The 71,294-nt window shown below is 44.8% G+C and overlaps 2 protein-coding genes across 2 annotated transcripts; both read left to right on the top strand.

Moving 5' to 3' along the window:
* The first annotated feature begins 26,564 nt into the window (after positions 1-26,564).
* LOC120915834 (ciliogenesis-associated TTC17-interacting protein-like) lies at positions 26,565-27,741 on the top strand. The gene has a single exon (XM_040326639.1). The coding sequence runs from the start codon at positions 26,565-26,567 to the stop codon at positions 27,675-27,677; it is 1,113 nt and encodes a 370-aa protein (XP_040182573.1). The 3' UTR covers positions 27,678-27,741.
* Positions 27,742-44,328: 16,587 nt separating this feature from the next.
* Positions 44,329-49,749, top strand: LOC120915111 (apolipoprotein A-IV-like). Its single transcript, XM_040325357.1, has 3 exons — positions 44,329-44,434; positions 45,349-45,475; positions 48,222-49,749. Exons 1-3 carry the CDS (start codon positions 44,386-44,388, stop codon positions 49,147-49,149), a joined length of 1,104 nt encoding a protein of 367 aa, XP_040181291.1. The 5' UTR covers positions 44,329-44,385; the 3' UTR covers positions 49,150-49,749.
* The last annotated feature ends 21,545 nt before the right edge of the window (positions 49,750-71,294 follow it).

A 71,294-nucleotide genomic window follows, 5' to 3' on the forward strand; every position in this document is an offset into this window, starting at 1 on the left:
GATTGGTGCATATGTCTTTTCTTCAATATAGACTCTTATGCCGCGTACACACGGTCGTTTTTCGGCATTAAAAAAAAAACTTCATTTTTTAAAATGTCATTTAAAATGATCGTGTGTGGGCTTCACATCGTTTTTCGGCTTCTGAACGACAAAAACCATGCTGCATTTTTTAATGTCGTTTTTCAAAATGTCGTTTTTCGTGATGTTAAAAATTATAGTGTGTGGGCAAAAACGACGTTTTAAACCCGCGCATGCCCAGAAGCAAGTTATGAGATGGGAGCGCTCGTTCAGGTAAAACTACGATTCATAATGGAGTAAGCACATTCATCACGCTGTAACAGACAAAAAAGCGCGAACCGTCTTTTGCTAACAAGGAATCAGCTAAAAGCAGCTCAAAAGCGAATAGAACTTCCCCTTTAGAGTTCCGTCGTACGTGTTGTACGTCACCGCGCTATGTTCATCATTTTTCCAAAATTATGGTGTGTGGGCAACGTCGTTTTTAATGATGAAGTTGGAAAAACTTTGTTTTTTTCATGTAGGATATTTTGTGGATATACAGATCCTCAAATTTCTAGCACCTCATCCCAAATATGCAAGAAAAAGAAGAAGGGAAATGGGTACCTTGAAACTCTGGGACTATGCAACGGTGCTAATAAAGTGTAGCAAAACACAAATTATAGAAAAATAGAAAAAGTTTTTTAATTCATTAATACATACAGATATAAATAAATAAATAAAGAACCAACTGGAGTTTTAGGATAAACAGTATTTCAACAACGTGAAACGACTTGTTGCAGTTGCAGTTCACTCGACATGTTTCGCTCGCATTCGAGCTTCCTCAAGAGTTTAGAACTAACAACACGCACGGTTAAAAAATCAATCTTGTCAAAGATGTAAAACCTCCAAATAGGGGAACGCCAATCTAGAGCCGTATATATTATTTCCCGAATGATGTGACACTCTGTCCCCGAACCATAATCTATAAAAGCTTATGGGGTTAATCAGGGATAGCCAGGTAATTAAACAGATGCATGAAGTCCTGTTTCATTACAAAGGAATTTCATGCACAGACACAGCCTCAATATTCCCTTGATGAAAGTTTTTCCAAAAAAGAGAAATACAGGGACATCCTGCCAGTAGACAAAAATTTTAGGGCCAGATCCTCAAAAGGGATACGCCTTCGTATCCCTGTTTCTATCTTTGGAACTGATCCACAGAATCAGTTTCCAAGAGATAGACAGAAGATCCGGCAGGTGTAATAGTTTTACACTGCCGGATCTTAAGATGCAGTACCGCGACCGCCGCTGGGGGCATTCATCGTCGAAATTACGCGTCGGGTATGCTAATGAGGAGTTACGTCGATCCTCAAAGCTTTTTCGCGTTCGCTACGTCGCCGCTACGTTAGTTTCCCGTCGCTTAGTTACACTTTTGTAAACCAGCCCTACTTTTACACAGCAGGCGTACTGCTGTGTAAAGTATGGGCGTCCTTCCCGCGTCGAATTTTTAAATTTTACGTCGATTGCGTAAGCCATACGGGAATACGGAAATACGCTACGCGCCGCGCCGATCAAAAAATGACGTCACGTCGCGCAAAGCACGTCGGGAAATTTGCGCCACAAGCATGCGCAGTACGTCCGGCGCGGGAGCGCGCCTAATTTAAATGGGACTCGCCCCATTAGATTAGGAACGCCTTGCGCCAGACGGATTTGAGTTACCCCGCCTCAAATTTCGAGGTAAGTGTGTTGTGGATCGATACCTAACTTAGGAAATTTGCGGCAGTGTAACTTAAATCTGTTAAGTCACGTTGCGCTGCGGGGCTGTGGATCTGGCCCTTAGTTCTTTTAGCAGATCCAGGGATGGGAGATATCACTGATAGCAGCCGACTGCTGCTGTCTCTGGTTCAGAGGGTTTCAGGCAAAACCATCCCTGGATCTGCTAAAAGATCTGGCTATCCCTGATTAACCCCATAAGCTTTTATAGATTATGGTTCGGGGACAGAGTGTCACATCATTCGGGAAATAATATATACGGCTCTAGATTGGCGTTCCCTTATTTGGAGGTTTTACATCTTTGACAAGATTGATTTTTTAACCATGCGTGTTGTGTTAGTTCTAAACTCCTGAGGAAGCTCGAATGCGAGCGAAACATGTCGAGTGAACTGCAACTGCAACGAGTCGTTTCACGTTGTTGAAATACTGTTTATCCTAAAACTCCAGTTGGTTCTTTATTTATTTATTTATATCTGTATGTATTAATGAATTAAAAAACTTTTTCTATTTTTCTATAATTTGTGTTTTGCTACACTTAATTAGCACCGTTGCATAGTCCCAGGGTTTCAAGGTACCCATTTCCCTTCTTCTTTTTCGTTTTTTTCATGATGAAAAAATGATTTTTTTTTCATGCAGAAAAACGACCGTGTGTACGCGGCATTAGTTCTGAAACAGTGAAAAGTGGGGTAGCGGCAGGATCCAAAATTATTCTCAGCAGCTCCTACGGGGGGTTGTGCTATATATATATATATATATATATATATATATATATATATATATATATATATATATATATATATATTTTTTTTTTAAAGCGGTTGTATGCATGCACAATTTAAAATAAAAACCTGTTAGGCAAAAGGCATAATAAGCATAATAATACTTAATACTACTAATACTTAACTTAGAACAAGGTGTCGGCAGTAGGGTTGCCACCTGTCCGGTTTTGACCCAGACAGTCCGGGTTTGGACACATGTGCCTGGTTTTCAAGCCGCCTGAAACCCGGGCACATTTTTTCATATTTTTTTCAGCCGTCCGTCCTGTGATCAGAGGCCTCGGCAGCCCGCAACATCCCGAATCGATCGATTCCCATGGCCGCCCAGAGTCCCGCCTCCCTGCCTGGCGCTTGCTGTGTGTCACTGTCACGCTGTGTGTGTCTCCTGGTCTCTCTGTTATATGATCTCCCCAGGCTCGGCTCCACCAGCTTGTCTGAATAATGTGCTACCCACCACAGCACTGCTCTCTGTTAGCCCCCCCTGTCATACGTGTGTGCATCGTGCAGCGCAGCCTAGGGTGACCACATTTCCAAACTACCATTCAGGGACACCATCCCTTCCCAAAAATCAGCTTGTGCTGTAACGAATCACAGCACAGTGATTGGACACAAGAGGCAGGATTTATGTTTCTCCGATCACAAACAGGGGTCTGGGATTGTGCTCCTCCAGGCATTCCCGGCCATGACAAGTACTGTCATTGAGTAAAGCGGTGATGTGGCTGCCTTTTTTGGGGGCATCAGATTGGCCCGTGGGGTGGCTGTGTCAGTTTCATTCCGGGACACTGTATTGTCCTGGAATGAATGTGCCCGGGACAGACCTGCAAAATGCGGGACTGTCCCAGGCAATCCGGGACACGTGGTCACCCTAGCGCAGCCATGTGACCCCCGGGTCACACACTGTCTGTCTTGTTCTCTCTCCCGAGTCCTGCCGATGCTACAGACAGTGAAGGGGGTATCCTAGCAACCAGGCGGGACGCTTATGCAGGAGGGGAGGACTCGAGACTCAAGAGCATAGTGTTAGACTCCGCCCTCTTATAGGTTCGTACACATAGATGCAGCGGCTCCTGAAAGGTAAGTTTTTTTTCCATGCTCTAAGGGGGGGAATCGGAAGGGGTCCTGGCCCTGGGGAGGTCTATGCAATGCATGATGATATAAAGGGGGGCCCTGGGGAGGTCAATGCATGCTGCTAATATAAAGAGGGGCCCTGGGGAGGTCGAATCGATGCATGCTGCTAATATAAAGGGGGTCCCTGGGGAAGGTCGATGCATGCTGATATAAAGGGGGGCCCTGGAGGAGGTCTATGCATGCTGCTAATATAAAGGGGGGCTCATTCACACTATAGTTGCCACTGGTGCTGATATAAGATAACTCTAATAAGATGAACTAATGGGGGATGCTGACTGCTGATTTAATGGTTGCTGACCAACCGATAGATCAACAGTTAGCACCCCCCATTAGAGACCCCCATTATATCAGAGTCACCTTATATCAGCACCCACCGCTTATAGACCCCCATTAGATTAGAGTCCGGTAAAAGGTGTCCAGTATTAATGTGTTTTTTGGGCTTTAACCAATAGAGCTTTATTTGTATGAAAAAATTACACAGATGAATGACACCCAATAATATAATCAGTGCACAAATTGTGTTTTAAAGTTTATTTCATCACAAAATATATGTATAGTTTATACTACAAAAAAATTGCTGTGTGTCGCTAAAGTGTTCGGGTTTGGCTTGATGAAAAGGTGGCAACCCTAGTCAGAAGCTGATCCCGGTCACCGCCAAGGGAGCAGACATTTCCCCGTGTCTTCCTGATTCGCGGCTCTGGCGCTGTGATTGGCCAGATGTCATCACTAAGCACATGCGTGCAGGAGACTTCTTTCCGGGAAGGTCCTGTAGCATCTGTCGGACCTTCAGAGCGCATGCACAGCTGACGTCAGCGGCCGCATTCGAAGTGAATATCTCTTAAACCATACAGGTTTAGGAGATATTCATTTTACCTACAGGTAAGCCTTATGCTATGCTCACATGTAGGTAAAAATACAAAAAAAAAAGGTATATAACGGTTTTAATATGTGGCCTTCAGCTTTAACTTTGTGTTGCTATTCCTAGACCCCACTAGTAACACCCTCTCCTGGACATAAAATAAGTAGAAAAATGACCCTGAATAATATTCTGTAATCTCTTTAGTCTTACATTGCTGTGGGTTCTCTTCTTAATATCACTCTCTTTCTGTTATGTTTCCTCCTTGTGACTCTGAACTGGCCTGTGTTTGAATGAAAACCATGTACTGTATTACCCAAGTGTGTATCACCCAAGGGAAACTAAACTCTGGCTCCATTCACACTTGCATGACTCCAAAGTTGTGCAACTTTGGATGGGTGTGACTTGGATGCGACTTTTGCTTTGACCAATGATAATGGACAACGGTTGCACAGCTGTCATGTATATGTTACATTCAGGTGTGACTTTCATGTGACTTTTGAAGGTTTACATTGCAGTCTATGGCACTCAAGTCGCATAAAAAGTCAGACCAAAGTGGTGCAGGAACCTCTTTAAAGACACTTCGACTTTAAGTCGCACATAATTTAAACGGTTATCATTGAAAAACATAGCCTGCAATTTGTCGTGCAACTATAGTGTCCAAAGTCGCACGACAAGTCGCACAAGTGTGACTAAAGCCTTAAAAAGAAAGTTCTATTCAAGTTCATATTCGTAACTCAAAAAAGTACTTCCTATTGCTCTCAGCCTCCTTCAAATTGCTTTTTTTGCTGCTGTGATCTGACTTCCTGTTAGAGGGTGACTACGTTCGTTCTCCATGGTCTCAATGGCCCGGATTCAGATACATTGGTGTATCTATTGGCGGGCATAACGTATCTCCGATACGTTACGCCACCGTAAATTAGGGAGCAAGTTCCGTATTCAGAAAGAACTTGCACCCTAAGTTACGGCGGCGTAACGTATGTGGTCCGGCGTATACCCGCCTAATTCAAATGTGGATGATGTGGGCGTGTTTTATTTAAATTTCATGTGACCCCGTGTATTTGACGTTTTTTACGAACGGTGCATGCGCCGTTCGTGAAAGAATCCCAGTGTGCATGCTCGAAATTACGCTGCAAATCACCATTGCTTTAGACGTGAACGTAACTTACGTACAGCCCTATTCGCAAACGACTTGCGCAAACGACGTAAAATTAAAAAAATTGGACGCGGGAACAACGTCCATACTTAACATAGGATACCCCTCATATAGCAGGGGTAACTTTACGCCGGAAAAAGCCTAACGTAAACAACGTAAAAAAATGCGCCGGGCGGACGTACGTTTCTGAATCGGCGTATATACCTAATTTGCATATTCCTCGCGTAAATCGACGGAAGCGCCACCTAGCGGCCAGCGTAAATATGCAACTAAGTTACGACGGCGTAAGAGACTTAGGCCAGTCGGATCTTGGCTAAATTACGGCGTATTTTGTTTTCTGAATACAGAAAAAAGATATGCCGGAGCGTATCAATAGATACGCCAGCGTAACTTCTTTCTGAATCTGGCCCAATGTATGTAAAAATATAGCTGCTCTCTCCAAAGATGGACTAATGACTATGGGCCAGATTCTCATAGAATGCGCGTTGGTGTAGTGTAAGCCATTTACACTATGCCGCCACAACTTCCTGGAGCAAGTGCCGTATTCGCAAAGCACTTGCTCCCTAATTTGCGGCGGCGTAGTGTAAATGGCCCGGCGTATGGCCGCGTAATTCAAAGGGGGCGGCTTGTATTCAAATTAAGCGCGCCCCCGCGCCGATCGAACTGCGCATGCGCCGGCCGTAAAAATAGCCCAGTGCGCATGCTCCAGCTCACGACGGAAAACGTCATTGACGCCGACGTGAGCGTCATTGACGTAAAGTCATATTCGCGAACGACTTGGTAAAACGACGTAACCGTCAGAAAAAGACGACGCTTACCCGACGCCATACTTAACATGGCATACGGCGGACTGGCGTAAGGTTACCCCTCATATAGCAGGGGTACCTTACGCTTAAGGAAACTACGTAAACGACGACGAGGCGGCGCAAATTCGTTCGGGAATCGGCATATCAGGCTCATTTGCATAGTCAAATGAGAACTGAACGTAAACGCCACCTAGCGGCCAGCGTCGAATTACATCTAAGATCCGACGGTGTAAGTGACTTACACCTGTCCGATCTACGCCGTATCTATGCGTAAATGATTCTAGGAATCATACGCATAGATACCCGGGGCCAAAAACAGAGATACGACGGTGTATCCTGAGATACACCGTCGTATCTCTTCTGAGAATCTGGCCCCATGGACTTTGGGATGTGTAGTCAACATAGAGAAATACACAATTTTACATGTACTGCAAACAAATGGATATGGGGGGGGGGGGGGGCAGAAGAGGTTTGGGAGCTCTGACAATAAACAATGTAATTAAAAATGGATTAAAAGGCCACTAAGTGATACATGTGTATGGATTGTTTTTTGAAAATAACGCAATTATTTAGTGTAGCTTTAAAACCACCTGAAACTCATTTATATTAAAGTGAGTATAAAGCTTCTTCTTTTTTTTTTTTAAATACCAAACATGTCATACTTACCTGCTACCTGTTTTGCACAGAGTGGCCCTGATCCTACTTTTCTGGGGTCCCTGGGCGGAGCTCCTCCTCTTCATCGAGTGCCCTCACGTAGAGCAGCTTTCCATGGGGACACTCATGTGGGCTTGCTCCCGAGTCCTGCTGCTGCATCAATTGATACAGACAGCAGGACCTGGCCCTGCCCCTTGGCTCCTGTGTCACTGAATTTAATTGATAGCAGCGGGAGCCAATGGCTCCTCTGCTATTAATCTATTTAATGAGGACCTGAGACAGCGGCTTGAGCTATTGGGCTTATCCCCGTTCCAGGTTTGATCGGGTTAAAGTAAGAAAAAGAGGGACTCTGGGGGGGGGGGGGGGGGGCAGTTGCAGCACATAGAATGCATTAAGGTGAAAAAACCTGAGGATTTACAACTCCTTTAAATTAACATCTCTGCAGGTGGGAAATACAAGCAAAGTTATGCGCATTCTTGATCCACAGATGCTGAATTTTGCGCTCTCCAGCAATAGTATTGGATCACCAATTCCTAATGGCACCCCATACAGTGACATCCCGCTGTATTTTCATGTATGCCAAACTGAATGATTTTTAAAAAAGGGTCAGGGGAGGGACTTCTTTCTCCATGTTTACTGAGGGTAAGGCAGCCCATTGAAATGAATGGGCTGCCTTATCTACGACGTGTGCGCAAACTCGAACACAAAGATCTGAACTTATCATTTCATCACGTACATAGATAGGCAGCCTTGTATAGCTTCTTAGCTAAAGAGAGTTAATCAGCTAGTTGTTTATTGAAAACAGAGGAGAGACCTTGCGCTGGTGATCGGGGATGAAAGCGCAGACTTTGATACAGGACAGTCACACACAGTTCTAATAACAGATAGATAAGCTCTAAAGCTAATAACACAGTGATCTTTGGCTGACACCAGAGTGTCACAATCCCCTTCCACGTGTATGAAACTTGTTGGACTCAAACCTGTGGGGATGATTTATTAGGGGATAAACGGAGACCCATTTGACTCCAAGGCTTGAAAAAAAACCCCTGTGTGTGCAGTTATCTAATTGTCAGCAAATATTTGTATATGAGAGAAACAAAGAGATGTTAACATTTAGAGGATTTTTTTCTGGTCGTTTTTGCACACCTTAACTTTTTTTTTTTTTGCTGTATAAAAACAGACATATTTAACCACTTGCTGGTCACTTATACCCCCTTCCAGGGCTGGCTCAATACATTGTGCTGCCTGGGTCCAAGGTTAAAATGCTGACCCCCCCTCTCAAAAAAAGAATCACACCCACCAAAAGGCCCCCATATCCATTATAATCCATGATAATTTAAATTCAAATTAAGTTTATCAGGAAGTAAATTCACATGCAGCAGAACAGTCTATATGCAAAATGATATGACATACTATTATGTTAAATTCCAAGGGGCAGGCTAGGGTAGTATACAGACAGGCTAGGGTAGTATATGACAGTGGTATCAGTGGAAATGCTGGTGGGGGGTGGGAACAGTGGCAATTCTGGGGGGGGGGGTCAGTGGCAGTGATGGTGGGGGGGATGGGATCAGTGGCAGTGCTGGTGGGGGGGATGGGATCAGTAGCAGTGCTGGTGGGAGGTATAAGATCTGTGGCAGCGCTGGGAAGGGATTGGATCCGTGGCAGTGCTGGGAAGGGGGGGTCAGTGATGGGGAGGAATGGGATCAGTGGCAGTGCTGGGAAAGAGGGGGGGGGGTGATGTGTGGCAGTGCTGGGAAAGAGGGGGGGGGGGTGATGTGTGGCAGTACTGGGAAGGGATCGAATCAGTGGCAGTGATGGGAGGGGGGTCAGTGGTAGTGCTGGTGGGGGGAGTCAGTGGAAGTGCTGGGGAGGGGGGCAGTGACAGTGCTGGTGAGGAGGGGGTCAGTGGCAGTACTAGGGAGGGATGGGATTAGTGGCAGTGCTGGGAGGGGGGATCAGTGACAGTGCTGCGGAGGGAAGGGATCAGTGGCAGTGCTGGGAGGGAGGGATGTGATCAGTGGCAGTGCTGGTGGGGGGATAGGATCAGTGGCCGTGCTGTGAGGGGTGGTCAGTGGCAGTGTGGGGAGGATAGGATCAGCTCTGGTGTCTGGCAGCAGTGACATCTATCCCGAGATGAGGAGATGGGGGTTTCCTTCAGCCCCTCCCACTGCAGTCCTCACGAGTCAGCTGACCTCTAGAGTCCGCTCCCTACCATTCCGTGACGTTTTTAACGTTGTCGTTTTTAACGTCGTAAAAAATGGTCGTGTGTGGGCTTTAACGACGTGAAAAAAACGCACATGCTCAGAAGCAAGTTATGAGACGGAGCGATCGTTCTGGTAAAACTAGCATTCGTAATGGAGTAAGCACATTCATCACGCTTTAACAGACTGAAAAGCGCGAATCGTCTTTTACTAACACGAAATCAGCAAAAGCAGCCCCAAGGGTGGCGCCTTCCGAATAGAAATTCCCCTTTATAGTGCCGTCGTACGTGTTGTACGTCACCGCGCTTTGCTAGAGCATTTTTTTTCACGATCGTGTGTGGGCAAGGCCGTTTTAATGATCGGGTTGAAAAAAACGTTGTTTTTTCTAGACCATTAAAAATGTCATTTTTTTTATGTAGCGCTACCCCCGAAGGAGCCGCTGATTTGTTATAGGGATCGGCATATTGAGTTACCTTAATGTGGCGTATGGGTGTAGTTGGAGAACAAAGCAGTGAGCGAAGGTCCAGACAGTGAATAAAGGGTTTTCCAATGCTTTATTTCCTGGCCAACTCGGCCAACATCAACTTCAAATGGGAAGAAAAGGTTAATGAGGAGAAAGGGAGAACCTTGCGATATCAGGCCTGGATATGAACCGAGCAGTCCTGCTCTCAGTAGTATCAACTTGATTCGTCGCCACTCTTTCTGAGTGGGTGAAGTGCCCCCGGACAGACCCCTCTCACAAGCCTGGCAGCCGAAGTGTCACTTAGGATTTGCTGGGAGGAACAGATCTCTCTCACAGACCTGGCTCTAGGGCCTCTGCCACAGGCTAATTACTTTAGGTGAGCTAAATGGATGAATGGAGCGAATCCTCCCAGTAGGCTTTTAGAATAGGTCACCAGATGACAGCAAAGCGTACCTGTCAACATTTCGGTCACCAGATCCCCGATTGGTTCGTTCAAGCCCTGTTGGACAACCTGCCTCCGGGTTCCCGTCAAGCCAACCCCCCAATCGAACGGCACCCAGCCTGGGATCCTTTCAATAGAACCGGGGACCCAGTAAGTCACTGGAGTCCCCTTTTACCTCCGGATGAGGTTTTGTGTAGCCTGCAATTCTGGCCTGGTGTGCCGCGCTGGCGGGGTCCATAGATGCGCGCACCCTGAAGGTGGATGCCGCACCTGGAACCGGGACCCCGCGAAACTTGCCTAGCACATGACACCTGTCACAGATATACCCTCCCCCAGCATGCCCCGCGAGGGAAAAACTTCTCTAATTGGCTGCTGGGGAAAGTTGCTCTGCCAGAACCCCTCTGGTGCCATCTGCTGGCCAGGGATGGTATTGCATCCCTGGAGCACAGACTGACCCAGCGGACGTTTCTGGAGTGACAGAAGTCCCAATTTAGCAAATTGTGATTGGGAGCAAAATAACTCTCTCATTCCCCACTAACTTTAGCGTAGTGCCCATACTGAAAGTAAGGGGGCGCTACATACTCCCCCCACTTGAAATGACACTGTCCCCAGTATCCTAAATCATTCGAGCCCGAATGCTGGCCTGATACCTGCTAACAGACAGAAAAAGGAGGAAAAGAAGGAAGGACAGTATTACAATATCTAAATAGCATAATGCCCCGTACACACGATCACTTTTTGTGATGAAAAAAAAATGACATTTTTAAAAACGTCATTTTAAATGATCGTGTGTGGGCTAAACATAATTTTTTGAATTCTGAAAAAAATCGAACATGCTTAAATTTTTTATGTCATTTTTTAAAATGTAATTTTTTGTGTCGTAAAAAATGATCGTGTGTGGGCAAAAACGACGTTTTAAACCCGCACATGCCCAGAAGCAAGTTATGAGATGGGAGGTAAAACTACCATTCATAATGGAGTAAGCACATTCATCACGCTGTAACAGACAAAAAAGCACAAATCATCTTTTACTAACAAGTAACCAGCTAAAAGCAGCCTCAAGGCAAATAGAACTTCCCCTTTAGAGTGCCGTCGCTTTGTTCATCATTTTTCAAAAACAATGGTGTGTGGGCAACATCATTTTTAATGATGAAGTTGGAAAAATGTCATTTTTTTTCATGATAAAAAATGTCATTTTTTTTCATCACAAAAAGTGATCGTGTGTACGCGGCATTAGTCATACAACATACACAACCCTATCTATCTAGCTGCCCATTCTCCGCAGTGTTGATAGTAGGTGGGTCCAAAAAAAAACCTGTATAGGAAAAATAAAGTAGCATACAAATATACAATATGCATTCTGATATCAAAATAATTTCTTATGTATTTACAACCTCCAGGGTCAGGATTGAGGCCGTGCACTCGAGCCCGAGTGCAAAACTTCCTTCCCTCCCGAGGAGTCCTAAGGTGTAAGTGCTGTTGAGAGAAATACTCTTTTCTATGCAAGAAATTCAAAACAATAATAGCCGGATTCAGAAAGACTTACGCCGACGTATCTTCTGATACGCCGTGTAAGTGCACGGATGCACCGTCGTATCTCTGCGCCTGATTCTTGAAATAAGATACGCCTAAATTTTGGCTCCATCCGACCGACGTAAGTCTCCTACGCCGTCGTATCTTGGACGCATATTTACGCTGGCCGCAAGGGGCGCTTCCATTGATTTACGCGTCGAATATGTAAATGAGCGAGATACGCCGATTCACGAATGTACTTACGCCCGTCGCAGTAATTTACGCCGTTTACGTAAGGCGTACGTCCGGCGTAAAGTTATTCCACACAATAGCAGGTGTAAGTCATGTTAGCGTCGGAACAGCCATCGTATTTTACCTCGTTTACGTAAGTTGTACATGATTGGGGCTGGGCGTAGGTTACGCTCACGTCGTAGGCATTGAGCCGTCGTATCTTAGGGAGTATATGCGATGTGATTCTGAGCATGCACGCGCATGCGCCATTCGTTCGGCCCTTCATTTACATGGGGTCACGCTTCATTTTAATACATCACGCCCACTTCCTTGCTACTTTGAATTAGGCGGGCTTACGCCGGCCAATTTACGCTACGCTGCCGCAACTTACGGAGCAAGTGCTTTGTGAATACTGGTCTTGACTCTCTATGTTACGTCGGCATAGCGCATATGAGATTCGCTACACCAGCCAAAAGATGCGCCGCACTACGAGAATCCAGCTATAAGACTTTACATTTTTCCCTTTCTTCAAAGTCACGGTGCAGAACACTGCCCCTAGCAGTCAGTGTGCTGGTACTGCGGCAGTTCAAAACTCAAAGGTGAAGAAGTAGCAGCAAAGGGAAGTGACAAAAAAACGGAAACATTTTTATTTTTCCTTGTTGGATTTTCCAAAGCTGCAATAAAAATTGGCGAAGGTCCCACTCTAACTGACTGAACCCAAACCCCTCCCAAGAGTTCTGCACACGAATGTCTATGTGGATCTGGAGGAGCAGGGGGGAAAAGGGAGACCGGGAGAATGGTTCAAAACAGAGTGGGGGCATACTTGTCCGTAACTTCCCTTTGGGTGAGTGCCCATGTCAGGCAACACAAAAAAAAACTCACCCGATCATACAAACAGGGCCCGGCAACATGAACATCGGATGCCCACATAGGACGGCATGTCCCGGGTTGGAGGAGCGTTGAGTCAAAGAAATCACACAACATAACTCACCAGCTCCTCAAGGTGGACACGCAGCGTTCGGCCCACAAGATACATCCCGGGCAGGGCGCTTCTTCTTCTTTTTCGACGAGGCCCGGAATCCCCCAAAGCCCTGTTGTTCGGGAAACAGTGGCTCGAAGAGGTGGTTAGGCAGGTCATCACTGCCCATCTGTGATCCGCCCGACCAAAACTTGGGATCGGAGGAATCTTCCACTCCAGCAGGGAGGTAGTTCAAGGCCTTGATGGGGGCAGTGGTCGGAACAGGCCAATGGGACCTCCTCCACTCCTTCCAGTCGATTGGCCGGGGAGACCTTCCTTCGGTATCGACACATCTGATGGAGGCCGCGCCGAATGAGATGGCCTCGCGGGTGGTCTCGGCACGCATGCTGCGCAGGCCACAGAGTCACTCGATTCCCCCATCCCGTCCAACGGGCTTACCTCCAGAGGGTAGGTGAACGAGGTAGCCAGCAACGAATCCTTAGTGGACAGGACGGTGACATCGCCATCACTCAGGGTTTCCGACCCCACGATCCCCTCGGAGGAGGGAACTTCCGGCCATGAGGCCTCCACTTCTGCGGTGACCAACCCCGAGTGTCGGTCCACTCCTGTGGACCCCGAGTGTCGGTCCACAGGAAATAGTGGCACTGTTACTTTGGCGCGAAATCCCACCGTACGTCTCACGCAGGGGAGGGTGGCTCCTCCCACTTGAAAGAACATGTCCGGACACGCTGCAGGCGCGTGCTAGGCCGCACGTACGCCCAAGCTTAGCGATGCTAGTTTAACCCCCTCGTTGCCGGACAGTTCAAAAACACAGCACCGGACACTCTTCGCTTCTTTAATAAATAGTCACTCGCTTTTCTTGTTGCCAACGGTAACAGCCGAATCCCGGACGAGCCCCCACGTGTAGCGATACCCCCGAAGGAGCCGCTGATTTGTTATTGGGATCGGCATATTGAGTTACCTTAATGTGGCGTATGGGTGTAGTTGGAGAACAAAGCAGTGAGCGAAGGTCCAGACAGTGAATAAAGGGTTTTCCAATGCTTTATTTCCTGGCCAACTCGGCCAACATCAACTTCAAATGGGAAGAAAGGGTTGATGAGGATAAAGGGAGAACCTTGCGATATCAGGCCTGGATATGAACCGAGCAGTCCTGCTCTCAGTAGTATCAACTTGTGATTTGTCGCCACTCTTTCTGAGTGGGTGAAGTGCCCCCGGACAGACCCCTATCACAAGCCTGGCAGCCAAGGTGTCACTTTGGATTTGCTGGGAGGAACAGATCTCTCTCACAGACCTGGCTCTAGGGCCTCTGCCACAGGCTAATTACTTTAGGTGAGAAAAATTGTAGCTGGCCAGCTACTGTAGAACCTGTCCTAGGTAGCTAATTTAACCTACATGTATATACAGCTAAACCTGCTAAGAACCTAAATGTAATGCACATGTTTATATGTGAGAGACAAAAGTAAAGTTATTCACTGTGATTTTATGCTTGAATGTCATATAACAGTTGTATGTTGTGTTCACAGAGGCAAAAGAAAAAATATGCCTTTAAGAATCGTTTATTTATATGACAGTGACGGTAAGCTCAAATTACACAGAAGAATTCATACCAGAAAGCAGTTAAAGCGGAGGTTCACCCTAAAAAAACAACTTGGTACCATGCCATCCAGCATACTACCGTCAGCTACAGTATGCCTTTATTTTATTTTTTTGGCGCTGTACTTACAGTTTAATCCTTTAGTTTCGTTTTAGACTCCCGCGGGGAAAGGCGTTCCTATGAAGAGGGGAACATGGTTGTCCGGCTATGGCACGTCACGCATTCCGAAAATAGCCGGAGTAGGACTCGGCTCTTCACGGCGCTATACGGCGCCTGCGCACAGACTGGGAGCTGACTGCGCAGGCGCCGTAAAGATGCGAGTCCGATCTCGGCTATTTTCGGAACGCGTGGCGCGCCATAGCCGGCCGTCAATCATGTTCCCCTCTTCATAGGAACGCCTACTCCCCGCGGGAGTCTGAAACTAAAGTAAAGGATTAAACTGTAAGTACATGGCAAAATAAATAAATAAAGGCATACTGTAGCTGACGCTAGTATGCTGGATGGCATGGTAGACAAAGAATTTTTTTTTTTAGGGTGAACCCCCGCTTTAAGCTTTTGTGACTCATCAGGAGTCCTTGCCCAATCACAGCTAATCTCACATTGAGCAGAGTCTTGACCTATCACAGCCACCTTTGCATCCATTCTGTCTGGGAGGTTCCTAATACTGTACATGTGCTGCAAATTCATTCCACATGAAGACAGAGAGCAGAGCAGACATACAGAGTTCAGTTTCTTGGAAGCAAGGGCTCAAATAGGTACGTTACACAAGTTATATATATGTTCTTATTGTAAATAGTGTGATCAGAACTGTATACTGATCTAGTTGTGTGTTCACTTGTAGTTCCACCAAACAAAGTCATCTAACCGCCCTAAGTCACATCCCTTTGTGCATTCAGTCATTCGAACTAAGTCATCGAGCTAAGTCACATCCATCCATCCACTTTAACAAGCTAACAAACCCTGCAAACCACAGTTATACCTTTCAGAGAAATCCGAGAATGCTTTGATAACTTACACAGAGAGAGTATAAATACTTAAGAAAGAAATATATCCACCATTTTATGATGAATGACAAGATTGAATATTTGAACCGCCATTTTGTGATACTTATTTAACACGTGTTTGTACATGAACTGTCTGCTGAAAAGCAGCAGTGTTATCTAAGAAGAAAAGTGAAGTTAATAAAGAAGTTATTTAAGCATTTGGTGTGCTCTTTAACCACTTAAGCCCCGGACCATATTGCTGCCTAAAGACCCAAGGGGTTTTTACAGTTCGGGACTGCGTCGCTTTAACAGACAATTGCGCGGTCGTGCGACGTGGCTCCCAAACAAAATTGGCGTCCTTTTTTCCCCACAAATAGAGCTTTCTTTTGGTGGTATTTGATCACCTCTGCGGTTTTTATTTTTTGCGCTATAAACAAAAATAGAGCGACAATTTTGAAAAAAATGCAATATTTTTTACTTTTTGCTGTAATAAATATCCCCCAAAAACATATATAAATTTTTTTTTTCCTCAGTTTAGGCCGATACGTATTCTTCTACCTATTTTTGGTAAAAAAAAATCGCAATAATCGTTTATCGGTTGGTTTGCGCAAAATTTATAGCGTTTACAAAATAGGGGATAGTTTTTTTGCATTTTTATTTTTTTTATTTTTTTTACTACTAATGGCGGCGATCAGCGATTTTTTTCGTGACTGCCACATTATGGCGGACACTTCGGACAATTTTGACACATTTTTGGGACCATTGTCATTTTCACAGCAAAAAATGCATTTAAATTGCATTGTTTATTGTGAAAATGACAGTTGCAGTTTGGGAGTTAACCACAGGGGGCGCTGTAGGAGTTAGGGTTTACTTTGTGTGTTTTTACTACTGTAGGGGGGTGTGGCTGTAGGAATGACATCATCGATCGTGTCTTCCCTATAAAGGGAATGACGCGATCGATGCGCCGACATAGTGAAGCACAGGGAAGCTCCGGGGAGCGATCGCGACGGAGCGGCTATAAACAAATAGCCGCCCCGTCGTCCCGGATCGCTCCCCGAGCGGACCCGACCTCCGCATGTACCGGGGGGGGTCCCGATCGGACCCCCCACCCACGTCTAGCAGAGGACGTACAGGTACGTACATGTGCCTGTCCGTGCCATTCTGCTGACGTATATGTACATGAGGAGGTCGGGAAGTGGTTAAACCTTACTGCTTCCATAGAACGGCAATAGAGGAATTGTTGGACTGAAAAGTCAGACATATCACAATTCGTCTAATGCCACAGCGCATGAGGCACTTTATAGTGTTGCGCCTGCCACAGTGGAACTATTATTCCCTTTGAGGGAAAAGCTATAGCGCTCCTCAACTTGATGACTTGCGATGGTGAATAACCAACCTAAAGAATGAGAAGTGTGGTACATCCCACATCAAGGTGTTTACCACCCAAATAAACCAGATAAAATTAGAGTTGTATTTGATTGCTCATTAAAGTATGATGGTGTTGCATTGAACGATCATCTACTAAAAGGACCAGATCTTACAAACACTCTGCCTGGAGTACTCTGTAGAATCAGAAAGTATCACATAGCGGTCATGTGTGACGTTGAAAAAATGTTCCACCAGTTCCATGTAAAGAATGAAGATAGAGACTTCCTGAGGTTCCTATGGTGGGAGGACGGAGATACAGATACAGAGCTAGCAGAATACAGAATGAAAGTACATTTGTTTGGAGCAGCATCGTCTCCAGGTTGCGCCAAATATGGTATGAAGTACTTGGCTGATAAAAATGAAAAGGATTGTCCATCAGCAGCAAACTTTCTTAAGAAAAACTTCTATGTAGATGATGGTCTTATAAGTCCAGAGTCCACAGAATCTGCAATCAAATTAGTAAAGGAAAGCCAAGAATTGTGCGCAAGAGGAAACCTGCGCCTTCACAAATTCATCTCAAACAACAGAGAGGTACTGGAATCCATCAGTGACTCTGAACGTGCATCAACAATGAAGAATGTAGATCTCAATTATGATCATCTTCCAGTTCAGAATGTACTTGGCTTGGGATGGAATGTAGAGAACGGCAAGTTCTTCTTTGAGATATCCTTTGAAGAGAAAGTTGCAACCAGATGTACCATTCTTTCCGCAGTGGCTTCTATATATGATCCACTGGGATTCTTGGCCCCAGTAATCCTCAAAGCAAAAGAATTACTGCACGAATTATGCAGACGGAAGTTGGGATGGGATGAACCCATACCTGAAGATTTGAGGCCAAGGTGGGAGACTTGGATAAGAGACTTGCAAAATTTGAAAGAAGTTCGAGTACCCAGATGTTTTGTACCTCATGACTTCGGAGAGTACAAGAGAATAGAACTTCATCACTTCTCAGACGCCAGTAGTTATGGCTATGGTCAGTGCTCCTACATCAGAGTGATAGGAGAAGGAAAAATACATTGTGCCATGGTTATGGGAAAAACCAGAGTTGCACCTACCAGTATTCAGACAATACCAAGACTTGAACTGACAGCAGCTGTTGTTTCAGCATCAGTAAGCACGTTTCTAAGAGAACAATTAGAGTTAAAAATAGATGAAGAATATTTCTGGACGGACTCATAAGTTGTCCTAGGATACATAAACAACGAAGCTCGAAGATTCCATATCTTTGTTGCCAACAGAGTTCAGAAAATTCGGGAAATTACAAATCCGGAACATTGGCATCACGTTGATACAAAGCAAAACCCGGCAGATCATGCTTCAAGAGGTCTGAATGTAACAGAATTGAAAAATTCAAATTGGTTCACCGGTCCAGAGTACCTTTGGGAAAAGGAGATCATACCCTGTGAAGGTTACACAGAATTGTCTATGGGTGATCCAGAAGTAAAGGTTGTACAAACATTGAGCACTGCTGCCAATTGTCAAGATGACATACTTGAAAGACTAGCCAGATGTTCAAAATGGAATACAGTCATAAACGTAGTAGCTCGAATTCAACGTTTGGCAAAGGGAATCAGAAAGAAGGAATCATTGAATGTAGAGGAAAGAATGAAAGCTGAAGAAACAGTCAGAAGACTCATTCAACAGAGATTCTATAGTGAAGAGTGCAAGAGACTCAGTCAAGAACCTAAGGATTCCCAACAACCACCCACTGCACAAGCTCAATCTTGTTCTACAGGATGGTATACTGAAGGTGGGAGGGAGACTGGAAAATGCATCGTTACCCAGCAGAGTGAAGCATCCAGCAATTCCACCCAAAAATTCCACTTTCACAAGATTGATTATTGATCACTACCACAACAAATCCTTGCATCAAGGAAGAAGCTTTACCCAGAACTGTTTGAGAGAAGGTGGTTACTGGATAGTGAGAGGAAGCAAAGTTATAGCAAAGTATATAAATAAATGCGTAACCTGTAGAAAGGCACGTAGACCTACCGAAGAACAAAGAATGGCAGATTTACCAGTAGATCGTGTGAATCCATCAGCACCATTTATTTATAGTGGAATGGATTGCTTCGGCCCATTCATCACCAAGCAAAACCGCAAGGAATACAAGAGATATGGACTAATATTCACATGTCTGAGCTCCAGAGCAATTCACCTGGAAATGTTAGAAGATATGTCAACTGACGCATTTATCAACGCCTTGAGATGTTTCATTGCCATTAGAGGTACTGTCAGAGAGCTTAGATCTGACCAAGGATCTAATTTTGTCGGAGCAAAAAATGAATTGAAGAAAGCTCTAAAGGAGATCGATAAATGAAAGGTAACTGAGTACTTGTCACAGAATCAATGTGACTTTCATATGAATGCTCCACATGCAAGCCACACAGGAGGAGTTTGGGAAAGACAAATCAGAACTGTAAGAAATGTGTTAAGTTCAATGTTGAAAAAGAACTCCGGAAGAGTGGCTGATGCTTCACTCAGGACTCTATTCTATGAAGTAATGTCTATTGTTAACAGTCGTCCACTTACAGTTGACAACATCAATGATCCAACAAGTTTGGAACCTTTAACTCCTAACCATCTACTTCACCTTAAGTCTGATTGCACACAACTACCGCCTGGCAAATTCACCAAAGAGGATTTATATGCCAAAAACAGATGGCGAAGAGTTCAATATCTATCAGAACAGTTTTGGAATAGATGGAGGAAAGAGTACTTAGCCAATCTTACGCTGAGAAGTAAATGGCAAACACCCAGGAGAAATGTCCAAGTTGGTGACATAGTATTAGTGAAAGAAGAAGATTTACCTAGAAGTCAATGGAAATTGGCCAAAGTTCTAGAAGTTCAAAAGGATGAAGACAAACTAGTAAGAAGAGCGTTGTTACAAATAGGAGACTCAAAACTTGACAAAAAGGGAAAACGTCTCACTACTCCACTCAAGTTGGAACGTCCTATACAGAAGTTAGTTGTTCTACTTGAGAGTGATAAAAGACACTTGGAAGTTGAGAACCTGATGGAAAATTCCCCAAATTCATGTTCAAATCCTACTATAGAGAACAAGAATTATAAGTAATTTTGGTGGGAGTGTAGCTGGCCAGCTAGAACCTGTCCTAGGTAGCTAATATAACCTACATGTATATACAGCTAAACCTGCTAAGAACCTAAATGTAATGCACATGTTTATATGTGAGAGACAAAAGCAAAGTTATTCACTGTGATTTTATGCTTGAATGTCATATAACAGTTGTTTATGGTCGTTACCCTCTGACCGAGAGAGATGTGGATCACATAAACACGCAACAAGACTTACAACATAAATAGACCTGAAGTGTGCCTTGGTGGTCTGGTCAGTATGCCAAGAAAAGGGGGCATACCCAAGGTAAGTAATGGGTAGTTAATTGAAGAAGGATATGCTGAGAAGTGCCCTGAAAAAGGGAAGGGCGGGAGGGTGTCGAATGCGATTGAATGCGCAGACTCACGGACATGAGGTGAGCTGGAAAGAGTCGGCCCAGTGACGTGTAGTACCGCACACTGAACCGACAAAGAGCATGTGTGAGTGGGCTGCTTAAATACCCTCCGGGCTCCTCCCATAAACTCAGGCCACCATACTGGCCTTCTTATATGTTGTGTTCACAGAGGCAAAAGAAAAAATATGCCTTTAAGAATTGTTTATTCATATGACAGTGAAGGTAAGCTCAAATTACACAGTAGAATTCATACCAGAAAGCATAGAGTTGAGCTTTTGTGACTCATCAGCAGGGCCGGACTGGCCTACCGGGAGACCGGGAAAATTCCCGGTAGGCCGCCTGCTGTCAGTCAAAATAATCAGCTGAGCTGCCTGTGGGCCACGGCGGCGGCCGCCATCCCGCCGCACTTTGCAATTATACGCGGCCTGCCCTATGCCTAGCTGCAGTCAGTGTCATGTAATGGTCACATTACATAATGTATGTTGATAAAAAGCAGCGGCGGGCCGGCCGCCGGCGGGTTGCGGCCGCCATGCTAGCCGCTGCACTTTCCTTTCCTTCCCGCGCTGTGTGGACTGGAGCGAAAGTGTCTGAGGGAGGGGAGGAGCCGAGCAGGAGAACGGAGCGTCAGATCTTCCATCGTCCCGTGCGGCGCCAGCAGCCCAGCACCGCCCACTATGTTTCTCCTGTGTGTCATGTGTGAAGGCAGAGCCGCAGAGGAGAAGCGCTGGCCACCTGTGGAGCACAGACAAGGTAAAGAACAAATAGATTTAAAAATCCTGTACTGTATCTTGACTCTCTCACTATATAATGGTGCACCCCCCCCGGGCCCCCCTCCTCTCTCTGTCACCTTCCTACCTTAAACTATCTGTATGTATAATTCAGAGAGGGGGGGGGGAGTGCACCGTGCAATGGTGAGAGGCCGTACTCCCCTCCCCTATCCCAGTGTCCCCACTGTGCTCCCTATCCCAGTGTCCCCCCCGTACTCCCCTCCCTCATCCCAGTGTCCCCACTGTGCTCCCTTTCCCAGTGTCCCCCCCTGTACTCCCCTCCCTCATCCCAGTGTCCCCACTGTGCTCCCTATCTCAGTGTTCCCCCCCGTACTCCCCTCCCTCATCCCAGTGTCCCCCCCCCCCTTACTCCCCTCCCTCATCCCAGTGTCCCCACTGTGCTCCCTATCCCAGTGTCCCCCGCGTACTCCCCTCCCTCATCCCAGTGTCCCCCCCGTACTCCCCTCCCCTATCCCAGTGTCCCCACTGTGCTCCCTATCCCAGTGTCCCCCCCGTACTCCCCTCCCTCATCCTAGTGTTCCCAGTGTCCCCACTGTGCTCCCTATCCCAGTGTCCCCCCCGTACTCCCCTCCCCCATCCCAGTGTCCCCCCCATACTCCCCACCTGTGGAGCACAGACAAGGTAAAGAACAAATATATTTAAAAATCCTGTACTGTATCTCGACTCTCTCACTATATAATGGTGCACCCCCCCCGGACCCCCCTCCTCTCTCTGTCACCTTCCTACCTTAAACTATCTGTATGTATAATTCAGAGAGAGAGGGGGGGGGGAGTGCACCGTGCAATGGTGAGAGGCCGTACTCCCCTCCCCTATCCCAGTGTCCCCACCGTGCTCCCTATCCCAGTGTCCCCCCCGTACTCCCCTCCCCCATCCCAGTGTCCCCCCCGTACTCCCCTCCCTCATCCCAGTGTCCCCACTGTGCTCCCTATCCCAGTGTTCCCCCCCGTACTCCCCTCCCTCATCCCAGTGTCCCCACTGTGCTCCCTATCCCAGTGTTCCCCCCCGTACTCCCCTCCCTCATCCCAGTGTCCCCCCCCCGTACTCCCCTCCCTCATCCCAGTGTCCCCCCCCTTACTCCCCTCCCTCATCCCAGTGTCCCCACTGTGCTCCCTATCCCAGTGTCCCCCGCGTACTCCCCTCCCTCATCCCAGTGTCCCCCCCGTACTCCCCTCCCCTATCCCAGTGTCCCCACTGTGCTCCCTATCCCAGTGTCCCCCCCGTACTCCCCTCCCTCATCCCAGTGTCCCCACTGTGCTCCCTATCCCAGTGTCCCCCCCGTACTCCCCTCCCTCATCCCAGTGTCCCCACTGTGCTCCCTATCCCAGTGTTCCCCCCCGTACTCCCCTCCCTCATCCCAGTGTCCCCACTGTGCTCCCTATCCCAGTGTTCCCCCCCGTACTCCCCTCCCTCATCCCAGTGTCCCCACTGTGCTCCCTATCCCAGTGTTCCCCCCCGTACTCCCCTCCCTCATCCCAGTGTCCCCCCCCCTTACTCCCCTCCCTCATCCCAGTGTCCCCACTGTGCTCCCTATCCCAGTGTCCCCCGCGTACTCCCCTCCCTCATCCCAGTGTCCCCCCCGTACTCCCCTCCCCTATCCCAGTGTCCCCACTGTGCTCCCTATCCCAGTGTCCCCCCCGTACTCCCCTCCCTCATCCCAGTGTCCCCACTGTGCTCCCTATCCCAGTGTCCCCTCCGTACTCCCCTCCCTCATCCCAGTGTCCCCACTGTGCTCCCCTCCCTCATCCCAGTGTCCCCCCCCCCCTTACTCCCCTCCCTCATCCCAGTACTCCCCTCCCCTGAGGCAGACTGAAACCTGGACACAAGATCCCAAACCCGAACTGTCCGGGTGATTCCTGGACAGGTGGCAACCCTAGATATGACTGCAATTTTTTTTTTTTTGTTATGGTTATCTGAAAGATGGGTTTCAAATGTTTTGACAGGGGCGCAGTTTCAGTGCTTGCCATAGGCGCCATTTTCACTAGAAACGCCTCTGCTCTCGCCGTTGCACCCTCTGTCTCTCTCTCATCATTGCACCCCTCTCTCTCACCATTCCAGCCCGGCCCCTCTCTGGCTCTCTCATGGATTTCACTCTTTTTTTTGGGCTGGTATATTAATGCTGTGGGGCTGGTATGAAATTATTTCCAGGGCTGGTTTTCATTCCCAGTCCGGCCCTGCTCATCAGGAGTCCTTGCCCAATCACAGCTAATCTCACATTGAGCAGAGTCTTGACCTATCACAGCCACCTTTGCATCCATTCTGTCTGGGAGGTTCCTAATACTGTACATGTGCTGCAAATTCATTCCACATGAAGACAGAGAGCAGAGTTCAGTTTTATGGAAGCAAGGGCTCAAATAGGTACGTTACACAAGTTATATATATGTTCTCATTGTAAATAGTGTGATCAGAACTGTATACTGATCTAGTTGTGTGTTCACTTGTAGTTCCACTAAACAAAGTCATCTAACCGCCCTAACTGTAGTTCAACCGAACTAAGTCACATCCCTTCGTGCATTCAGTCATTCGAACTAAGTCATCGAACTAAGTCACATCCATCCATCCACTTTAACAAGCTAACAAACCCTGCAACCAAGTTGCAAACCACAGTTATACCTTTCAGAGAAATCTGAGAATGCTTTGATAACTTACAGAGAGAGAGAGAGAGAGAGTATAAATACTGAAGAAAGAAATATATCCACCATTTTATGTTGAATGACAAGATTGAATATTTGAACCGCCATTTTGTGATACTTATTCAACACGTGTTTGTACATGAACTGTCTGCTGCAAAGCAGCAGTGTTATCTAAGGCCTCGTACAGACGGACGGACTGTCCGCTGAAAACGGTCTGCCGGACCGCTTTTAGTGGACATGTCCGCCCGGAGATTTCTGTCTGATAGTTGTACACACCATCAGACAGAAATCCGCGCGTACACGATACGCGGTGACGTGGCCGCGCCGTCGCTGTGACGATGACGCGGCGACGTGCGCGGCCCTGGAAGTTCAATGCTTCCACGCATGCGTCGAATCACTTTGACACATGCGAGGGATGGTGGCCGATCGGACATGTACGGTGAGTCTGTACAGACGACCAAACATGTCCGACGGACAGGCTTCCAGCGGACATGTTTCTTAGCATGCTAAGAAACATTTGTCCGCCGGAAAACGGTCGGCTGGACAAGTGTCCGCTGGAAACCTGTCCGGTTGGCCCTACACACGACCGAACATGTCTGCTGAAACTGGTCCATGGACCAGTTTCAGCAGACATGTTCGGTCGTGTGTACGGGGCCTAAGAAGAAAAGTGAAGTTAATAAAGAAGTTATTTAAGCATTTGGTGTGCTCTTAAAACCTTACTGCTTCCATAGAATGGCAATAGAGGAATTTTCAGAGTAATAGACAGTCTTGTTGGACTGAAAAGTCAGAGATATCACAATTCTTCTAATGCCACAGCGCATGAGGCACTTTATAGTGTTGTGCCTGCCACATAAATGGATGAATGGAGCAAATCCTCCCAGTAGGTTTTTAGAATAGGTCACCAGATGACAGCAAAACATACCTGTCAACATTTCGGTCACCAGATCCCCGATTGGTTCGTTCAAGCCCTGTTGGACAACATGCCTCCGGGTTCCCCTCAAGCCGACCCCCCAATCGAACGGCACCCAACCTGGGATCCTTTCAATAGAACCGGGGACTCAGTAAGTCACTGGAGTCCCTTTTTTACCTCTGGATGAGGTTTTGTGTAGCCTGCAATTCTAGCCTGGTGGGCCACGCTGGCGGGGTCCATGGATGCGCGCACCCTGAAGGTGGAAACTTGCCTAGCACATGACACCTGTCACAGATATACCCCTCCCCAGCATGCCCGGCAAGGGAAAAACTAGCAGGATTCAAGCCTCTACAGTGTGCAGTACCGCATTTTGCCTGATGTGTGGGGGCGCCGCTAAAAAAGAGCTGTTTGAGCTGTTTGGAGCCGTTCGGAAATACTCGGAAACACTTGAAAATACTCTGTTGCCGAGTGTTTATGAGCATTTCCAAGGGTTTCTGACTGCATCCCAACGGTCTCAGAGTATTTCCGAGTGTCTCCGGGTCTCTCTGGCACCCCCCCACCTCTGGCCACATGCGGTATTGCGTGCAATAGAAGTCAATGTGGAACTAATTATCTTTGTTTCCATTGACTTCTATGGGGAAACTCACTTTGATATGCAAGTGCTTTGGATTTCAAGCATTCTCTGGAACAGATTATGCTCGTAATCCAATGTTCCACTGTAACAGACTTTTTCTGTGTCTTTTACACTGTTTAGAGGTGTTATAACCACAGTGCTAGGAACCCACTGTCCCTCACCATGAAATTGAAGGGGGCATGGAACGAAATAAAAAGGGGGAAAGCATAGTACCTAAAGTATGAGCTTTCTTACTAGAAAAATGTAATCCCTGTCTCAAAATATGATGCAAAGCTTTGTCCGCATTTAAAACAGGGAGATAGTGTTTAATGATAGAGACAATCTGGTTGTGAGTGAGTGAGTGAGTGAGTGAGTGAGTGAGTAATTTGTATGGTTGTGAGAAAGGGGTGGATATCTTTTCTATATAAATTTGATTTTTTTGTAAATGAGGAAGGCTTCAGCCGAAACATGTTAGCACTTTAGATGTCGCACTGCTGTTAGTGCTCAATAAGGATTTAAGAAGAAGCAATCGAGTTGCCGCCATTTCTTGCAATCCGGGACTTTTGTTCGCTCTCTTAAATTTATTTCCCAATGGGATGTACTGGCTAATGTCCTTATTTAATATCCTCTTAAAGCAAACCCATCTCGCCTCTGTGTTCTTTGTTTCTAAGATTTTATCCCAATTTATATCTTCTAGCAAGGTCTGCAGTCTAGGAAAGTTGGCTCTTTTGAAATTCAGTGTCTGTGTTCTCCTTGTATTTCCTATTTATGTGATTTATACTGAAGCCAATTGACCTGTGATCGCTGTTTCCTAAATTGCTCCGTATTTCCACATCTGTGATCAGGTCTGTATTATTGGTAATCAGTAGATCTAGTAATGCCTTGGTTCTAGTTGGTGTGTCTACCATCTGACCCATGATATTGTCCTGCAAGACATTTAGGAACTGGTGAGCCTTAGGCAAATGCGTGGTTCCCCCCCAGTCTATGTCTGGATAATTAAAATCCTGCATACTGTTCTCTTATTTTGTGGTCCAAGATTGCACATAGGACTTGTTAGAATACATACCTCGGATCTGTTGCCTTGGAGGAGACGCAGCCCGGACTGTGCAGATTCCGTCCTCCGCTCCCGGGATTCGTGTGACTGCAGGGCGGCCATAGAACTCAGGCTCATCGTGAACATGGAAACAACTTTCCCAACAATAGTGGAGACTCGGGAACCTCTGAAGGACCAGAGAGCCAGCGCTGAGGCTCTGGAGTTTTTATCCAGAATAAGGCCCAGTGATCTGGATCTTTGTCTCTTTCCGGAGACTTTACAGACATTGTCAGATTCAGGAACGGAGGTCGGAGATTTCACTGTCAGCGTTCAACCCGCCTACTATGAACAGGAAGGAGAAGAGGAGGAAAAATGTTTTCTGGTTCATGCCAGCAGTCACGGCACCATTGATGGTGTGCCATGTGGAACCTCCATAGTCGCTTATATTACACCGAAGCTGGAAACCTTAGAACAGCATCTTCACGAGTATGTGACAGTTAAATCGCATTCTCTTGACAAGAAAACTCTCATGAAGAGACAAGGAGACAAGCTAGTGATCAACAGAGTCATTATAGAGGGTCAGCAAACGCAGCAAGAAACATCATCACATGACCTGAGCTCGCTTAGCGGATTTATTTCCGAAGCTTCAAACTTGCTGATAATGCGGCTTCTGGTGAGAATGGAGAATAAGCAAAACTTGGACTTCCTGGCCTTCGACGCCGAGATGAATTTGTGTATTTCTTCTTATAGTGACCTCGGATCCCGTCCTCAGGATATCGGGAAAGACGCGGTGGAAGTTTACGGTATAGAGAGAACGATTTACTATGAGGATATCCCCAACACATGGCAGTACTACTTCCTATCAGATGGGCATTTGGCTAGTCGGGTCCAGGTCGGCTCTCCTGTGTTTGTCAAACTGATGGAAATGCCCATATTGTCTGAGCCAGAGGAACAAGATCCTAAACCCGTGTTTGAGAAGCAGCCACTGAATTGGCAGGACGATGTGCAGCTCCATTCTGAGTTCCTGGACAGAAAGGAGGAGCTGATCTCAGATCATGACACGTATCTCAGCCGCCACCCAGACATGAAAATTCTGCTCAGCGACTTCATGCAGTTCCTTCTCCTTAGAAAACCAGATGATGTCTTTACTTTTGCTGCCGAGTTTTTCGGCCCTTTTTCTTCAACAGCAGAAAGAGCCGACGCGTTCCGATCCTCCAAGGTGTCGAACCCTTTCCGTGATGTCACCGATAAGACCTGAGATTCTTAAATATGAATCTGCAGCACATTGCTGGTTCTGTACCGTGCTTCAAAGTTATTAAACACAATTGATTTAAAAAAAAAAAAAAAAAAGAATACATACCTCGGGTTTATTTGTTTTAGTCAACCTACCACTAGTGCCCACAATACTACCTGGCCACTTTTCAGCCATCTTCACTCCCAGCAGATCTGCACTCTCCTCATTTAGGTGCAGTCCATCCCTTGTATAGAACTGGTGACTGACTGAGAATTCGGCCCAGTTCTCCAGGAACCCAAACCCCTCCTTACTACACCAGCTCCTTAGCCACTTGTTTACTTGCCTAATCTCCCTATGCCTTTATGGTGTGGCTCAAGGTACAGGTACTATTCTTGAAAATACTACCTTGGAGGTCCTTTCCTCAGTTTAGCGCCTAAGTCCCTAAAATAATTCTTTAGGATGCCTCCTACTTTGTTATTGGTGTCATATATTTGGTATGGAATTGGGTGACAAACCCAACTGATTGGAAGGTGGATTTGTTTGTGTCTTTGGGCTGCATAGAATGATCAGACAAGTAAAAATTAAAGGCTTCATCTATGAGTTTGACTGGGAAGGTTTTCTCTGTAAATTTTGGCTTTAGATAGGACCCTTGTTCGATGTAATCTGATTATCTGGTACAGTTACTGCGCAGGTGGCAGAACTGACTCTTTGAGATATTGTTGATCCACCTGCTGTGGGCTTGGTGTAGTTTTTAGCTAATATTTGGCCCTCGTGGTGGAACAATGTTAGATCCAGAAATGCTAATTGTTGGGGATCGTGTTCTGAAGTGAAAGATAAACTGTATGTATTAATTTTGCAATGCTGTAAGAATTTCATGAAAAAGGACTCTGGGCTGATATGGGAGATATATGGATTATTAAGCCAGCTATAGTTGGCTTTCCAGAGTCCCATGGTGGCGTTTGCATAGCTTGGGGCAAAATTTACCCCCATAGATGTGCCCATCACCTGTAAAATCCTCCATCAAATTCAAAATAATTATGTGTTATGCAGAATTCTGTGGCATCCAATATAAATTCTGCCTGGCCTGGGTTGAGTAAAAGGTCAGTGGAAAGAAAACTCTGTTGCTCTGAGACCTATGGAATGCGGAATCGAGGTGTATAATAAATTTAAATCAAGGATGCCCAAATAAGTGGATTCTTAAGTGTAATGAGCCAATTGTTCGAGAAGGTGTGTCCCATCACTGATGTAGAATGGGATGTTTTGTGCCAGGGGCTGTAGGAACTGATCAATATATTTGAAAAATTGGACTGGTTATGCTATCCATAGCTGTGACTATGGGCCTACCAGGTGGATTGCTAATGCTTTTGTTTTCAATATCTTTTTATTAATTTTATCAATGTTTACACATTACAAATCATCCAATAAAATCATCTTCATTTATAAACATTTACCACTTTAACTGAGACAGGGACATATTTGTTATCTTAGGGATCCTTATCCCATTGTTTTACTTTTAAGCCTCGTACACACGATCAGTCTATCCGATGAGAACGGTCTGAAGGACCGTTGTCATCTGTTAACCGATGAAGCTGACTGATGGTCCGTCGCGCCTACACACCATCGGTTAAAAAAACGATCGTGTCAGAACACGGTGACGTAAAACACAACGACGTTCTGAAAAAATTAAGTTCAATGCTTCCAAGCATGCGTCGACTTGATTCTGAGCATGCGTGGATTTTTAACTGATGGTTGTGCCTACTAATTGGTTTTGACCTATCGGTTAGGAATCCATCGGTTAAATTTAAAGCAAGTTGGCTTTTTTTAACCGATGGTTAAATAACCTATGGGGCTCACACACGATCGGTTTTGACCGATGAAAATGGTCCATCAGACCGTTGTCCTCTGGTTAACCTATCGTGTGTATGAGGCCTTATTCTTTCCCCTCCCCAGTTATCATGATCCTTTTTAAAAAAAATCATCTGTATATCATTCATACTCCATTCATTCCCAAAACAGAAAAAAAAACAATTGCTAATGCTTTTGTGAATTTTGGATATTTGGTAAAAATATGGTGTTGAGAAGAAATCTCTATTGAAGAAGGCGAACTCTTCTTAAATAGAGTAAACATAGTAAATCGACTATGTTGTACTGGGGGGACGTGAAAGGGTGTTGTGTGAAGAGGACAAAATCCTCCTCCTCATCATCATCATCATCATCATTGCTGGCGTATAATTCTTCTAATATGTTGAGATCTAATGGATTGGTGGCTTCTGAAATATGGGTATCTTGGGATAAAATATTGGAAGTGCATACTGTATCTTTGAGGCCTCGTACACACAACCGAACATGTCTGCTGAAACTGGTCCGCGGACCAGTTTCCGCGGACATGTCCGACCGTGTGTAGGGCCTAGCGGACATTTTTCTGGCCGACCGGACAGGTTTCCAGCGGACAAAAGTTTCTCAGCATGCTAAGAAACTTGTCCGATGGAAAGCTGTCCGTCGGACATGTCCGATGGTCAGTATGACTCATCGGACATGTCCGCTGGTTATGACGTATAACCAGCGGCCCAAAATCCCGCGCATGTGTCGAATTGATTCGACGCATGCGTGGAATCATTGAACTTCTGCGTCAGAGAACGTCGGTGTCGTATACGTCACCGCGTTCTCTGTCCGCAGGGATTTTGGTCTGATGGTGTGTACACACATCAGACCAAAACATCCCAGCGGACATGTCCGATGAAAGAGGTCCACGGACCGTTTTCATCTGACTTGTTGGGTGGTGTGTACAAGGCCTAAGAGATTTAATGTTATAATAGCGTTTTAACATGAGATTACAGATGAAGCTGTGCAGATCCTTAAACAATGTAAATTAGTTAGATTGGGACGACGGAGCAAAGTTAAGGCCTCGTTGCAATACGGAAGCTTCTGATCCAGATAAGATGTGAGACGATAGATTGAAAATCTTTACTGTTTGTGGGACTTGGCCCTTTGGTTTATGTTGTTATCTTCCCCCTCGCTTTCCTCTTCTTCTCATTTTCTTTTGCCCGTGGGCTGACTGTGGGATTGCGAGGGGGAGAGTACTAAAAAATCCGAAGGGTCAGAGGAAGTGTGGGTGGAGGTAACAGGTCCTGAATGTGACAGCGTATCTGTACCATTATTGAACATGGCTGGCTGTAAGAAGATTGGGATCATGAATCATTGGTGATAAAGGAAGTGTCTGCTTGATTGGTGAAAGGAAAAACCAAACTATCTGAAAGATCAATATTCCTGCGAACAATGTTTCCATCTGGAACAGTGATCATAAGAGATGGACTTGCGTTTACTTGGAGCGGGAGGTCCTGAACCTTGGGTGGACAGGATAGGACCCCCAAGGTGGACATAAGGGGATTGTTGGGGGAAGGGTTAGTGGCCTGAGTGGAAATGCCACTGAGGGTAGAGTTGGTAGATGGAGGTATTTTGTTGCCTTCTTTGGTATGATCTCATTGGTGGTTGGGAGTGAAATGACAATGCCAAATCTTGGATGGGTGAGTTGAGACCCTGTGATGGTTGTTAGTTGTGCCTGGGTGGTGGAATTGGGTGGCTGGCCTACCTGCAAAAGCCTCTGACCCACGAGTCGGGGGTTGCATTCCATAAGGGGCATGGGTGATGGGTGGGAGTATAATGGAGAATTCCCATGCTGTAAGCGGTGCCCTTTTTTCCAATTGAATACTCTTCCTAGATTAAAGTCATCTAGATCTCTCCTCATTTTGCCCAATTTCGTTTCAATCAATGAATCTTCGTCTTTTTTTCTATGTTGTTTGAAGGTATTGAACCATGTAATAGGGAGTTTTGGTAGGAGGGTCATAAAATGACATATATTGGACTTTAGTTGTTGGATTTTATCAGAATACCGGTACTTTTGTTCCTGTTGTTTAACAATGATTTGCATCCATTTTTTAGTGCAAAATTTTAATATTTGGGACCATTCCGTTTGTAATTCTGATGACAAAAAGAACTTATCCCACCATTGATGATTGGCAGAGATGATGAGTTGTTCTAACTTCCTAAAAAGTATACAACAGTTTTTAAAAATATGTTGGGGGATGGTGAATAAAGTTTTGAATAAATTTGGAGGAAACAGTGTGTATAATTCATCCAAAATATCATATTTGGCCAATTCTACGTGGTGTAGCCACTCCATGATGAAGGGGATGGGCAAAACACATATGTATGTATGCCCATGCACACACTTACACAGATGTGATGCAATTCTATTGAAATATGTAGATAAGATAGAATAGATTGGAATGGACAAATCACAGTAAATAAAACTAATAATACATACAATCGGTCATGGAATTACACATGTAAAACAAACAATTACAGTAATCATAAGATGTCACGCAAGATGATCATGTGGTACGAAGAAATATTATATAAAAAGTGTATAACACCTGTGTAGAAGACTACCCTCTAAACACTGACTCAATCAGTAAGCGGGAGGAAAAGGGGGGGGGGGCAAAGTATTGGGAAAGGGAAGAATGGAGGAAATAATAGCAGCAATATTGTTCAGACAAACGACAATAAAACAAAATTAGTTGGTTGCATATCATTCTTCAATTTCTGTATTAAACACAGGTTTGGAGCCTAGGGGGATGTGGACAGCTAGGGGCCAAACACCAGCTAGTGCAGCAGCACAACTATGGCTTCTTAAAGAACATAGAAATAAGTTGGCGCTTGCAACATGCTCAGTGTTAGCACACCTGCCTATGTAACATCATTGGGGATGTAGATGAATAGGCGGAATTTAAAAAATGACTAATAAAAAGTCCATAAAGTCCACGTAACAGTACCTGGAAGGCAGCCCGGTGTAAGGTAAGAACAGCTGAGGATAAAACACAGGCGCCACTCTAAGTACACTATGAAAGTATATTTTATTCACAAACGGGTATAGGTACTCACAAGTATTGTGGTAACAGGCATTGGGACACTAATTGCCGGGTGACTGTGAAGAGAGTACACCCGAGGAGCTTCTTGCTAGTGGCTCAAAGTGGCTCAGGCTATGTTGGATGAGGGCTTTTAAGCACTGAAGTCGCTGCTGCCGGATCTTAGAGTGCCATGGCTTTTGAATATATACACATTGCTGGCTATAACAGTGCATATGGGAATATAGAGCTACCTAACTGATTGGGCATAAATATGGATAAACTTGATTAAAAGCATTATAAAACAATTATAAGAACAGCATTATAAAACAGCATAGTAAAACAACATACTATAAGAGAACACACACACATTGAAAAAGCACATTATAGATACTTGTAAAAACATGAAATTGACCGTACAACGTATAGATTGGATGGGAAAATAATGTGTATGGGTATATGGTGAAAGTGGTGGTCGGGAGATCGTGAATTGCTGGTAATTTTACTTGAGAAAATAATAATATTAATAATAATAATAATAATAATAATAATAATAATTAAAATAATAAAAAAATAATAATAATGATAAAAAAAAGGAAACCGGGGGTTAAAAGCGCCCCACTAGTGGCTGAAAGGCGCAACTAAAGCGTCAGTAAAGCACCGCTAAAACTAGAAGCGCTTTACTGCTAATGCTAAGTGGCTACATTGTGAAAGTAGCCTAACTGAGAAGTATATCCAGAAGGGCACACAGATTCCCACATGGAAATACACTAAAACAAACACATGGAAACAATCAATTAACAAAGCTCGATACTGGAGCCACTTTTTGCTATTGGGTAAAAGTATATGTTCCAATTTCAAGATTATATATATATATATAATTTTTTTTTTTTTTTTTGCGTAAACCTCTGTCTTCTTGTGCCTTTTCCCCTTATTGTGCTTTTTCCCCCCATGTCCTATTTTAATCTTGGTGCTGATAATTCACCATGCCTCGTTATACTGTAATCAGCCCTCAAAATTTCCACTTGCCTGCTTGAATTTGGCAAGTAAAAATAAGCTGAGGATGAGTGTGGAGCCGTATTGGAGGTGGGGACAGGTCTGCCGGCAGGCGGGGTTGAATGGGAGCTGATTCTCCTTCCAGCAATTGGCCAGGAAATTGTGGGGAATGAAGACGAGAGGAAGATGAGAGCTGGCCAGATCACATAGAGAGGGTAACTTTTTTTGTGACACAGCTTGGATCTGAAATGCTGGCCCCGTCAAAAAAAGTCCCACCTCCTGGACCAGCTCCTGTTCCAATTCCGGCAATTTTTAGTAGTATGATGTCTATCACAGGTGCCAGTCCAGGAGGCGGGACTTTGTTTGACAGCAGCCGGCATTTCAGATCTAAGCTGTGTCACAGCGGGAGATCCTCTCTCGGTGTAATCCAGCCGGCTCTCCTCTTGAGTGCGGCTGCACTGATGGGCACTGATGAGGCTGCACTGATGGGCACTGATGAGGCTACACTGATATGCTGCACTTATGAGCACTAATAAGCTGCACGGAAATGCTACATTGATGGGCACCGATATGCTGCACTGATAGGCTGCATTGATGGGAACTGATGAGGCTGCACTGATAGGCACTGATTAAGTTGTTAATATTTATATTTGTAACTTAATTCTGCATAAAACATTTAACAGTGTAATTTCATTAGATAATTTACAAGGGCATGTTTAGGGGCAGTTCAGGGTAAGGGTTGGATGTGGCAACTGTTGCCAAGCTCAGGACTTGAAATCTTGAGCCCTGTTGTAATGTAACTCAGTGCATGGTCTATAACTAGTATATGAGTTGTATCTAAAGACTGTGCAAAATACAATGGCCCGGATTCAGGTAGAATTGCGCATTATTTACGGAGGCGCAGGGCAACGTTTTTGCCCTGCGCCCCCGCAAATTTGCTCCGCTGCCCTTGATTCACGGAGCAGAAGCTCCGTAAATTGCGTGGGCGCGCCGGCAAAATGCCCGGCGCAAGGGCACGCAATTTAAATGATCCCGTAGGGGGCGGGAATCATTTAAATTAGGCGCGTTCCCGCGCCGATCGTAGAGCGCATGCTCCGTCGGGAAACTTTCCCGACGTGCATTGCGGCAAATGACGTCGCAAGGACGTCATTTGCTTCAAAGTGAACGTGAATGCTGTCCAGCGCCATTCACGATTCACTTACGCAAACTACGTAAAATTCTAATTTTGCGACGCGGGAACGACGGGTATACGTAACATGGGCTGCCCCTGCTAATAGCAGGGGCAGCCTTGCGCGAAAACCGCCTTACGTAAACAACGTAAATTGCGTACGCACGGCTCGCGCAACGTTGTGAATCGGTGTTAGTATACAATTTGCATACTATACACTGAGCACAACGAGAACGCCACCTAGCGGCCACCGCAAGAATGCAGCCTAAGATATGCGGGCATAAGAGCCTTATGCTGCGCAGATCTTAGGCTGCAGTCAGCGTAACGAGGTTCCTGAATCAGGAGCACTCGTTACGCTGGGGCAAGTAAGCAATTGCGCTGTGTAACCTATGGTTACACAGGCGCAATTGCTTCTTGAATCTACCCCAATGTTTTTCTGACATATGTATTTACATTACAGACAGACCACCAACATAACCCTGAAGAAGATTAATTCTAACAACATGAGTGTCAGATCCACATGTAACAATGTGTGATAGTTTGACTGTATTTTCCACAAATGTGTAATGTGAGGTGGTTGTCACATAGGGGTAATATTGGCTAAGCTTGACCATCTACATTATCAGCCATACTGTTTTAAGGATCTGTTTTAATGAATTTTGTAATAAAATATTTCTAGTTTTATCATTTTTTTTCTTTTCTTTTTGTTGACTAAGAAAATCAATTTTCAGGTTTTTATTTGTTGTGTATAGATTCTGCTATGCTATTTTGACTTGCCTTGGTCTTGATTTTGATATTTTTTTCTTCCTGTTGCCTGTCCTTTTTGTCTGCCTTGATTTTTTCAGCCACATGCCTCTGGCCTGTAATTGGCTCCCCCTGGTCCTAAGGGAGAGGCATTCCTAATGCCCGGTACACACAATCAGAAAATCGTACAAAAAATACAGATTTTGGAGCGACCGTACGATAATCTGATCGTTAGTACAGAGCTTTCGAGAGCTGATCAGGACAGTTCATCTGATATTATTTGATCGGACATGCACAAAAAAAAAATTTCGGACGATGCCAGATCGTATGATTTTAGTTTAATCAATACAGCTGTCGTTCGAAAATGTATTACAACAGACGACATCACTTGCGAATTTTTATTCTGTCGTAGGCAAATTTTTGTGACTTTAGCAAACTCATCAGATTCGATCTGAGATTAGCATGCAAAAAAAACAAAAACGTTCATTTGTCCGATAATCTCATTGGGGCAGATTCACAAAAGAGATATGACGGCGTATCTCCTGATACGCCGTCGTATCTCTGTGATCCGCCCGTCGTAACTATGCGGCTGATTCATAGAATCAGTTACGCATAGATAGCCGTAAGATCCGACAGGTGTAATTGACTTACACCGTCGGATCTTAGGATGCAATTCTAGGCCGGCCGCTAGGTGGCGATTCCATTGCGGTCGGCGTAGAATATGCAAATGACTACTTACGGCGATCCACGAAGATACACGCGTTCGTCGCAATCTCTTATGTCGTCGCTAGTCGGTTTTTCCCGTCGCAAACTTAGGCCTGCTTTATCATGGCTTAGAACAGCCATGTTAAAGTATGGCCGTCGTTCCCGCGGCAAATTTCACTTTTTTTTTTGCGTAAGACGTCCGGGAATACGAAACGACGTAACGCACGTCGCCGTTCAAAAAAATGTCGGGGCGCCGTAATTTCGCGCAAAGCACGTCGGGAAATTTCCTAACGGAGCATGCGCAGAACGTTCGGCGCGGGAACACGCCTAATTTAAATGGTGCCCGCCCCATTTGAATTAGGCGGGCTTGGGCCGAGCGGATTTACGTTACACCGCCGCAAGTTTACAGGTAAGAGCTTTGTGAATCAGGCACTTACGCTGTAAACCTGCGGCGGTGTAACGTAAATGGGATATGTTACGCCGCCGCGGCGTAACGTAATTCTACCTGAATCTGGCCCATTGTGTGTACATCCATAAAGAGATGTACACACCCGAGCTCATCACAGCTGACAAGGCTTAGCTGGATAATCAGTCAGTGTCAGTTCAGTGAGGGAGTAGGACGCTTCCCGACGAGTCTGCTCTCTCCAGGGACCAGACAGAAAGCCAGCTAGACACAGCAGACAGGCAGGCAGGCTCCTACAATCTTTGCTGCATGAATCAACTTGCAGCCCATAGGACCGGCTCCTTCCTTCCCTTCGTGGGCCCCTCTCTTCAGGTAAGACCCTGTCTTTCAGGGCCATCTTTCCACCCCCAGGAATCGCTAGTGACCGTCCTTTTCAGGACAGCCACTCCAGCGATCCAAATTGCGGCTGTTTACCTTCTCTTAGAGCCGCATGCACCCCAATCAGTCACCCATAATCACCCCGGCCACCCGCCGCGCATAGCAGCGCTTTCTTCTGGCGATCTGCGGCTCTTTCCCGCATCCGCGCCAGACCAGGCCTTATTCGCGGCCGCCGCAATTAGGAAAGACCGCGGCTTCAGCCACGGCCTAGCGGCGCGCCGCAGAAAGGAGCTCTGACAGCCTGGAAATTTTCCTGGAATTGTCAGGGATCATCCCCCTATCCCTGAAGGATCCCACCCTCCCCTGGATTAACAACCAGCTCATACCCACCAAGCCAAACAGCCCCCAAACCTGAGGCCTGTGGCCCGGTCGGCGGCCATCTTGGTACTCCTCAGCTACAGTGACACCCTTCTTCCCCCCCTTCCCCCCCCCATTCCAAACAGTACTTGATCCAGGGTTTCGTCCGATCGCCTTTCAGGGATCAGGAAGGAATTTTTTTCCCTGCGGCAGCAAATTGGCTTAGCACTGCCAGGGTTTTTTTGCCTTCCTCTGGACCAAGGCCAAGCGAGAGGATTCAGCGAATCTTCCCTCTATTGCAATTATTCCCGCCCCCGGTGACTGGCAACAATGGTTAAACTGCGATACTCTGCAGAAACGATTTGGGGTCTGAGACAATTCGCAACAGTATTACCAGCCGTCACCAAAAAGGCCTTAAAAATAGACCAACTTTTGAGATTCGATCAACGATCGACCATCAAAAATTTCAACCATTTAACCCAGCTCAAGCACATATCATGTGCTTTGATCAACACAAGATCGGCAGTAAAACACCGATCAGAAATCCACGATTTCTTACTACAAAACGATCTAGACTGCCTCTTTATCACAGAAAGCTGGCTTTCAGATGACTGCAACACCATTCTTGGAGAATTGGTGCCAGAAAATTATCGAATTATAACGGAAAACAGAATAGGGCAAAGAGGAGGAGGCCTGGCGGTGATCCATAAGTTTCATATTGCAATCACTAAGCCGGTCCTTCAAAATCCTCTTCCATTTATGGAAACCCTTACTCTTCAACTTCAAACTAACCCCCAGGAGACTGTTCACATTCTCCTCTGCTATAGGCCACCTGGGCCAAAATCGCAGCTTCTACCATCATTAACGGAGTTCATATCCACTTATACCCTTAACAGCAAACATCTTTTGCTGCTCGGGGACTTCAATCTGTGGGCCAACTCCTCACAGGATCCCATTGCGGACGCCTGCATCGATCACCTGGAAGGATTAGGACTACAGCAACTTATATGCGGACCCACGCATGCTTCAGGACACACACTCGACCTAATTTTCAGACAAAATCTGAAAATAAACATTTTGGCAAATGAACCTTTGCCATGGACAGACCACCATGCAATTAGTTTCATAATTTCCAAAATTCCACCAGTGATAAAAGCACCCAAGCCGGTGACAATACACTGGGCTAGATCTCAGAAGAAGCTCCATTCGGAACTCTTCAAATCTACCTTGGGAAACCGAATTGAAACTATTCATTCTCAGTTAACAGCCTCAGATACACTGGATGCCATAAATGCAGCTCTGATACAATCAGCCGACTTAGTAGCACCGAAACGCAAAGTCTGCATCCGGAAAAAAAAGTCCGGCTGGTTCAACAACCAGCTGTCCCTACTGAAGCAAGAGCGCAGAAGGGCGGAAGCCGCCTGGAAAAGAAGCCCTTCAGAAGATCACCTCATCATCTACAAGGCAATAACAACACAATATCATAAAGAAATCTTCAAAGCCAAGAAACATAATTTTTCTATGACGATTAACAGCGCCATGAACCGCCCCCGAGAACTATTCAAGATGGTCACCCAGACCATGAATCCGGGATGTCTTGAAGTCCCCAATTCAGACACCCAAGAGTTCTGTAATGAACTATCGGATTTCTTCATCGACAAAATCGAAAGAATCCGGGTAAGTATTCTGCAAAATAATACCCCCCTCAGCCCCCTCTTCAATCAACTACAAAACACCAACAGAAACCTTCTACAATCAACTAAGTTCACTCTGGAACCCATCTCCATCGATACCACCAAAAATATCATTGGTGCGTTGCGGAACAGCACAGCACCCAATGACATCATTCCCACCAAGCTGCTGAAGGAATGCGCCGACATTCTGGCGCCTCCCATCACACAGCTTATAAATCAGTCATTTAAGGAAGGCATAGTGCCATCCCTGCTGAAAGAGGGCACAATCCAGCCCATCTTGAAAAAACCTAACTTGGATCCCAAGGACCCAACTCACCGCCGCCCCATAACAGGCCTAAATATTCTCTCCAAGATAATGGAGAAAGTAGTGGTACAACAGCTGCAACAGCATCTGGATACCCACAATCTACTCGATCCATTTCAATCAGGTTTCCGTCCCGAACACGGGACAGAAACGGCCTTACTCAAAATATGGGACGATGCCCTCGAGGCCGCAGACGAGGCAGAATCCTGTCTCCTTTGACACAGTAGACCACAAAATGTTACTGATGCGACTGGCCGAGGTAGCCAGAATCGCAGAAGGTGATTTACCATGGTTTTCCTCCTTTCTTGAAAACCGATCACAAACAGTGAAACTGGGATCTTTCACGTCGGAAAAACGCACGGTGCCATGTGGAGTCCCCCAAGGATCCCCCCTGTCACCGGTACTGTTCAACATCTATCTTCGCCCTCTCTTTGATATTATCAGTAGCCAAGAACTACTTTATCACTCTTATGCAGACGATACGCAATTGTATTTTCGCATCTGCAACAAAAAGGATCATCATCTCAGTTTAGAGAAATGTCTCTCTTCGATAAAAAACTGGATGACTAAGAGTTATCTTAAACTCAACAGTTCCAAAACAGAACTTCTTATGTTTCACGCCAGCCGAAAGAGTCAACTGGCAACAACCTGGACACCGCCGCCCATTCTGGGCCAAAGCATCACCCCTAGCTCCAAAGTCAAAAGTCTAGGAGTCATTGTTGACACCTTCATGACAATGGACGCACAAATAGGGTCAGTAGTCAATGGATCGCACCATTTGTTGCGCCTACTACGCAGACTTATTCCATTTATCCCCAAAGAAGACGTAGCAGTCGTGGTGGGAACAATCGTGAATTCCAGACTGGACTATGCAAATGCCCTTTACCTCGGGCTCCCAAAGTACCAAATCGCTCGTCTGCAAGTCGTACAGAATACGGCCGCCAGACTGGTGACTGGGAAAAAAACATGGGAATCAATCTCACCTTCGCTGAGAACCCTTCACTGGTTGCCAGTAAAAGACAGAATTGTATTTAAAGCACTCTGCCTGACACATAAGTGCATCCATGGGAAGGCGCCGCAATATCTTTGCGACAAGATAGAACCTCACAATTCTAATCGCGTTCTGCGATCCACTGACCAAAATCTGGTCAAGGTGCCAAAAACCAAATACAAGTCCAAAGGAGAAAGAAGGTTTGCTTTTCAAGGTCCGAGACTATGGAACGCTTTACCAACCAGCGTTCGGTTGGAGGAAAACCACCTGACTTTCAGAAGACAGATCAAAACTCTGCTCTTTTGATGTCATGAGACACGAAACATCAAGCGCCCAGAGGCGATTCAGTTCGCATGTGCCGCGCTATATAAGTTTTTCATTCATTCATTCATTCATGCAGTCTCGGTGTGTTCCAAAACGCAAATAAATATCAGGCATTTCTAGAACATGCAACTCAGTAAGAGCTATCACAGTTCCAAATAATCCATGAGATATTAAACCAACTGCAAGTGAAGCAAAGAGATGCGGTAAAGAAAGATCAAAACTTACAGATAAAAAAAAAAAAACAGAGATATGCAGTGAACCCATTACACAGAAAAACCGAGTGCACAGAATGGCAGTATCATATCTAGTTGGATACTTGCAGTCTGGATCAATGTAATATAAAATCAATAAGCACCACCACAGTAATGCTGCCAGCTAAGTGCATTCACAACACTCAATAATGACACAAATTAATAAACAAGCAGTATAGCGCAACCAAAATCTACTGTATACTAAAGAACTATACAACAAAAAAGTTACGTTCACGTAAAAAAATTGTGTAAAATCAAACTTTAACCACTTCAATACAGGGCAATTTTCAGCTTTCAGAGCTGTCACACTGAATAACAATTGCGCGGCCATACTGCACTGTACCCAAACTACATTCTTATAATTTTCTTCCCACAAATAGAGCTTTATTTTGGTGGTATTTGTTCGCCGCTGCATTTTTTATTTTTTGCTAAACAAACGGAAAAAAAAATGTTGGGGAAAAAAAAGGTTTTCTTTGTTTCTGTTATAAATTTTAGTTTTCTCCTTCACTGACGGGCACTAATGAGGCTGCACTAATAGGCACTGATGAGGTGGCACTGATGGGCACTGAGGAGGTAATAATATGTAGAACTTATGGGCACTGATAGGCAGCACTGATATGCAGCATTGATGGGCACAGATAGGCTACGCTAATATGCAGCCCTGATTGGCAGCACTGATGGGTACTAATAGGTGGCACTGATAGGCAGCACCGATGGGCACTGATAGGTGGCACTAATGGGCACTAATAGATGGCACTGATAGGCAGCACTGATGAGGAGGTACTGAGAGGCATTACTGATGGGCATCTGTGAAGGGCACTGACAGGCGTTACTCATGGGCACTGATTGTCAATTTGGGTTGGCACTGACTGGCAGCTGAAAGGCACTGATTGGCATTGTGGTGGGCACCTCTGATGGTGGCTGCACTGATAATCAATGTGCTGATCATCAGTGCACCCCCCCCCCAACAGGAGACCCCCCCCCGACAGGAGAGCCACCAATTGGCTCTCCCTGTCAGCACGAACCAAGGTGCTGACAAGCTGATTACACACAGTGGTGACAATTGCTGGGCATTGTGGTGACAATTGATGGCACAGTGGTGACAATTGATGGCACAGTGGCTGCGTTTGATGGCATGGCATAGTTGTGACAATTGCTGGGCACAGTGGTGACAATTGATGGCACAGTGGTAACAATTGATGGCACAGTGGCTGTGTTTGATAGCATGGCACAGTGGCTGCGTTTGGCATGGCACAGTGGTGACAATTGATGGACACAGTGGTGACAATTGATGGGCACAGTGGCGACAATTGATGGCACAGTGGCGACAATTGATGGCACAGTGGCTGCGTTTGATGGCATGGCACAGTGGTGACAATTGATGGGCACAGTGGCGATAAATGATGGCACAGTGGCTGCGTTTGATGGCATGGCACAGTGGCTGCATTTGATGGCATGGCACATGTCCCGCTGACTTCTGACAACACAAAGACGGTCCAGGATCTGAAAAGATCCCAACCAAATAGTTGGGTTCTACCCAGATGCCTTAAGCAGCAGCTGGCTCAGCCTCTCAGCAAGTGGCCGAAAGCATGAGCCAGCTGTTCCTCCCCCTGTACAGCCCGGCGCTCCAGGGAGCCTTGGAGGGCAGAGAAGAGGTTCAGTGACTGACAGTTACCAGCTCTCTGCAGGCTAAAGACTGAGGGGCAGATCCACAAACGTATCTATTGATACGCCAGCGTAATTTTAAATTTCCTGTGTCGTATCTTTGTTTTGTATCCACAAAACTCGATCCGACAGGCGTACGTCTTAGTACGCCGTCGGATCTTAGATGCAATTTTTCAGCGGCCACTAGGTGGTGTTTCCGTCGAAATCTGCGTCGAGTATGCAAATTAGATATTTACGGCGATCCACGAACTTACGTCCGGCCCGCGCATTTTTTTACGTCGTTTTCGTTCGGCTTTTTCCGGCGTATAGTTAAAGGTGCTGTTATGAGGCGTACTCAATGTTAAGTATGGCCGCCGTTCCCGCGTACAATTTTGACATTTTTACGTCGTTTGCGTAAGTCGTTCGCGAATAGGGATTTGCTTGGATGACGTCACCGTTGTAAGCATTGGCTGGTTCCGGTTTAATTTCGAGCATGCGCACTGGGATACCCCCACGGACGGCGCATTTGCAGTTTAAAAAAAACGTTGTTTACGTCGGGGTCACGACGTATTAACATAAAACACGCCCCCCATTACATCCATTTGAATTCCGCGCCTTTACGCCGCCAGAGATACACTACGCCACCGTAAATTACGGCGCAAATTATTTCAGGATTCGAAATAAAATAAATAGGTTGCGGCAGCGTAGTGTATCTTAGATACGCTGCGCCCAGCGTAATAATGCGTACGTAGATCTACCCCTGAGAGCGGAGCGATCAGTGCTCTTTGATCAATCAGTTCTCAGTCATCGAGCCAGCGGGGGATCGATGCTGCAGACATCTAGGGGAGAATGAATGTTTTTTTTTTTAAGCAATACTTCTCTTTTAAGTGGTAGGGTAAAAGAAACAGCAAACCTCTGATACTATATAAATGAGTTAACAATGTCAGGGGTCCCATTTTCATTTTAATTGTGGCTTACTAAGGGCCTTTCACTAAGTAAATACAGATTCTTTCCAATTAAATCCAATTATTTGACCTCAATTGTCTCCAAACTTTTTTTTAGCTGAGTCTAAGTATATTTCAAAATAATCTATGTCACCAAGTGTAAGCTTTAGTAGTCATACTTGTTGTTTCACTGTTAGCTGCAATAACTAAATGATAATGGTTGTGAGTCCACACTGACCAGTCCTCAATGAGCTCATCAAACTTCCAGAATCTCTCTGAAAACAATGACACGTCAGGAACTCCACGTTGTAAAGCTGATCTAAAGTTCAGCAGGCTGAATAGTCATAGCATGGGGAACGTCCAATATAAAGGGCAGATTAAAGCATCAATATCAACATCAATCCCAAGTACCAGGCTACAGGTAAGGGGAAAGGAAGTCTAGTCCTGTTACACAGGGGAAATCTCATCTTCAGAAATTATTAGAGAAGAAATTATTTGTTACCTGAATGTTTTTGAACATTTAAGTTTCAGGGGGGAGGGGGCATTATTTATTATTTTATTATTGCATTATTCTACTTGTTTAGTATCTAGTTAAACTCTTTTCAGAATATGAAACTATTATATTGTACTATTAATACACATGGTCACATTTTAGTTTACTAGTTCTGACTCTTATCTCCCAGAGATACATAACAGCAAACCTTGTGTTTTGAGTAACACTGGTTTCCATATCGTAAAAATGATGCTAGACTTTTGAAGAGGGTAACATAAAATAGGGTTAGCTTGCATAATGCTCTGAGCCTTTATTTCATTGTATAATATATACACAAATCTTAATTGTATGACATTGGTATTTTTCTTTATATAGATTTCAATTACTGGAGATCCCCTGGCTGTCTCGTATTGACCTCCTCAATCACTCAACATGTGGGTAAAAGTTGCAGCACTCGCACTTCTTGTGTGCGCAGTCACAGGTCAGTAAAATCAGTATGTTACCAGGGTCATGTCTTTGAGAAGACAAGGTGAAATCTTATCTAAGATAGAACATTTTAGGTGAAACATGAGATGATATCTTCATCTAATGGCATCTGTTCTTTTTGATACACTGTTAATGTAATTTATCACATTGTTTCCACAGTATTTACACTGGTACATATAGTCACAATTAAAAGGGTATGGAATTAACTACAGGGGAAGGACCTAGTCCTCATGGGTGGGGCTAGTAGCAAAAGTACTTGGCAGCACTTTAGAAAAACACTCCTGATGCCCAGGCCAACACACCCAATATCTGTAACTATAAGCTGAAAAAGCAAAACTGATCTGTACTGTTGTTACATAGACGTCATAGTAATAAAACTCCAGTGTATATACGTATTCATTCCTAAAGACCTTATTGCCACTACAGTACCAGTTCTACAGCTGTGGAATGGATGGTGCAAATATGTCAGTGGGGGCCTTCTGACAGACAGTATCTATTTAGAGGAGTTTTCTCAAAATTAGGATTACTGGAAGCCTTCACATAAAAATAAACTGCATATAGAGAACTGCAGATCTTAATACTTGGTGAATAATAGGGTTTAAAGCCCAGATTAATTAAACCTCTGGTTGCGGTGCCTCAGCACGAATAACCACCTCTCTACTTCTAATACTGATCATTTTATACATTTACATACATTAAACAAACAATCTTCTGGCCCCCTTTTAAGATGTTTTATAGTGCAGTGACCTATAAAAAACAGTCTCTGTATACGCTAGCTTTGTAAGTAGATAAAATGTGATTGTTTTTTATGAGCTACTGCAACTAATACCTGATCTAGCCACTGCTTTATTATATAAGCCAATTTAATGTGACGTTCTATGTCTGATGATGGGCTCTTCTCTCCCTTAGGATCTCAGGCAGAAGTCAGCACTGACCAGGTATCTGATGCTTTCTGGAAATACTTCACTCAGCTGACCACTGGCACAAAGGACACTGTAGATCAGATCCAACAATCTGACATCAGCAAACAGCTAAAGTAAGTGAAAATAACTGTAACAGCATAAAAGCCATAGTCAAAGTCAGTAGAACCTACTGGATAAGTTATTTTGGCTTTAAAAGACATAGGCCCAGATTCACGAGCGACTTACGCCGACGTATCTTCTTATATGCCGCGTAAGTTCTAGGATGCGATGTCGTATCTATGTGACGTGTTCTTAAAACCAGATACGCCTAAATTCTGGCTCCATCCGACCGACGTAAGTCTCCTACGCCGTCGTATCTTGGGTGCATATTTACGCTGGCTGCTAGGGGCGCTTCCATTGATTTACATGTAAATGACCTAGATACGCCGATTCACGAACGTACTTGTGCCCGTCGCAGTAAGCTACGCCGTTTACGTAAGGTGTACGTCCGGCGTAAAGTTATCCCTCATAAAGCAGGGGTAAGTCATGTTAGGGTATGGACGTCGGAACAGCCGTCGGATTTTACGTAGTTTGCGTAAGTCGTACGTGAATGGGGCTGGGCGTAGGTTACGTTCATGTCGTACGCATTGAGCCGTCGTATCTTAGGGAGTATATGCGACGTGATTCTGAGCATGCGCCGTTCGTTCGGCCATTCATTTACATGGGGTCACGGTTAATTTTAATACAACACGCCCACTACCTTCCAAATTTGAATTAGGTGGGCTTACGCCGGCCCATTTACGCTACGCCGCCGTAACTTAGGGAGCAAGTGCTTTGTGAATACTGGCCTTGCCTCTCTATGTTACCTCAGCGTAGCGCATATGACGCCCGCTCAAACAAACGCCACTGTCTGTGAATCTGGCCCAATGCGTTTATCATCTCTTTGCAAAAAAATAAGCTACCTTGCCCATCAGCATTTCCTGTTATACAGGGTTGCAAGGGTTCTGACAAGTAGGGTTTATCTTGTAATTTTATTGGGGTACAATATCGTTGGTGACATGGTATGTGACTTTCCCTACTGCAGGCATCCACTAGTGACAACAAATTTTGCAACGGCAATTTTGCCTCTGGTCATTATAAATAATGAACCTGTAAATACTCTGTCCTCTAAGGATTGAATCTTTACCTAACTTATGCCCCGTACACACGATCCGAATATCGTACGGCAGATCGCACGACTTTTGCTTAATAGTCGCAAGTAGAAATTAAATAGGTTATTAAAGTCACGAAAATTCTCGTACGACAGAAAAAATTAGGAAGGGATGTCATGTGTTGTAATGTATTTGTATTGTATTTTCGGACGTCAACTGTACTGACTAAACGAAACCGCACAAGAATTTTTTTCGTGCATGTCCAATAAAATAATATCGGATGAACTGTCATGATCGGCTCACGAAAGCTCTGTACTAACAATACGATTATCGTACAATTCTTCCTCGGATGACATTTTTCGTACGATATTCGGATCGTGGGTACGGGCCATTAGGGTAGCCACTTTAATGGCTTAATTATCATCATTTCTGTCAGTAATATACTTCTTTCACTAAACCTTAATTCCATATTTGTTTTAGAAACATTAATCTATTCCAAATATAGTGATCTCCTGTACATTTCTAGGTGCTGCTTTATATTATAAGTTTAGTGTCTATATATTAATTCTGGATATCACAGATATAGTGATAGAAACTACTAAAACAGTTATACAAGAGCTAATATTTTTTTTATTTACCAACGCACTGCAGTTTCTGCTTTACGTTGGATACTCTAATGCACTTTAGAATTATATATATATATTGTGTACAATAATAATAATAAATTATATACTGTATATAAATACAGGACTGGACTGGGACAAAAATTTGGCCCTGGACTTCATCCAGACTGGCCCACTTTGACAGGTCTCTCCCACAGCGGCCGGACAACTCCCGCACCCCCCCCCTCGGCCACCCAAGCCCCCTCTCCCTTCCCTAGCCACTAGCCGTTTTACTTTATTAGAGTAGAACGGCTGGTACTGGTACTCTTATAGGCAGTACCAGTGGGGAAGCTAGACATTATTTCTCCCGGGGCAAAGAATCAGTTTGGTCCCCCCCCCCCTTATGGGACAAGATTAGGCAGAAGTGAGAAACTCCCAGGCCGCTGTCACTGAAGCCGGCCCACTGAGCCATCGGCCCACCGGGAAACTCCCCGTAATCCCAATGGCCAGTCCATCCCTGTATATATATATATATATATATATATATATATATATATATATATATAGTTACATAGTTAGTCAGGTTGAAAAAAGACACAAGTCCATCAAGTTCAACCATAAGAAATAAACTAATAATAATATCATACAATCGCATATAGCCAATTCTATACCCACAGTTGATCCAGAGGAAGGCAAAAAACCCCAACAAAGCATGATTCAATTTGCTACAGCAGGGGAAAAAATTCCTTTCTGATCCCCCATGAGGCAATTGGATATTCCCCGGATCAACTTTACCTATAAATGTTAGTACCCAGTTATATTATGTACATTTAGGAAAGTATCCAGGCCTTTCTTAAAGCACTTTACTGACCTGGCCAGAACCACCTCTACAGGGAGTCTATTCCACATTTTCACAGCTCTTAAAAGCTGTGAAGAAACCTTTCCGTATTTGGAGGTGAAATCTCTTTTCCTCTAGACGTAAATAGTGCCCCCTTGTCCTCAGTGTTGACCGTAAAGTGAATAACTCAACACCAAGTTCACTATACACACACACACAATAGATGAAATAGTGAACACATTTGATCTAGGTAAATGTGGTATTTGATTGCTATTTTTTCCACCCACAGCACTTTAATTGAAGAAAACCTCAAGAGCGTAAATGTGTATGCAGGGGAACTACAGAAACAACTCATTCCTTTTGCCAAGCAGATACAGGAGAAATTAACACAGGACCCAGAAAAAGTAAGAGAACAAATTACAACTGAATTGGAGAGGCTGAAAGTGAAGATCTCCCCATATGCAGATGAGTTGCACAAGCACCTGAGCAATAATGTCAAAGAACTTCAGATTAAACTGGCTCCATATGCAGAAGAGTTCCAAACCAAACTGGACAAAAATGCCCAGGAATTCAGCCAACAGCTAAAGTCTGTGACCAATGACCTGGAAGCTAAGTTTAAAGAAAATGCAGACCACATACAGGCAGCACTGGCCACATACTCACAAGAGTTTCAGGTCAAGGTAGATGAGAATATGGATCAATTGAGGAAGCAGGTGACACCGATCACAGGAAAAGTAAAAGAAAACATTGATCAGCAAATACAGGAGCTGTATAAAAGTCTGAATCCCTATGCAGAGGATGTTCAAGATGAGCTGAAAAAACAGATCCAGAACATGGAGTTCCAAATGAGAAAAAATGTGGATGAGCTGGAGAACAGAGCTCTGGAGCTCACGGTACAACTCAGAGAACAACTCTACCCTTATGCCAATGAGTTAAGAAACAAGGTCAATGGAGATATGGCAAATGTCAAACAGATGCTGGAACCCTATCTGACCCAAGTAAACCAGCAAATTGACCAGAAAATTACAGAATTTAAAGGCACAATTACACCTGAAGTGGAGGCTCTCAACAAGGCTCTGGTACAGAGAGTAGAGGACATGAAGAAGAAGTTGGGAGAGTACACTGTGACTATGCAAGATCAGGTGGAGTACATACAGAAAGATGTTCGGGACAAAATCCATGAATTCATAAATCAGGGTGTTTCTAATGAAAACTGAGTTTTCCTATTTTCTGAATAGCAATATCGGAAATAATACCTACACAGCACTACACACAAAATGTGCTGTTCTTCATCAAGAATCCCATAAAATATTTCTACAACTTTCCACCCAATACATTTACACTCAGCACTATCTGTAGCATGTATTTATAATGTTCTCTCAGCAATCCTCGATTCTTCCTCAGTATTATTTGCCTAACACATTATCTGTAGATTTTCAAGGAATACTGAACTGCACTTACCGATATTTCCATAGCTGAGCACATTAATGATGCTGAAATTCAGCTTGTAAGTTCCAACATTCTCTGAAATAAAATATGAAAACAATTACCACACTTACCAACAAACCAACAATGATGACATTTTTTTAAAACAACGGCCAGGATTCACAATGATTCCTTTTTATAGATTGCATTAAACATCTGAATGCAGTTTTGTAAAAACAAAAACAAAAAACAATAAAAATGTACAGAAAATGTTCCTTTCTGCTTTTAATGTTTAGGATATAGATATATATACAGAAGGCAATATGAAGGATAGTATTAAAAATGTAAATGTACACTGTGAAGTCTGTTAAATAAAAAGCAACTTGGCAATGCATAATTTGTCCTTGTTCTACTTTTTGTTGAAGTGATTGTAAACAACCAACTTGTAAAACAACAAATTCCGTTTAAAATAGAAATAAAAGGCGAAACATTTTTGTACAGATATAAGAATACATTATAAATACCCTTTTTCCCCTTTTTTTATAAGTGATCACATTCCCTCTGTTCTCAGGTGCACAAGAGCCGGGGGGAGGAAAAGCAACAGCACACTGAACTTCCCAGTAAATGGCTGTTCAACAGGGGCATGTCAGGACAAGTCTCATCATTGGAGGAGAGTACACTGAGTTCCCAGCAGAGCTAGAGAACTGACCACTGTGTGCTCTCCTGCTTGGTCTGGTCAGTTTTAAATAGGAAAGCAGAGGGACTGGAAGGATCACCAAGGATTTCACACATAGGAAGCAAAACAAAGGGAACAGGAGACTTTCTTATACGAGTACATAGTACAGCAGGCACATATCAAGAATATTAAGTTTTAGGGTAACAAACACATTAATTACCTGTTTGTTGCGTTTTACAAGGGTAAAGTGAACTATACATACAGTAATAAGGAAAGCAGAGGGACTGGAAGGATCACCAAGGATTTCACACATAGGAAGCAAAACAAAGGGAACAGGAGACTTTCTTATACGGGTACATAGTACAGCAAACACATATCAAGAATATTAAGTTTTAGGGTAACAAACACATTAATTACCTGTTTGTTGCGTTTTACAAGGGTAAAGTGAACTATACATACAGTAATAAGCAATAATAGAGTATACAGCACTTCTTCTTGTCGTCATATCTTATTGTAGTGCCCACCCCAAATCTAGGGGGCGCTATTTAAAATTTAAGGGAAGTCTGGGTCCATACTTGGGCCCAGACCTGTTTGATTAAGGCCTCGTACACACGATCGGTTAAACCGATGAGAATGGTCTGATGGACCGTTTTCATCGGTCCAAACCGATCGTGTGTGGGCGCCATAGGTTATTTAACCATCGGTTAAAAAAAGCCAACTTGTTTTAAATTTAACTGATGGATTCCTAACCGATAGTTAAAAACCGATCGTTAGTAGGCACAACCATCGGTTAAAAATACATGCATGCTCAGTATCAAGTCGACGCATGCTTGGAAGCATTTAACTTCGTTTCTTTCAGCACGTCGTTGTGTTTTACGTCACCGCGTTCTGACACAATCGTTTTTTTAACCGATGGTGTGTAGGCGTGACGGACATCAGTCAGCTTCATAGGTTAACCGATGAAAATGGTCCATCAGTCCGTTCTCATCGGATGGACCGATCGTGTGTACGCGGCTTAACACAAATTTGCCTCTGTTCTGGCTATGGTACTACTTGGTAGTTTCCCTTGTTGCCTGCAGGTGGTGTTGCCATCTTGGCCTTATGTTGGAACACAGGTGTACCATGGTGTATTGGGTGTCCTTTCTCTGCAGCGGTACAGTGGGAGTGGTGACCCTGCTGTGCATGCTGGGGATAGATACTTAAGGGGCAGATGCCATTTTCTGGGGTTCTTTGCCTCGTGGCCCTCCTGGCGCGAGGTGTGCGTGAGCCCGACTTTGGGGGCCACGTTGGTCCTGAGTTGCTTGGCTGTTTAGTAGGCCCAGCTATGCATGCTGGGGCCTGCAATCCTAAAAGGGGATCCCAAGCTGTCTGTCCACAAGGGAGGAAGCTGTCTTGATGAAGGAAACCGGGGGAGGACCTGCCCTGGAGGAGACCGGCAAAGTGCTACCGTCTCGGGTGAGGCCTGGTGACCTAATTTAGGAGGGAACCACCATATTGAAAGCCCTGCAGTCTGCCGGTGTCGGCTTAAAGGCTCTTCTATTGCATGGCTGGAGGTTCGGGACTTTAAAATCCTATGGCAGAGGATTCCTGGATGAATCCAAGTACATTCAAAGGTCTGTGGCAGAGACCAAGTACATTCCAAGAGGTCTGTGGCAGAGACCAAGTTCATTCCATTACAGTCTGTGGCAGAGACCAAGTACATTCAAAGGTCTGTGGCAGACACCAAGTACATTCCAAGAGGTCTGTGGCAGAGGCCGCCTGGACATTAGTTTGCGCATCATCCCGGCTGCTAGGCCATGTGAGAGGGGACTATCCGGGTGAGCAATTCCCACTCAATAGCTGAGAGTGGAGACTGATTGGCTATTTTTGAGCATTCTGTACCGCCAGGGCCAGATTAAGAACATCATGGGCCTGGTTCTGAGGATTTTGGTGGGGCCTCTTAGGCTGCATTCACACCTCCGCGACAAGTAACGCCGCGTACGCGGCGTATTTTGCCGCGAATAGTGTAACTTTTTTTTTACAAATCCTTCCTATTGCTTTGTATGGCCGAACGCCAATGCCGCCTGAAAAAAAGGGTCCGGGACTTTTTTTAATGCCGCAGGTGTACGGCGTCTATGAGATGTGAACCATTTCATAGACAGCAATGGGAATTCTCCCCTCCAGTGGCACGAGCGGCCGGCGTCGGGTGTTTTGTCGCGGAGGTGTGAATGGGGTGTAATAAATAATAAATAAATGCGTGGGAATGACATGAACGCAGCCCAGCCAAGGCAAGTGACCAAAGGCACAGAACCCAGAAGGAAGGCCGGGTGAAGATGGAAGTGCCCGGGCCCCGCCTGATTCATCGCAGCACTGGAGAGCTCAGTCTGAAAATGTAAGTGTACACTAATGTGCTAATATGCTGTGCATACTTGTACATTGTGGCATAACCTACCCCAGGGCCTCTAAAAAGTAGTAATGTCAGGAAAGTTTACTACCGCTTTATTATCACAGGATCCCAGGAGCCTCTCATGGGGCCCCCTACTGACCCGGTGGACGGTGGCCCTTGGGCAGTGCCTAAGTGCACAGTTGCCAACATTTAAAAAATATTTTCAGGGACACTTTTTTATATAAGTGCTATATTTAGAGTAGCTGAGATCCCCGATGTTCCTCTATACATCATAGTAGTAATCACAAAATTAAATGAGTACTAATAATGGGGCAGAACAAATATGAGAACTGAGATTTCCTTTAGTTGAACTAACAAAAGTGTGTCCATTCTAGAACTGGTAACATTGAGGATATTCAGTATAATTTTAAAGAACTGATTTTGTGGGTAAGCGACATAGGGGAGGAGTATGGAAGGTATATAAGTGGGAAGTATGTGCAGGTGAGGGAGAGGAATGTGGAGGGTCTAACAGTGGGCACTATGTACAGGAGAGGAGTACAAAGGGTACGGAAAAAAGCACTATGTACAGGAGAGGAGTGTGAAGGGTATGACAATGGGCAGTATGTACAGGAAGAGTGAGGGGGTATGACAGAGGGTAGTACGTACCAGAGAGAAGTGTGGAGGGTATGATGGGGCAGTATGTACAGGAGAGGAGTGTGGAGGGTATGACAGTGGGCAGTATGTACAGGAGAGAAATGTAGACGGTATGATAGTGGGCTCTATGTATAGGAGAGGAGTGTGGAGGGTATGACAGTGAACACTATGTATAGGAGAGGAGTGTGGAGGGTATGACAGTGGGCACTATGTATAGGAGAGGAGTGTGGAGGGTATGACAGTGAGCAGTATGTACAGGAGAGGAGTGTGGAGGGTGCGACAGTGGGCACTAAGTACAGGAGAGAAGTGTATGACAGCAGGCACTATGTACAGGAGAGGAGTGTGAAGGGTATGACAGTGGGCGCTATGTATAGGAGAGGAGTGTGGAGGGTATGACAGTGGGCACTATGTACAGGAGAGGAGTGTGTAGGGTATGACAGTGGGTACTATGTATAGGAGAGAAGTGTGGAGAGTATGACAGTGGGCACTATGTACAGGAGAGGAGTGTGGAGAGTATGACAGTGAGCACTATGTACAGGAGTGGAAGGATATTTAGGGACTGAGTAGTGGTTAAGCGGGTCATACATGGATTGAAATTACGCCAATTATGCAGAGACCAGCCATAGTCAATCTATGTATGGGCTAGCTGGTTTTACACAAGTCAATCTATTAATCAACTTGAGTACAACCAGCCTGTTTTTTTTTTTCTTAAAACAATCAGTGCTGCCAGCTAAAGTTAGCAACACTGATCATTGTACGCACTGGCAGAACACAATAACACTGCAGGAGTGATTCCCCCATCCACAGGTCAGCAGGTGAGAGGGTGTGTGGGGACAGGCTGGGGAGAGATACTAGTCAGTGGCTGGGTAGGCACTGGTAGTATCAGAGCCAGATACACACAGGTTACATACGCCACGATCGTTAGAGCGAGAACAATAATTCTAGTACTAGACCTCCTCTGTAACTCTAAACATGTAACCTAAAAAAATGTAAAGCATCGCTTAGGATACCAAAAAAAATTGTGCTAACTTAACTAACTAACTGTTTTTTTAATGAATGAAACATTTTTTTCCAAAAAAACATGTTTGAAAAATTGCTGCGCAAATACCGTGCTAGAGCTGCACAATTAATCGTTAAAAAAATCGTGATCTCGATTCAACCCCCCTGACGATCTTCAATGCAGAGTTTGCTGATTCTTTCATATAACAAGTGGAGAGACTTTCAGCTGTCAAAAGAAAATATCCGGGCAGTCTGCCAAGTTTTTAACAGGAAACATTGTAACTGACACTTCCTTCTTAGATCAAAGGGATAAACTTCTGTGTGTAAAGAACAAATCTGGGCAGTCTGCGAAGTTTGTAAACAAAATGAAACATTGTAACTAACTAACATTGTAAATAAATTTAACCACTTAAAGTCCAACACTTGTTTCTTAAGTTAAAAAGCAATATTATTTGCTAGAAAATTACTTGGAACTGCCAAACATTATATACATTTTAGCAGAGACTCTAGGGAATACAATGGCTATTGCTGCAATATGTTATGTCACACTGCATTTTCCCACTTCAATGAATAATACAAACCATAAAAACAAAACAGTGAAGTTAGCCCATTTTTTGTTTTGTTTTAATGTGAAAGATGATGTTACGCCGCAACAATCGTGAGAGAATCGTGATCTATCTTCTAAGCAAAAAAATTGCAATTCTCATTTTAGCCAGAATCGTGCAGCTCTATACCCTGCAACATAAAAAGTGCAAAGACCACCATAGAGTCATTTTCTAGTAAAAAACAAATGATGTTTTTTACATGTAGTAGAGAAGTGTCAGAATTGGCCTGGGTGGCAAGGGGTTAATTACCATAAGTAATATACAAATAATTATTATAAGCACCGTGATCCTATCAGTCTGCTGCAGTGTGTCAGCTTGTGTTTATATTGGCCGCTCTGAATGTAGCTTCTGACAGGCTGTGCAAGCAGGCCTGTATCTCCGGAACCATAAATGATAGCCGTCCCATATTTTAACCAGTTGTGGGGTAGCTCTTCCCATGCCTACCCCCAAATGTGGGGTTTCTGTGACCTCTGGTCACCGAGCTACAACCCCCCAAATTCGATCTTAAAAAAAAAAAATTCTTAAAAAAAAAAAAAAAAAAATTTTTTTTTTTTTTTTGGGCAAATGGGCCTATCTTGAGAAAGGGGCCTGGAGCTGCAGCTCCATCAGCCCCATTGTTAATCCGGCCCTGTGTACCGCGTGCCTGAACCTTCCCCTACTCTTCTCCTCCCTTCTACTTTCTCTTCTTCAAGTTACCCTGCAGTGAAAATAAAACCCAGTTGTTGAAGGTTTTACATCTGTCTGGACATTGCATTTCTTATGGACTTTCCCACCCTGACAACGAAGATACAAAGGTAACGTGCAAACCCAAATTATAACCAGCAGCTCCTCCGGGGGTAGTGCTACATTATTATATGATTTGTCAGAATTTGTTAAGCTCATCTTAAAAGATTAACATGAAGTCTTAAACATATTGGAAAATACCAGTGATATCTTATTGCATACTGTACACCTCAACTCCAACTCCTAATTTCTTCTTAAAGCGGTTCTCCAGTCCCCCCCGTTCCCCCCCAAAAAAATGAAATTCAGCAGCTACAAATATTGAAGCTGCTGACTTTCAATACAAGGACACTTACCTTTCCAGGGATCCAGCGCTGTCCTCACCCGAGGTTAAAACTACATATGCCATTTATTTAACAATATTTATTTAATGTTATTCATATTTGCCCATTATTTTAGCATTTAAAGCGGAGTTCCACACAAAAATTGAACTTCCGCTTTAAGAGCAGGTGACCCTCTGACATGCCCACTTTTTAGAGTGTCTCAGCTCCCACTTCCTCCCGGGGGTCCACGTCACAGGTCCCAGATGATTGCCCAGCCAATCACGGCGCACAGCGCGGCTCATGATGCCGGCGCCGCAGAGAGGAGGGGAAGGCGAGTGGGGCTTTCGTGCGCCCGCATCGCTGGAACCTGGGACAGGTGAGTGTTTCCGATTATTAAAAGCCAGCATCTACACTTTTTGTAGCTGCTAACTTTTATATGGATGGAACTCCGCTTTAAGGTGAACCACAATGGCCCCTGAGTCTCACTGGCATTTAGAATAAGGCCAAAGCCTCACATCAGACCCAGATGTTTAAAGCAGTATTAAACCCAAAAGCAAACATTCATTATATTGCAGCTTACCAATTCTTAGATCTGATGGCTGCATTAGTTTTCTTTTTTTAGGCTTACTATTATTATTTTTATCTGGTGATTCTACCAGTAATTCTGTTTTCCAAAAGAACAAGCTATCTTGCAGTTACAGGGATGTGACAAACCATTTACCACTGACAAGGGTGCTTACAATTATCAGCTTTTATTTAATATTGTAAAACCTTTAGGCCGGGTTCACACCTATGCGAATTGGTTTTGGCTTAAACCGCATCCAATTCGCATAACATTATAAAATACATTGATTTCAATGAGGCTGGTTCACATTGCTGAAAAAACGTGTGCGTTTTCTAGGCATTGCGGTGCGGCTCAGGTGCGAATTCAGGCCCATTATATAGTTACATATAGCTAGCTTCAGGATGGCGAGCGCATAGTTGCGGCGACGTAGTGTATGGCATTTACACTACGCCACCGTAAGTTAGAGAGGCAAGTACATGATTCACAAAGTACTTGCCTGCTAAGTTACGGCGGCGTAGCGTAAATGCGGCGGCCGTAAGCGCGCCTAAGTCAAAATAGGCTGAGGGGGCGTGTTTTATGCTAATTTGGAACGTTTTTTTGGAACGGCGCATGCGCCGTCCGTGTACATATCCCAGTGTGCATTGCGGCCAAGTACGCCGCACGGTCCTATTGATTTCGATGTGGACGTAAATGGCGTAAAACCCAATTCACGGACGACTTACGCAAACGACGTAAAATTTTCAAACTTTGACGCGGGAACCGCGGCCATACTTAACATTACTATTCCAGCTATTTGATGAAATAACTTTAGGCCTGATAATGCGTTACGTAAACGGCGTATCTGTACTGCGTCGGCCGGGCGTACGTTCGTGAATAGGCATATCTACTGATTTACATATTCTACGCTGACGGCAATGGAAGCGCCACCTAGCGGTCAGCCTAAAAATTACACTTTAGGATACGAGGGTGTAAGACACTTACGCCGTTTGTATCTGAGCCTAATTTAAGCGTATCTGGTTACCAGAATACGCTTAAAGAGGAGTTCCACCCAAATTTGGAACTTCCTCTTATCCCACTCCTCTCCCCCTTACATGCCACATTTGGCATGTAATTTTTTTGGGGGGGGAGTGGGTGCTTCGGGAAGAGTGGGACTTCCTGTCCCACTTCCTCCTTCCTGTAGGCGACTAAGCTTAATCGCCTACAGGAAGGGGCTGCTGTAGGCGATCGCCTAGGACACGTCACAGGTCCTAGGCGATCTCCTGGCCAATTACACGGCGCAGCGCCGGGCCGCGCCGCTCGCGCATGCGCAGTGCCGCTCGCGAATGCGCAGTGGGTGCCCGGCCGTGAAGCCGAAAGCTGTCACGGCCGGGTGCCCACACTGAGAATGAAGACGCCAGCCGGGGAGGGGGGGAGAGGAGCGGAGCCCCGGCCGGCGCGTCGCTGGAGCAGGTAAGTGTCTGTTTATTAAAAGCCAGCAGCTACACTTTTTGTTGCTGCTGACTTTTAATAAACATACAAATGGCTGGAACTCCCCTTTAAATTAGCGCCGGCGCAAATTCTGACTTAGGCTGGCGTATCTACTGATACGCCAGCCTAAGTCTCTCTGAATCTAGCTAATAGTTAGTTACATAGTTAGTCAGGTTGAAAAAAGACACAAGTCCATCCAGTTCAACCACAAAAAAATAAACAAACAAAATAAAAAACACAGTACAATCCCATACACCCAACTCCATACCCACAGTTGATCCAGAGGAAGCCAAAAAAAACCAGCAGAGCATGATCCAATTTGCTACAGCAGGGGAAAAAATTCCTTCCTGATCCCTAGAGAGGCAATCGGATTTACCCTGGATCAATTTTACCTACAAATCTTAGTACTCAGTTATATTATGTACATTTAGGAAAGAATCCAGGCCTTTCTTAAAGTAATCTCTTGAGCTGGCCAGAACCACCTCTGGAGGGAGTCTGTTCCACATTTTCACAGCTCTTACTGTGAAGAAACCTTTCCGTATTTGGAGATGAAATCTCTTTTCCTCTAGACGTAAAGAGTGCCCCCTTGTCCTCAGTGTTGACCATAAAGTGAATAACTCAACACCAAGTCCACTGTATGGACATCTTATATATTTGTACATGTGGATCATATCCCTCCTTATTCTCCTCTTCTCAAGAGTGAATAAATTCAGTTCCTCTAATCTTTCCTCATAGCTGAGCTCCTTCATGCCTCTTATCAGTTTGGTTGCCCTTCTCTGCACTTTCTCCAGTTCTCCGATATCCTTTTTGAGAACTGGGGCCCAAAACTGAACTGCATATTCCAGATGAGGTCTTACTAATGATTTGTACAGGGGCAAAATTATATCTCTGTCTCTGAAATCCATACCTCTCTTAATACAAGAAAGGACTTTGCTCGCTTTGGAAACCGCAGCTTGGCATTGCATGCCATGATTGAGCTTATGATCAACTAAAACCCCCAGATTAGAGCTGCACGATTCTGGCCAAAATGAGAATCACAATTTTTTTGCTTAGAATTAAGATCACGATTCTCTCACGATTCTCACGGCGTAAAATCTTTTACATTTATACAAAAAAATAAATAAAAATGGGCTAACTTTACTGGCTATTTTTTTTTTTTAATTCATTAAAGTAGTTTTTTCCAAAAAAATTGCATTTAAAAAGACTGCTGCGCAAATACAGTGCAACATAAATATTGCAACAACCGCCATTTTGTTCTCTAGGGTCTCTACTAAAAAAAAATATATAATGTTTGGGGGTTCTAAGTAATTTTCTAGCAAAAAAAAATAATGATTTTAAATTGAAAAGAGCTGTCAGAAAAAGGTTTGGTGTTAAAGTGGTTAAACGTTCCCTAATTTACATACAGAAGTTTATTCCTTTGAAGTGATACAATGTTTAGACTTAACTGAGAAAGAATGTTTGTAAAACTTGGCAGGCAGCCCAGACTTGGCAGATTGCCCAGACTGACTTTTGGCTGAGAGCAGACAGGAAATTCTTTGCATACCAAAGTGCAGAGAGAAAATTATTTTCATGTCAAAGATCGCCAAACCCTGTGTCTAGAATTGCAACGGGAAAAAGATCGCGATAACGATTCTTGACGATTAATCGTGCAGCTCTACCCCAGATCCTTCTCCACTACGGATCCCCCCAGTTGTACTCCCCCTAGTATGTATGATGCATATTCTTAGTCCCCAAGTGCATAACTTTACATTTATCTACATTAAACCTCATCTGCCACTTATTCGCCCAATTACACAGAGCATTGAGGTTGGCTTGTAAATTGGAGACATCCTGTAAGGACGTTATTCCACTGCATAGCTTGGTGTCATCTGCAAAGACGGAAATGGTACTTTTGATCTCAGACCCAATATCATTTATAAATATATTGAAAGGTAAGGGTCCCAGCACTGAACCTTGGGGTTCTTCTATGGGCACGCATCTGATTCGCAGATGTGTTCATTTCTCTTCAGGATTTCTCTCATTCACCTCAATACACTTCCCCCCCTCCCCCTCCCCTCTCCCAGGTCTCCAAATTCACAGCTAAAATGGAGCTGATCTGCTGAACAGTTCTCTTATCTCTGCAGAGATAAGAGAGCTGAAATTCGCACCGCACAAGTGTGAATCCAGCCTTATTGCAAAAGGAAAAAGTGATTATAAACTATTAGCTGAAGTTTGTTTTTAATATGTTAATGTTTTTAAATCGTGGGTAATTACAGGGCCATCTTTTTGCATGGGCAGTTGCCCGGGGGCCCCACCTGCCCAGCGACCCCAGCCAAGCATCATTTAGATGTCACAAAGTTCGCTGCGCATTGTGCCAGTGCTGTGCCGTGCGGCTCCCTCACAGAGACAGAGTGCCACGCGATCAGTCCCGGTATCAGTCAGCGACTCAGCAGCGGGCAGTGTGAGTCAGCTGTCACTGTGAAGAACGGAGCTGATGCTTTCTGTGCCGTTCCGGCTCTTTACAGGCAGAGTGATATCAAAAGCACTCCGCCTGTGACAGATGCAGGAAGCATCGGCTCTGCTCTGCAGCCGCATGCTTCCTGTTACACTTCCACGTCTCAGAGGAGCCAGGCAGCAGTACACATGCCAACAATAATACCCACCAGCACCAGCAGTACCCACGCCAGCATTAATACCCACCAGCACCAGCGGTACCCACGCCAGAATTAATACCAACCAGCACCAGCAGTACCCACACCAGCATTAATACCTGCCAGCAGTACCCGCACCAGCATTAATACCCACCAGCACCAGCAGTACCCACACCAGCATTAATACCCGCCAGCAGTACCCGCACTAGCATTAATACCCACCAGCAGTATCCACACCAGCATTAATACCCGCCAGCAGTACCCGTACCAGTATTAATACCCACCAGCACCAGCAGTAGCCATGGCAGCATTAATACCCGCCAGCACCAGCAGTACCCACACCAGCATTAATTCCCGCCAGCAGTACCCGCACGAGCATTAATACCCGCCAGCAGTAAAAAATGAGCTTCGCAGCACAATGGGCCAGCAGCGTTTGAACTGGCTTTCACTCATGTGTATAGAAAATTACATCCTAAAAAACATTGACTTCAAGCCAATTATAAAGGAATTCTCTACAAAGAAGTATCGCAAATTTAATAAATAATTAGTGCTTTTGTACTGTACCCAGGGCCGGCCTTAGGCCTTTAGGCGCCCTGTGCGAGAAAGCTTTACAGCGCCCCCTAGTGACCACGCCCCTCAGTAACCACGCCCCTTGGTAACCACACCCCTCGGTAACCACACCCATTTCTCCAATACCGGCTCCATTTAAAGCCTTCCATTCCGTTAAGTTCCCAACAAAAAGATTACAAGCTATGATAAAAATACAACTTTTATTCACACGCTATAATAACGCCACATATACTGTATATCACACGGTATAATAACGCCACATATAAAGTAAATCACACGCTATAATAACGCCACATATAAAGTAAATCACACGCTATAATAACGCCACCTATAAAGTAAATCACACGCTATAATAACTCCACATATACTGTATATCACACTCTATAATAACGCCACATATAAAGAAAATCACATGGTATAATACCACTACCTGTAAATTTACTATCAAATATCAAACATAATTACAATAAAGTATTTTTTAACTTTTGCATTTACAGTTCCTTTAAGAAACACCCTATTTAAAAAAGAAAATACAAAACAGACATTAAGCAGTACACTGCACTTATAAAAAAAGAATTTACTTACAGAAAAAAGTTTTCACATCCGCTGCCTGCTTCTGTGGATTTTTGCCCTCCTTTGTCTTTTCAGTGCGCATTGCATATGAGCTCCTCATAGCAAGGCAAGGACAGCCGCCATGCCGTCTTTCCGGCAGAATCCGCCTGTGGCCTGCCAGGTGTACCTTGAGCATTTGGCACCCGGCCCCCCCCCCCCCTTCCGTAAAATGTAAAAACACCCCACTGTGCCCCCTGCATCCTTCAATATCTCTGTCACTACTGTGTACCCTCTCTCCACAACTGCACCAATGGACCTCTCTACATTACACAGCACCCTGCACCTCTGGACCCCTTTACATTACACAGCACCCTGCACCTCTGGACCCCTTTACATTACACAGCACCCTGCACCTCTGGACCCCTTTACATTACACAGCCCCCTGCACCTCTGGACCCCATTACATTACACAGCACCTTTGGGCCCCATTACATTACAAAGCCCCCTGCACTTCTGGACCCCTTTACATTACATAGCACCTCTGGATGGACCCCTTTACATTACACGGCACCTTGCACCACTGGGCCCCTTACATTACACAGCACCCCACAGCTCTGGACCCCTTTACATTACACAGCACCCTGCATCTCTGGACCCCTTTACACTACACAGCACTCTGCACCTCTGGACCCCTTTACACTACACAGCACCTTGCACTACTGGGCCCCTTACATTACACAGCACCCTGCACCTCTGGGCCCCTTTACATTACACAGCACCCTGCACCTCGTTACATTACACAGCACCCTGCACCTCTGGACCCCTTTACACTACACAGCACCTTGCACCACTGGGTCCCTTACATTACATAGCACCCTGCACCTCTGGGCCCCTTACATTACACAGCACCCCACAGCTCTGGACCCCTTTACATTACACAGCACCCTGCATCACTGGACCCCTTTACATTACACAGCACCCTGCACACCTTTACATTACACAGCCCCGGACACCTATATGTAACACAGACACCCCCCTAACAGTTCTGGACCCCCTGCATGTTACGCAGACCCCCGTACAGTGCATACCCCCTCCCCCTAAAATACAGATCTCTCCTTACAATACAGAACCCCCTCTACAATACAGATTTACCCCTACAATACAGAACCCCCCCCCCTACGATAGACCACCCCTACAGTGCAGACCCCCCAACAGTAAAGAACACCCCCCTACAATAGACCACTCCTACAGTGCAGACCCCCCTACAATAAAGAACCCCCCCACATTACAGAACACCCCCTACAATAAAGAACCCCCCCACAATACAGAAAACACCCCCCCCTACAATACAGATCAACCCCTACAGTGTAGACCCCCCCCCCAACAATAAAGAACCCCCCCCACACACACACACAATCCAGAAAACACCACCCCCCCCACACACACAATACAGATCAAACAATAAAGACCCCCCCCCCACACACACACACACAATTCAGAAAACAACCCCCCCCCCTACAATACAGATCAACCCCTACAGTGCAGCAGACCCCCCCCAACAATAAAGAACCCCCCCACCCACAATACAGATCACACCCTACAGTGCAGACCCCCCTACAATAAAGAACCCCCCCCCCTAAAATACAGACGACCCCCCCTTCAGCCCTGTAAAGCAAGCATGCTCAGATAACCTACTTGCCGCGTGCTGCACACAAAGTACAGGCAAGGGGGAGGAGGCTTCACTGCTCGGCTGCGTGACTGAGACAGTCACAGGCAGCCGAGACTCAGGCCCGCGGAGCTGCCGAAGGAGAAGGGGGATCACTGCGGCATGCCACCCGGAAAGGTCCTCTTAAGGCCCCATACTCACGAGCAAACATGTCTGCTGAAACTGGCCCGCAGGCCAGTTTCAGCAGACATGTTTGCTCGTGTGTGGGCGCGAGCGGGCCGAATTCCAGCAAACATTTGCCCGCCGGGCCTTTTCCCAGCGGGCAAATATTCCTGGACTTGTTTTAAAACAGCCCGCTGGAATTCAGCCCGCTCGGACATGTACGGTCGTCAGTACAGACCTACCGTACATGTCCAGGCGCCCGCCGTCCCTCGCATGCGTCGAATGACTTCGACGCATGCGTGGAAGCATTTTAAAGGCGGGCCGCCCACGTCGCCGCGTCATTGTCGCGGCGACACCGCGTCATCGACGCGGCGACACCGCGGACACGCCCCGCGTATTGTTTACGCGCGGACTTCTGTACGATGGTACGATGCTATACTGCGCCTGCGCATCGCCGTTCGGCTCCTTTCGCCAATCGTGACGCGGCTTACGCGACGGGGGGAGCTCGTTTTTTTGTCAAAACGTCAATCACCGCCATGTTAGGAACGCCCACTCCCGCGGGACTCGCAACCCGGAGGCCACGGGTGAATAGCTGTACCCAGGTATGTACAGCAGCAAAAAAAAATTATAGGCATAATCGTATTGTAATGTGGGGGGGCAGTGTAATAGGGGAAAGTCGTTTTTAGGGTGAACCACCGCTTTAAGTTAGTGCAGCGCTAATAATCAACAATATAGAAATTGCACACTGGAACTAACACAATATGAATTGTGAAAAGTAAACAAAAATGTGAGTAATATAAATTAATAATGAAAGTTCCGAGAAGCGAGTAGGCTTCAAACAACAATGTGAGAGAAGTCCATATGAAGAAAACACAATGAAGGAAAATTCTTCCCATTTAGATGGCTCAGAGTGAGAGGAATACAAGGTGTCTGCAGTTTCTCTCAAAATCTTCAAAACATGTGCAGATTAGGTGCTCTTACCAAATGGGGTGGACACATCTGTTATACAACAGTGGATCATACAGGCTTGTGATCCCAGATGATGCGGATCAGGGTTAGATGGATCCTTGCGGTCCCCAGAGGCCAGAATCAATCCTGGATAGAAATGGGGGTAGGGAATAGAAAGAGATGCTCCCAATGGTGCAGGTCAAACCACGTTTGGTTTATTTATAAAAATGTCATTCATGAATGACAAATAAATAGTGATCACAATAAAACATATAAAAAGCAATGTGGGGTGCAGTAATGCTTACCCGACGCGTTTCGACTCTAGCGGTCTTCAACTGGGGCATTCAGTGTTTTTAAATCTGCTAGAACATTTAAAGCCTCATACACACGGCCGGATTTTCTGCAGACAAAGCATTAGACTTTTGTCCAAAGGGCGTGTGCCTGGATTTTGGCTTGCATACGAACGGCACTCAATTGACGGCCAACAAACACGAACGTAGTGACATACTACGTGGTTTTCAGCTCTTTAGCGCCACCATTTGAGCACCTTCTGCTAATGTTGTGTTTGATGAGCACTGCTTCCAAGCATGCGTGTTTGGACTTTGGCGTGACGGACTTGTGTACACAAGCTCTGAAAATCTGACAACAGACCGTTGTCCGCGGAAAATTTAAAGCCCGCTATCCAACATTCGTCTGCGAAAAATCCGACAACAATTGTCCAATGGATCGTACAAATGGTCGGATTTTCGGCCAACAGTCTGTCAACACACAATTACCCGCAAGAAAATCAGATTGTATGAGGCTTTACACTACCCTCTTGTCAAACTGACAATGCTGCTGTCCAAATGTGCCCTCGGTACTCATTCATCCAGAGTGTAGGCACTCTAATACAGGAGGTGCGTTACTGGCCAGATCGCCAGGTGAAAACAGAGAGAAAAAAGGTTTACCAGAGGTAGGCAACCTTGGGTAGCGATCTACCTGAACCATATGGGGAAAGTCAAAGATCACCGAGGACAGTGATGCCACCTCACACCTAATATAAACCTTTAATTTCTGGACTACCATGTTGCGATTGCGTGCATTTTACAGCAATCATGGGTTTAATTTAGGCTGTGAGAAGGCACCATATCGCCTCCTTGCCACCTTTCAAATACACTCAGATCGTCTGCTGCACTTGTGAATGATCCTTAGTTGCATTCGGCAGTGGCACCCTTAGGGCTCGTTCACATGTAAAGTTGGGGGTTGGTAAAACCGTGTGGTTGAGTCGCAGTTTTACTACCCCCCAAACCCTACCCCCTTTAGCTGCCGAGGTAGCAGACAAAGCAGGAATTAAGCTTTTTTTTTTCTAAAACAAAGGTTTTTATTGAGTAAAAAAAAAGGTACATACAAAGTCAGCATGACATTCACATACATACAGGTTACAGGAGGAGATAACCATGAGTCAGGTAGTACTATCAAAACAGTAACTGCAGGTAATACATTATACTTTGTGAATAGAAAAGCTGGGAGGGTACAAAACAGAGTATCCAAGAAAGTAAACATTCCTGACAAACCCTAACATAATGAGGGTCACCATTACTACAGGTCTCTGTGGCTTTCAGCCAGTGGTCCCAAACTTTATCGTATTTGCCTGGGCAGCCTCTGTTGATGTATTTACATTTTTTGTAGGGAAGCGTTACTTCACCCTTTGCCTTCCACTCTGAGAAACTTGGGGGTAATGACCTCATCCACTTACTTACAATGATCTTTCGGGCTGAGAATAGGGTTTCATGCAAAAATATCTTGGTGTATTTGTCTACAACTCCAGGGAATATCCCGAGTGTACATTGTTTTGGGTCAAGAGCTATGGGTGAGCTCATGACGTCATGGAGGAAGGTTACGATTTGCCTCCAAAGGTCCTGGATTTTCAGGCAAGCCCAGAGGAGATGATAGAACGTGCCCGTCTCCTGACCACACAACGGACACAGGGTAGACTGGGTGCACTTGTATCTAGCCACACGTAAGGTATACTCTATGTGTTATATACATTTGGGAGAGCCTATCTGAGAGTTTGGGGGACACTGCTTTGCAGGTCTCCAGCGCCTCCTCCCACTCCTCATCCTCAATCGGGGCCACCTCCCTCTCCCAGCGAGGCTTCAAAGCAAACGCTAATTTGGTGGATAGTGGGGCAGAGAGCATGCGGTAGAACTCGGATATCCCAAATGCGTCTATAATGATACAGCATAGACTTCCCGTCTTCGCTCGACTCAGCACTCCAGTGCGCCGAGCCCCCCGTGGGCAAACTAGGAGTCAGAAACGAGTGCCATCCATCTTGTCAGCATGAAACAGTTGGGATAGCTGGGATGCAATGTAGTAAAGGTTAAAATCTGGTAGTGCCATTCCCCCCATATCCATCAGATTTTTGAGCGTTTGCCAGGCAAGTTTATGTCTACTGGTACCCCAAACAAGGGGTTTAAGAAGTGCTTCTAGGAACTTAAAGTACTTAAGGGGTAGGTATATCGGGGTGTGCTATTGGACATACAATATCTTAGGGAGAAGCACCATTTTAACCAGGTTAATGCGTCCCCACACCCCAAGGGGAAGACGGACCCATACGCGCATCTTGGCTCCAATCAACGAGAACAGTGGTTCTAAATTTAGGGTAATGTAGTCAGCTGGGCTCCTAGAAATGTGTATTCCCAGGTATGGAATGACATCAGCTCTTTGAAGTGTCAGGTCTCTCTGGGACTATCAATCGGGAGAATCTGAGACTTCCCCCAGTTGATCTTGAGTCTGGAGAATTGCCCAAACTGCTCAATCGTCTGTGCAGCCTGGAGGGAGGGGCCCGAATCAGCGAGGTACAACAGCATATCGTCCGCATACATACACATTTTTTCTGTTAAGGGTCCCATCTGCAGACCCCGTATCTTAGGGTCCGTGCGGATAGACATAGCCAAGGGCTCCACCGCAAGAGCATATAGAAGCGGGGATAGCGGGTTGCCTTGTCTTGTGCCCCTACTGAGGGGAAACACCAGAGACGGCCACCCTTTCGCTGCCACCTTGGCCGTAGGGGTCTGATAAAGAAGCCTGACCCACCTGTGGAATCTAGGGCCGAAACCATAGCACTAGAGGCATCTCCACAGATAGGTTCACTCCACAGACTCAAACGCCTTGGCCGTGTCCAGCGTCACAACCACCCGAGTTCCTACATTTTCATGTGTGGCTTGTAGATTGATAAATAATTTACGTAAATTAACGGAGGTATTACGGCCAGGCATGAATCCTGCTTGGTCTGCGTGTATGAGTGAGAGTATGGTTTGATTGAGGCGGTTAGCCATCTCCTCTGAGGTGAGAGGGGCCTCAAGCTGCTCAACCTGTTCAGCAGTTAATTGGGGAAACGCCAGGTCCTCCAGAAAGGAGTCCATTGGACCCATATCCGTTGGGCTCGTAGACGAGTACAAATCAGAGGACACTGTGGATAGGTCCGTTATTTGGAGCCCGTCAGGGCTGCGCAGGGAAATCACCACCGGGGGTCTATCCTCACTGGTAGGCCAGAAGTTTGCCAGCCTTTTCCCCGTGCTCAAACCTATTTTGTTTAGCAAAAAAATATTTCCGTCTAGCCTTTTCATATTGAAGTTGGGTAACCACTCTAGTTTGCAATTTTAGGACATCCGCGTTCGCTGGGGTTGGATCAACCGTAAATCCCTGCTCTGTGATGGACACTTCTGCCACCGCTCTATCTAGGGTGTTTGCCGAATCCGCCTTTATCTGGTTCATGCGCGAGGTTTAGTGCATTCGGGCATGAAGTTTGAAGGACTCCCAGACCGTCGCCACCGGGGCAGATCTGTCATTCTCCCTAAAGAATGATTGCCACTCGGTGATGAATTCATCATCCTCAAGCAACAGGGAGAGCCAGAATGGGTTCAACCGCCATGCTCGCATTGGTTTGTCAAGGGGTACACCTATGGTGATCCAATACGGGCCGTGATCTGACAACAGCCTAGGGGAGAAAGCAGCCTCCCCAAGCCATGGTATAAGACTCTGTGAGAGAAGGATAAGGTCAATTCTGGACATGAAGTTATGGGCAGAGAAAAAGTATGATTTTGTGCTAGGATATTTATGCCGCCAGGTGTCGGTCAGATGGAAAGAGAATCGGGAAAATTTAGTGTCCCCAGCCATCCATGTAGAGGGATGTGTGTGTTGGAGTCTGTCTAAGGAGGGATTCAGTGTGGTGTTGAAATCCCCCAGCCAAACCACTTGGACAAGAGGGATGTCTTGCCATGAATGCAATCACCTCCAGGATTATGGGCATGGAAAATGGAGGCGGGACATAGAAGGCCAGGAGAAGGAAGGGTTCCCCATACAATTTGGTAGACAAGGAAATATATCGGTCCTGTGGGTCCGTGGAGGCCACACATAGTTCAAAATGAACAGATTTGGCAATGAGTATGGAGACCCTGCGCACATGAGTCGTGTGGGTCGAATGAAATGCCCACCCCACCCATGGGCGACGAAGGGCCATCTGCAGCCTCCCCTCTACATGAGTTTCAACCAGTACCATTACATCGGCCCGTTGTTTAAGGTATGCAAAAGCTGCCGAGCGTTTCACCTTCTCACGGAGACCCCTGACAATTTAGACATGTGCAATAAATTCGGGAAATTCGAAAAAAAAAATTTCCGTTTTTGTTTCATTCGTTTTTTTATTTTTTCGGAAATTCGGAAATTTCGAAAAAAACATTATTTTTTTCGTTTTATTCGTTTTTTTGCTTTTTTCGTAAATTCGGGAAATGTTCGGATTTCCGAAAAAGCAAAAAAAAAAACGGAAAAAAATAATTGTCTGAATTTCCCCCCCAAAAAAACGAATTAAACGAAAAAAAAAAAAGAATTTTCGGAAATTTACGAATTTCGAATTTTTCAATTTTTGGAAATTTCGAATTTCGAATTTTTGACATTTCGAGTTTTTCAAATATTATGAAAATGTAAAATTTTGAAAATTAAAAAATTCGAAAACTGAAAAATGCGAAAATTAAAAAGTTCGAAAACTGAAAAATGCGAAATACGTAATTTCGAAAATTCGGAAAATGCGAAAATTCTAAAATTGAAAAATTCGGAAATGGGTGGGGTGGGCATTTCATTTCAAAATTCGGAAAATGCGAAAATTCTAAAATTGAAAAATTCGGAAATTTAAAAATTCGGAAATACGAAAATTCGGGAATACGAAGATTCTGAAATACGAAAATTCGGAAATTTAAAAATTCTAAATTTGAAACATGTTTTTTTTTCGAAAAATGAATTGCAAAAATTCGAAATTCGAAAATTGAAAAATTCGAAATTCGAAATTTCGAAAATTGAAAAATTCAAAATTTTACAATTTTCGAATTTCGAATTTTTCAATGTTCGAATTTTTGAAAATTGAAAAATTCGAAATTTGAAACTTTTTTCAATTTTCGGACTTAAATTTTTTTAATTTTCGAATTTCGAATTTTTCAATTTTCGAAATTTCGAATTTTGAAAAACTCCAAATCTGAAAAATTCGAAATTCGAAAATTTGAAAAATTCGAAATTTGAAAAATTCGATGATTTTAAAATTCGAAAATTCGGAATTTCGAAAATTCTAAAATCCGAAAATTTTTCGTATTTCCGAATTTCCGAAAATCCGAATTTCCGAAATTCGTAAATACGAAAATTTTTAAAAAAGTCGGAAATACGAAAATTCATAAATTCGTATATTCGTAAATTCGTAAATACGAATTTTCGGAAATAAGAAAATTCGTAAATTCGAATTTTCGGAAATAAGAAAATTCGAATTTTCGGAAATACGAAAATTTGTAAATTTAAAATTTTCGGAAGTCCGAAAATTCGTAAATAAAAAATGTGTAAATACGAAAATTCGTAATTAACGAATTTCAGAATTTTCGTAAAAAAACGAATTAGAAACAAAACGAATTGCACATGTCTACCTGACATTCCAGGTTAGGAATTTTAAAGACGCCATGGATCCGCATGTGAGAAACAATGTGACTCAACTGGGCATAGGAGCCCAGCCTCGCCAGCCATAGCACGAGGAATCACAGGGAGCATTAAAACCAAAAATGGGAGCGGACTAAGGTCACAAGACCTGTGACCGTATGAAATTATGCTGTATTACCTTTTCCCAGAACACAGATGCACAGATTCACTCAATAAAAATTTTTTTTTTTATTGAGTCTTTTATTTTATCCTGCAGGTGTGGTGCACTTTCAGAAAGTGCACCAAGCCCACGGGAAATTATAGAAGTCTATGGCTACTGTAAGCTCAGCAAACCTGCAGGAAAGCTGCAGGTACACTGCACTGCACCCGCGGTGTGGGTAAACTGTAGAACATCAGTGTGAAAGTAGCCCTATACTATTATGCCCAATGTATTGCTTCACACTGACCTGAAGATCTTTTCTTTCCTGCTACTGGCACCACTCTGGAGACTGATAGGTGGGATAAGAGGTAGAGTGCAGTTGGCATCACTCTGCATGGGACAGGAGCCAGCACTACAGTGGAGGCATTGGCTTATGTGGCTTTTGCTCCCTACTACAGCTCCAACTTTACAAGTAATCCCTCTGCATTACACTCTGATGCTCTGCAATGGCATCTCAGCAACCACAGACCGTGATCTACCAGTCACTTGTCCGTGATCTACTGGTAGATCACGATCTATAGGTTGCCTAAACAAAAAGAAAACGATTGAAGCCACCACTATCAATGATTGGTTAGCTTCAATATATTAAATTTTTTGGATATAATATTACTATAAATGGTTTCAAATTATGTCATTACATTAAAAAATTATATACTGCAGTAAGATCTGAGCTTCTTTACACCAAAAGTAAACAGTGACTTAAATATATATATATATATATATATATATATATATATATATATATATATATATATATATATATATACACACACACATACACCCCTCACATTTTATCATATATTTTCATGTGACAACACTGAAGAAATGACAATGTAAAGTAGTGAGTGTACAGCTTGTATAACAGTGTAAATTTGCTGTCCCCTCAA

The sequence above is a fragment of the Rana temporaria genome, chromosome 10, assembly GCF_905171775.1.
Source record: "Rana temporaria chromosome 10, aRanTem1.1, whole genome shotgun sequence".
Lineage (NCBI taxonomy): Eukaryota > Metazoa > Chordata > Amphibia > Anura > Ranidae > Rana > Rana temporaria.

What these genes read in the sequence shown, in the direction of transcription:
- LOC120915111 (XM_040325357.1), top strand. Translation starts at nt 44,386, where the DNA reads ATGTGGGTAAAAGTTGCAGCACTCGCACTTCTTGTGTGCGCAGTCACA. An exon ending in TCTTGTGTGCGCAGTCACAG is followed by an intron (nt 44,435 to 45,348) that starts GTCAGTAAAATC and finishes TCTCTCCCTTAG; the next exon opens with GATCTCAGGCAGAAGTCAGC. An exon ending in GACATCAGCAAACAGCTAAA is followed by an intron (nt 45,476 to 48,221) that starts GTAAGTGAAAAT and finishes TTCCACCCACAG; the next exon opens with CACTTTAATTGAAGAAAACC.
- LOC120915834 (XM_040326639.1), top strand. Translation starts at nt 26,565, where the DNA reads ATGGAAACAACTTTCCCAACAATAGTGGAGACTCGGGAACCTCTGAAG.